Source organism: Miniopterus schreibersii, assembly GCF_964146895.1.
Source record: "Miniopterus schreibersii genome assembly, chromosome: 2".
NCBI classification, from domain to species: Eukaryota; Metazoa; Chordata; class Mammalia; order Chiroptera; family Miniopteridae; genus Miniopterus; species Miniopterus schreibersii.
In genome coordinates this window covers 87,536,249-87,608,337 of record NC_138102.1, presented here as the reverse complement: position 1 = coordinate 87,608,337, position 72,089 = coordinate 87,536,249, and the positions used below count along the sequence as shown (strand labels likewise).

Sequence of the window (72,089 nt, the reverse complement as noted above, 5' to 3'; positions counted from 1 at the left end):
AATCTGGTCATGGACAAAGTCACACAGGTTCAGGAGGCACAGAGAGTCCCAAGCAAGGAGAATCCAAAGAGGCCCACAACCAGACACATCATAATTAAAATGCCAAAAATTCAAGACAAAGAATCTTAAAGGCAGTAAGAGAAAAGCAAGCTGTTAAATACCAAGGAGCTCCCATAAGGTTGTCAGCTGACTTCTCATCAGAAACTCTACAGACCAGAAGGGAATGGCATGAAGTGTTCATGGTAATGCAAAACAAGGATCTGAAACCAAGACTACTCTATCCAGCAAGGCTATCATTCAAAACAGATGGTGAAATAATGAGCTTCCCAGACAAAAAAAAAAGGCTAAAGGTGTTTATTATCATCAAACCAGTACTGTAGAAAATGTTAAAGAGTCTGCTATAATTAGAAGTAGGAATAGAAGCATTACAAGAAATGTTAAAGGGACTGGTGTAATAATAAGAAGAGATAGAGAAAGAAACATAGACATAAAGGATTAGAATGGTAATAAATAAGAACCTATCAATAATAACCTTAAGGACTTTAAGGGAGAGATCAACAGCAATACAATCATAATCATGGACTTTAACACCCCACTGACTTCACTGGATAGATCTTCTAGGCTAAAAGTCAACACAGAAACAGTGACTCAAAATGGCACTCTAGATCAGATGGATTTACTTGATATATACAGAATATTTTACCCCAAAGTTACAGAATATACCTTCCTCTCAAGTGCACGTGAGTTATTCTCAAAGATAGACCACATGTTCGGACACAAAACAAGTCTTTGCAAGTTCAAGAATATTGAAATCATATCAAGTATCTCAGAACACAATGGCATGAAGTTAGAAATCAATTACAGTAGAAATAGTCAAACACATGGAAGCTAAATAATAAGTTATTAAACAATGAATGGTTTACCAAGAAGATCAAGGAAGAAATCAAAAACTTCCTGGAAACGAAAATTAACACACAACAACCCAAAACCTATGGAATACAGTGAAAGCAGTCCTAAGAGGGAAGTTCATAGACCTGCAGGCCTATCTCAAAAAGCAAGAAAATTTTTTAGTAAGCTATCTAACATTAATACTTAAAAAATTAGAAAGCTCCCCTGTGATGCCATCCACACCATGGCTTTTGTTTACTGGGAGTTTATTTATTACTGCTTCAAATTCATCAGTTGTTATTAGCTATTCAGGTTTTCTGATTCTTCGTGATTCAATTTTACATTATCTCCCTCATATATGGAATCTAATAAACAAAATAGACTGAGGAACAAAATAGATCCAGAGACATAGAAGCATGGAACAGACTGATGAATCTCAGTGGGAAGGCAGGGGAAAGGGAGTGGGTGGGTACAGATAAATCAAAGAACTTATATGCATATATGCATAACCCATGAACACAGACAATAGAGTGGTGAAGGCCTCTGGGGGGGCGGGGCAGATGCTGGGAGGAGGGGATCAATGGGGGTAAAAGGGGTTATCTGTAATATTTTTTACAATAAAGATGAATTTAAAAATATACATTGGAAGGAATAAACAGCAGATTAGGGGAAGCTGAGGATCACATCAGGGTAGAAAACATACACTCAATCAGAGAACAAAAACAAAAAATAATTTAAAAACAGAAAGACTGTTTAAGGGAACTGTGGAACATGAAATGTAACATTATTCACATCATAGGAGTGCCAGAAGATGTAGAAAGTAAGCATGGGTTAGAGAACCTGTTTGAACAAATAATGGCAGAAAACTTCTCTAACCTGATCAAGGAAAATTAACACAAGTTCAATAGGCACAGAGAGTCCCAAGCAAGAAGAATCCAAAGAGGACCAGGCCCAGACACATCATAATTAAAATGCCAAAACAACAAGACAAAGAGTCTTAAAGGCAGCAAGAGAAAATGAATAAGTTCCTAAAAATATATAATCTTCCTAGACTAAGTCATGAAAAACTGGAAAATCTAAATAGACCAATCAGCAGTGAGGAAATTGAAACCACCATCAGAAAGCTCCCAACTGCCCTGCCACGTGTGGCTCAGCAGTTGAGTTCTGACCTGGGATCCAGGAGATGGAGATTTGATTCCTGACCATGGCACATGCCCAGGTTGGGGGCTTGATCCCCAGTCAAAAGTGTGCAGGAGGCAGCCAATCAATAATGACTCTCTCATCATTGATGTTTCTATCTCTCTCTCTCTCCCTTTATCTCTCTGAAATCAATAAAGATATATATTTAAAAAAATTTTTTTAAATAAAAAAACCTCCCAACAAGTAAAAGTCATGACATGATGGCTTCACTAGTGAATTCTACCAAACTTTCAAAGAAGATTTTAAACTTACCCTTCTCAAACTCTTCCAAAAAATTGAAGAAGAGGCAATACTTCTCAACACATTTCATGAAGCAAATATAACCCTGATACCAAAACCTGACAAGAATAACACGCAAAAAAGAAAACTACAGACCAATATCTCTGATGAATACAGTGCAAAAATCCTAAACAAAATACTAGCAAACCAAATATCACAATACATCAAAAAATAATACAACATGATCAAGTGGGGTTCATTCAAGGGGTACAAGGATGTTGCAACATATGCAAATCAATCAATATAATATACCACATTAACAAAAGAAAGGGTAAAAGTCATATGATATTATCAATAGATGCAGAAAAAGGTTTGATAAGATACAGCATCCATTTATGATTAAAACACTCAATAAAATACAAATAGAAGGAAAGTACCTCAACATAATAAAGGCTATGTATGATAAATTCTCAGTTAATATCATATGCAATGGTGAAAAATAAAAGATCTTTCTCTAAGATCAAGGACAAGAAAAGGATGTCCCCTCTCATCCTTCTTATTCAACATAGTTCTTGCAGTCCTAGCCAGAGCAATAAGGCAAGAGAAAGAAATAAAAGGCATCCAAATAGAGAAGGAAGAAGTTAAACTGTCAGTTTTTGTGGATGACATGATTCTGTATATAGAAAACCCTAAAGACTCCACCAGAAAACTATTGGAAATAATAAACAAATACAATAAAGTTGCAGGATACAAATCAATGTATAAAAATCCATTGCTTTCCTTTATACTTAAAACAACAAAATTTTAGAAAAAGAAATGAAAACCACAATTCCTTTTGCAATTTCAACCAAAAGAATATAATACCTAGAAATAAACTTAAAGAATGTGAAAGACCTATGTACTGAAATTACAAAGCATTATTAAAACAGATTGAAAAAGACACAACAAAATGGAAAAATATCTCATGCCCATGGATTGGAAGAATCAACATAGTTAAAACTACCATGTTACTCAAGCAATATACAGATTTAATGCAATCCCCATCAAAATACCAACGTCATTTTTTAAAGAAATAGTAAGGAGAAATCATCAGGTTTGTGTGGACTACAAAAGACCATGAATAGGCAAAGCAATCTTGAGAAAAAAGAAAGAAGCTGGAGGTATCATGCTACCTGACTTCAAATTATACTACAGAGCAACAATAACCAAACAGCATGGTATTGGCGCAGAAACAGACACACAGATCAGTGGAACAGAATAGAGACCACAGATATAAAACCACATGTATATGGGCAGATAATTTTTGACAAGGGAACCAGAAATACACAACGCACTAAAGATAGTCTCTTCAATAAATGATACTGGGAAAACTGGAAAGCTACATGCAAAAGAATGAAACTGGATTACAGTTTGTCACCATTACAAAAATTAGCTCAAAATGGATCCAAGACCCAAATGTAAGACCCAAAACAGTAAGTTACATAGAAAAACATAAGCACCTAATTTATGGACCTTGGCATAGAGAACATTTTATGAACTTGACCCCAAAGGCAAGGGAAGTAAAGGCAAATATAAATGAATGGAACTATATCAAACTGAAAATTTCTGCACAACAAAAGAAACACATCAAAAGAAAGAGGCAGCCAACCAGATGGGAGATGATATTTGCAAACAGTAGCTCTGACAAAGGTTTAATTTCCAAAATATATAAAGAACTCATAAAACCCAACACTAAACAAACAAACACCCCAATCAAAAGGTGGGCAGAGGACATGGACAGACACCTCTCTCAAGAAGACATATGCACAGCCAATACATATATGAAAAGATCTTCAGCCTCACTAGCAATTAGGGAAATACAAATCAAAACTACAATAAGATACCATCTTTCACCTGTTAGGGTGGCTTTTACCAACAAGACAAGTAATAACATGTGTTGGAGAGGTTGTGGAGAAAAGGGAATCCTTTGGTGGGAATGTAGACTTGAACAACCACTGTGGAAAGCAGTCTGGTGATTCCTCAAAAATTAAGAATAGAGCTACCATGCTATCCAGCAATCCCTGTCTTAGATATATATCTGAAAAGCTCGAAAACATGTATTTGCAAAGATATATGCACCCCTGTGTTTATTGAAGCATTATTCTTTGTGGCCAAGGCATGGAAACAACCAAAGTGTCCTGCAATACTGAATTGGCTAAAGAAGATGTGGTAAATGTACACAATGGAATGCTACTCAGCCATAAGAAAGGATAAAATACTTCCATTTGCAACAACATGAATGGACCTTGAGAAAATTATGCTGAGTGAAATAAGTCTGTCAGAAAAGGCTGGGAAGCACACATGGTTTCACTCATATGTGGGATATAAAACTGAAACTCATGGACACAAAGAGCAGTGTGGTGGTTTCCAGACGGAAGTGGATGAGGAGTAAGTGGGGCCTAATATATGGTGACAGGAGATTTTACTTTTGGTGATGTGCTCACAGGACCATATACAGATCTTGTAACATAGAAATCCACACCTGAAACCTGTATCATCATATTGACCAATGTCACCTGAATACATTTAATAATAAAAAAACTAATACTTCATAAGGACAGTCAGTATCTGTGGTATATTAACCATAACAACTTGGCAACAAATATTTTGGCAGTCAAATTATTTTTATTTTTTTTAAATGGAAGAAAGATCTATTGGATTAAAAAAGAAATTTGAATGCTATTGTAACATGATTTGGAACATATGATCTTGAAGTACAGATGCTCCGTAACTTACAGTGGGGGTTACATCATAAGTTGAAAATACCATAAATCAAAAGTGCATTTAATTCACCTAACCTACCAAACATCATAGCTTAGCCTAGTCTATCTTAAATGTACTGAGAACACTTATCTTAGTCTACCATTTGGCAATTATATTGAGCTTCACCTCAAGAATAATTGCTTTCTCACCAAAAGCAGGAGACAGGCATTTGTAGGCATAATGAGATGTGAAAATGCAAAACACAACATCCAAAGAACACTGACTACACAGTACATTCTAGAGTATCAGTTGTTTATCCTGGTGATGGAGTGGCTAATTGACAGCTGAAGCTAGATCTTACCACCCAGCATCATAAGAGAGTATCATACCACATATCTCTAGCCCAGGAAAAGATCAAAATTCACAATTTGAAATAGTCTCTACTGAATATGTATCACTTTTGCACTATTGTAAAGTCAAATCGCCATAAGTTGAGAACCATCAAGGAATGGAGTGCCAATGCTGTTATAAAAGTCTGTTGATTTAATTTTATTTACATGGAAGTTTCTCAATTTTTACATTTATAAAAATTAAAATTAGAATAGGATGGATGCTACATCCTGTCCCAGTCTAGAAATAAATTATAACCATCCACAAATATGTGAATTAATTGAAAAAATCCCATTCACCTCATCAAGATATATTTCCAATAAATATATATTTTAAGAAATATTTATCCAAACTTAGAGTACACATGATAATTATAATAATCACTCAATTCAGGAGTTATTTTTAATGTAATTTACAGACCCTAAAAATTCACTCATTTTTTTCTTTTTTATTGAATTTATTGGGATGACATTAGTTAGTAAAATTATATAGGTTTCAGTTGTACAACTGTATATCAAGTCAAGTCTCCTTCCATCACCATTTATCTTCCCTATACCCTCTCCAATCTCCCCCATCCAACTTTCAAAAATTCACTCATTCTAATCATACAATTCAATGAATTTTATTATATTACAGAGTTGTACAACCATCATCACAATCTAATCTTAGAACATCCATTACTCTAAAAACTTTGTGCCCATTTACAGTCAATTTCAATTTTCAACCCAGCCTAGGCAACTACTAATCTACACTCTGCCTCTGTATAAAAATTAAATCATACAACATATGTTCATTCCTGGCCTCTTTCACTGAGCATAATGTAGTAGCATAGATAAGCATTTCACTCACTTTGGGGACTGAACAACTTTCCATTGTATAAATATACCATTTTCTTAAAAACCTATTCATCAGTTGATCAATATTTAGATTGTTTTTGCTTTTTGGCTTTTTGAAAAACTGTTGTTATTTCTGTCAAGTATACTTTTATACATTTTGTATATGTGTACAAGTATGTGTATTATTGTTTGTATTACATATATTCTATTTCCAGACCAAAATAGGTTTAGCATCAATTCTATTTTAATATTTATAGATGTGAAAGCTGAGAAACTCTATCATCCACCTAAGCAAAATAAATAAACAGAAGGGAAAGGAGTTTTATAAAACCACCATCACTTGATTTTTTTCAACTAAGATAACTGAAAACATGTTTACACAGTTCCACCTATTCACACTAGTTTATATATTATCTATGTATAATGTTTTAAGAAACAGTCAAGTTGTTTCCCCAAAAATGGCTGAATTATTTCACATTGCTACCAGTAGTGCATGAGGGTTTGAACTTCCCCACATCCTTATCAACACTTATTAGTATCTATTTTTTTAAAATAGTTTTATTGATTTCAGAGAGAGGAAGGGAGAAGGAGAGAGAGAGATAGAAACATCAATAATGAGAGAGGCTTTGCATGCCCCCAACTGGGGATCAAGCCCACACCTGGGCATGTGCCCTGACCCGGAATCAAACTGCAATCTTCTGGATCCTAGGTCCACATTCAACCTCTGAGCCATGCCAGGCTGGGCAGTATCTATTTTTTTAATTACAGTCATTCTAGGGGTAAGTAATGACATCTCAGTGTTTTTCATTTGCATTTCCTTAAAGCCTAATGACATCCAGCATTTTTTCATTTTGAATATTTTTTTTGTTTTTCAATTATATTTGAACGTACAATATTTATGTATATTATATTACTTTTAGGTGTATAACCTAGTGATTAGACATTTATATAACTTATGAAATAATCACCTCAATAAATCTATTACCCATCTAATGCCATATGTAGTTGTTACAATATTATTGATTATATTCCCTATGTTGTACTTTATATCCCCATGACTATTCTGTAACTACCAATTCATACTTCTTAATCCCTTCACCTTTTCCATCCATTGCCCCACCTTCCTTCCCATGATGGCAACCATCAAAATGTTCTCTGTATCTATGAGTCTGTTTCTGTATTATTTGTTTGTTTATTTTTTTTTATAGATTTCACATATAGGTGAAGTCATATGGCAGTTTTCTTTCACTGACTTATTTCACCCAGCACAATATCCTCTAGGTCCATCCATGTTGTTGCAGATAACAAAATTTTATTCTTTTTTATGGCTGAGTCATATTCCATTGTATATATGCATCTCTTCTTCTTTACTGATGAACACTTAGGTTGTTTCCATGTCTTGATTATTGTAAATAATGCTGCAATAAACATATAAATGTACATATCTTTATAACGAATGTTTTGTTTTGTTTTGTTTTGTTTTGTTTTGTTTTGTTTTGTTTTAGAGAGGGAGGAAGGGGGAACGAAGGGAGGGGGGGAGAGAGAGAGAGAGAGAGAGAGAGAGAGAGAGAGAGAGAGACAATGATGTGAGAGAGACACATCAATCAGTTTCTTTCTGTATGTGCCCCTGCCAGAGATAGAATCCACAACCTAGGTATGTGCCCTTACCAGGAATCAAACCCATGAAATTTTGGTGTATGGGATGATGTTACAACTAACTTATCCACACTGGCCAGGGCATAACCAATGTTTTGAACTCTGCATCTGATAGATTGCTTGTCTCTATTTTGTTTAGTCCTTTTTCTGGGGTCTTTTTTTATTCTCTTCACTTGAGACATACTTATTTGTCTCCTCATTTTGGTTACTTTCTTGTGTTTGTTTCTATTTCTCCTGGTCTTGATAGAGTGGCCTTATGTAGTAGGTGTCTTATAGGGCCTAGTGCTGAAATCTTCCCTGTCACCCAATCTGTGTGCTTCAAGTGCACCCACAGTGTGTGTTGTGTGCACCCTTCTGTTGTAATTGAGCTTTTGCTTTGAAGCCAGATAATTCAGTTCCTCTCCCTATGTTCCTGGCACCTTTGGAGCTGCTGCCCCAGTGCTTGAACTCACAGCAAATGAGTCCAAGTAAGTCTGTGTACAGGCCCTTAAAGAGAAATGCCTGAAACTCCAGAAGCCCTCCATCTCACTCAGCCACAATCCCTACTGGTTTTCACAGCCAGGAGTTATGAATACTTCTCTTCCAGGCACTGGAACCCTGGGTTAGGAGGCCTGGTGTGGGACTAGAACCCCTCACTCCTCACAGGTGACCTCCACAGCTGAGATAGCGCTTCCAATTTTTAACTGCCATACTTGCATGTGGGATCAGCTCCTTCTGTGAGTCTACCCCCTTTAACAGTCTCCATGTGGCTTCTTCTTTATATCCTTAGTTTTAGGAATTCTCTTCAGCTAGATTTCGGGGGTTTCTTAATGATGGTTATTCTGTAGTTCAGTTGTAATTTTGATGTGGTCATAGGAGGATGTGAATATCACATTTACCTACTCCATCATCTTGACCTGAAGTGTCATTGAGCATTTTTTCATGTGCTTTCTGGCATTTGCATATCTTTGGAGAAATGTTTATTCAAAGTCTGTGCCCATTTTTTTAAATTTACTTTAAAAATTTTTTTAAATATATATTTATTTATTTTTAGTCCTCATCCAAGGATATTTTTCCATTGCTTTTCAGAAAGCCTGGAAGTGTAGGGAGTGAGGGGGTTGGGAGAGAGAGATAGAAACACATTGATTGTTTGCCTCCTGCTCGCATGCCCAACCAGGGCTGGATGGAGCCTGCAACTGAGGTATGTGCCCATGGCCGGAATCAAACCTGGGACCCTTCAGTCCATGGGCTGATACTCTAACCACTGAGCCAAACCACCTCGGGCTAAAAAATATTTTTTAAGATATGCTTTCATTGATTTCAGAGAGAGGGAGGGAGATATAAGAAATACCAATGAATCATCAATTGACCCCTGCCCAGTTTTAAGTTGTATTACTTATCTTGTCAATAATTGAGTTATAAAAGTTCTTTATATACGCAGTGAGCAAAAGTAGGTTTATAGTTGTAATACAAATAATACAATAATTAATAATAATACAAGAATAAACTGTTTCATGAACTCACAACTGTAAACCTACTTTTGCCTACCCCTGTACTCTAAATACTTGTCAAATATAGTGATTTATAAGTATTTTCTCATAGTCTATGGGTTGTATTTCCAGTTTCTTGATGGTATCTTTTGAAAATCAAAAGGTTTTCATTTTGATTAAATACAATTTATTCATTTTTTCTTTTATTGGTTATATTTTTAGGTCATATCTAGGAAAATGTTGCTTAATCCAAATTGTACCTATGCAGAAGCTTCATTTATTTAATATGTCCTTTTCTCCTTTCCTTTTGATTCAAATTGGCCTCATCCAGCATTCTGACTCACCCACCTCCCTCTCCCTTGCACATCCACTCCCTTAATCATTAAGCCCTCCGGACAATGAGGCTGTGGTAATCTTAGGAACAAAGCCTCAGGTCTGTTGACCACAGAGACAAAGTTTCAGTCAAATTATAGATGACATCTAGGCCTCAGTTGTGTTTCAGCTCCAGAAGAACCCCACAGACACATCCTTGTGAAACCAGATGAAGCAACACCTTGGCAAACATCATGACAAGATGCAGTAATCAGCTACTCCCTATCCTAGTGTTGGCCAATCAGTAGAGACCATGAACCTAACTTCCTTAGTTCCCTATATAACCCATCCTCCTGAAGTCATCAGGGAGCCAGGTCTTTTCAGCTTTTGTTGAAAGTTAGTTGACTATCAATGCAAGCGAGGGATTATTTCTGGATTGTTAATTCTATTCCATTGATCAATTCTATCCCATATATGTCTGTCCTTATTCAGTAAATCACTGGATTTACTGAATACTACTGCAGCTTTGTAGTAAATTTTGAAATTAGGAAGTACAAGTTTTCCAACTTTGTTCTTTTTCAAGATTGTTTTTGCTATTCTAGATCCTTTACCTTTGTATATGAATTTAGAATTAGCTTGCCAATTTCTGTAAAACAGTCACCTGAGTATAGGTTGGAAATGTGTTGCATCTGTAGGTTAATTTGTGGAATATTCCCGTCATAACAATATTAAGCCTTTTATTAAAAATATGTTTTTATTGATTTCAGAGAGAGGAAGGGAGAGGGAGATAAAAACATCAATGATGAGAGTCATTGATCAGCTGCCTCCTACATGCCCCCTACTGGGGATCAAGCCCAAAAACTGGGCATGTGACCTGATTGGGAATTGAACTCAAATCTCCTGGATCATAGGTCCATATTCAACCACTGAACCATGTCAGCCGGGCACATGAATGGCTTTCCATTCATTCTTTTTTTTTTTTCTTTTTTTAAAATATATCTTTATTGATTTCAGAGAGAGGAAAGAAGAGAGAGAGACAGACAGACAGAAACATCAATGATGAGTCATTGGGGATTGAGCCCGCAACCCGGGCATGTGCCCTGACCAGGAATCGAACCCCGATCACCTGGATCCTAGGTTGACGCTCAAATGCTGAGCCATGCCCGGCTGGGCTCCATTCATTCTTTAAATCCTCTTAGCAATGTTTTACAGTTTTGGGGATACAAGTCTTGCACTTATATTGTTAAATTTATTCTTAAGTATTTTATTCTCCTTTACAGTATTGTCAATGAAATACTTAACTTCATTTTTGGAGTGTAAGTGTGTGTAAATAATGTCTTTTTTTGTATATTGACATTTTATCCTGACACCTTGATGGACTTGATTAGTTTTAGTAGCTTTGTAGTAAATTTTAGGATTTTCTATATATCAGATGATATAGTATATAGAAATTTTAGATTTTGAACACTTTAATCTTTATGGTTATTGCAAAATTTTAAAATTAGATTTAAATTTAGATATTTATAATTCAGAGAAGTATGGTATGTGATCAATAAAAGACTTCCCAGAATAAAAAAATATTACACTGGGATAAAAATTCATGAAGTGATATGGAAATATGAATTCAAGAAGCAAAAAAATTATGTAAAATTTCCTATTAAAGAAAAGCTTGTTATTACATAGAAAATCCTAAAGACTTCACCAAAAAACTACTAGATCTAATAAATGGATTTGGCAAGGGAGCAAGATACAAAATTAACACCCAGAAATTGATGGCATTTTTATATACCAATAATGTACTCTCAGAAAGAGAAGCTAAAAAAAAAATCCCATTTATCATTGCAACAAAAAAGTTTAGATACTTAGGAATAAACTTAACCAAGAAGGTAAAAGAACTGTACTCAGAAAACTTTAGGACATTGCAAAAAGAGACAGAGGAAGACACAAACAAGTGGAAGAATATACCATGTTCATGGATTGGAAGAATTAACATCATCAAAATGTCCATACTACCCAAAGCAATCTATAAATTCAAGGAATCCCTATTAAAATACCAACAGCATATTTCACAGATCTAGAACAAACACTCCAAAAATTTATATGGAACCAAAAAAGACCCCAAATAGCCACAGCAATCTTGAGAAAGAAGAACAAAGTTGGAGGGATCACAATACCAGATTCCAAGTTACACTACAAAGCCAGTGTTATCAAAACAGCCTGGTACTGGCACAAGAATGGACATATAGATCAGTGGAACAGAACAGAGATCCCAGAAATTGACCCATTCCATTATGGTCTGTTAATATTTGACAGAGGATGCAAGAACATACAATGGAGTAAAGACAGTCTCTTCAATAAGTGGTGTTGGGAAAATTGGACAGGTACATGCCAAAGAATGAAACTAGACCACCAACTTACACCATATACAAAAATAAACTCAAAATGGATAAAAGACTTAAATGTAAGACATGAAACCATAAAAATCCTAGAAGAAAATGTAGGCAGCAAAATCTCAGGCATCTCTCCTAACAATATGTTTGCTGATACATCTCCTAGGGCAAGAGAAACAAAGGAGAAAATAAACAAATGGGACTACATCAAATTAGAAAGCTTCTTCACAGCAAAAGAAACCATCAACAAAATGAAAAGGTATCCCACTGTATGGGAGAACATATTTGCCAATGACACATCTGATAAAGTGTTAATATCCAAAATATACAAGGAACTCCTACAACTTAACAAAAGGAAGCCAAACAATCCAATTAAAAAAAGATAGGGAAAGGACCTAAATAGACACTTCTCCAAAGAGGACATACAGATGGCCAAGAGACACAGGAAAAAATGCTCAAAGTCACTGATCATCAGAGAGATGCAAATTAAAACCACAATGAGGTATCAATGCACACTTGTCAGAATGGCTACTATCAATAAATCAATGAACTACAAGTGGCGGCGAGAGTGTGGAGAAAAGGAAACCCTAGTACACCGCTGGTGGGAATGCAGACTGGTGCAGCCCCTGTAGAAAACAGAATGGAGTTTCCTCAAAAAATTAAAAATTTTCCGGCCATTTGACCCAGTGATCCCACTTCTAGGAATATACCCTAAGAAACCGGAAACACCAATCAGAAAGAACTTATGAACCTCCATGTTCATAGCATCACAATTTACAATAGCTAAGATCTGGAAACAGCCCAAGTGCCCATCAGTAGATGAGTGGATAGAAAACTGTGGTACATTTACACCATGGAGTACTATGCAGCTGTAAAAAATAAGGATCTCATATTCTTTGGGACAGCATGGAAGGAACTGAAGAGTATTATGCTAAGTCAAATAAGCCAGTCTGAGAAAGACAAGTACCACAAGATCTCACTCATATGTGGAATATAATAAACAAAATAAACTGTTGAACAAAATTGATTCAGAGACATAGAAGCATGGAACAGACTGACCAATCTCAGAGGGAAAGTGGGGATAGGGGAGTGGGTGGGGAGTGATTAATCAAAGAACTTATGTTTATAAGCATATCCCATGGGCACAGACATTGGTATGGGGAAGGCCTGGGGGTGGGGTGGATAGGATCAATGGAGGAAAAAAGGGGATATCTGTAATACTTTCAACAATAAGATTAAAAAAAAAGAAGGAAAAAGTTTTATTCAAATCACACCCTGAAGACCAAATATATATTACCCTCTATCAAGAAATTAGTACAAACCTGACTACAAATATGTGTGTGGGTCTTTTGCTGCCTTAATTTGCTAATGTCTATGATTTACCTAGGCTAAGAAATGATTATATTATTTATTTTTTGCTTAGATTTTATTTAAATTGTACAAGATTTCACATGTTGATTAGTAATCTTACTCAAAACCCCACACTTTCCTTCTTAATTCCCTGTAAGAGGAGCAAGGTTCTAATTCAGCAGCTAATTCTCTGTGCAGACAGGGGGTGAAAGCCAAGACTGAGTTAACAGCAGAGGGACTGTCCTTGACTCACAGTCCATGTCTTTGTGCAAGGTGATTCCTGTCCCCTAAGAGGCTGTAAGCACTACCTGCAGAAGCACAGAAAAAGACAGAGTTCTACAGTAAACCCACGTTGGACTATTATGAGTTTGCCTTACCCCTTCAACTGACACACTAAAACTACTTAGTCAGCTTACACCCCAAATCCATATCATCACACCAGGCACCAAACTCATATGTTAACTAGTATGGGTTAAAGCAACCTAGAAAGGAAAAGAAAATAAAAGGAAAAAAAAGAAAAAAAAGAGGGAAAAATGGGCAAAGAACCCGAATAGACATTTTTCCAAAGAGAACTTACAGATGGTCAACAGACATATGAAATAATGCTTGATGTTACTAATCATCAAAGAGATGCTAATTTAAACCACCTCACCCCTGTCAGAATGGCTACCATCAACAAATCAACAAAGAACAAGTGCTGGTGAGGATGTGGAGAAAAAGGAAGCCTTGTAAAAAAAAAAAGAAAGAAAGAAGTTTGTCAATGTAGTAGTTTTAAAAATTGATGATGGGTATCAAATTGTCTGGAATGGGTACATTTAAGAGTTATGTAACATTTAAGGTGTCAATATACAATAAAACAATTTGCATCCCTTGCAGCTATTTAAGACAGATGAAAAACTTTGATCAATCTAAAATATGAGGGAGAAGGTACACAATCACAGTTTTTCAGAATTCTTTTAGGAGGGTATAAGAGCAAAATCATTTAAAACGTCTGTATTAATGTATACCTTCCTAACAGATTTTTCTGTTTGGGATGATTGTTACCTGTAAAGGTTTGGGCAGGTGACAAGGGCTGTGAAAGATTTCACAACTGAGATAATAGATGCAGAAAGAAAGTTTATTTTTACTTTCCCTGAAAAGGGAAAGGGCCAATGTATTGCTAATAATACAAGGTCAAGAAACAAGAGCCAGCCAGCTTTTAAGCAGGTAGGTTGCTAGGTGACAAGGAAGGGAGGGGTTTGGGTTATCTTGAAGTCGAGCAGATACCAAGGAGGTTGTCTTGAAAAATTATACTTTGTTTACTTTCCAGGAGACAGTCCAGAAGATATCCTAGGGAGGCTTCTTATCAGTATTTTCCCCAAGCCTGTAAAACATACTTGGAGCAAAAGTTATGAAGAGTTCAAAAGAGGCTTGTTTGAAGGGAAGGGAGAAGGGAAATTATCCCTGAGTGGTGAAAACAGCAGGGAGGACAGGGATGCAAGAATGTAGCCTTGAGAGTAGTTCCTCTGAGTCTGAACAGAGTGCCTGTTTGAATCAGAGGAGTCAGAGTCAGCAATCTTGCCGGTTTAATTACCAGCTGCTGCTTATAAATTGTGGAAGGCCACAGCACAGGAAAAGAGAGGCCTTTTTTTTTTCCATCTGTACATTACCTTTCTGAGATTTGTGGAAACTACCAAACAACCCCTAATTTTACATTTAAAAGCCTCCCCTAGTAGTCGTCCAACAGTCCAAATCATTAATTTTGATTGAGAGGAATAATAATTCATCTGGAATTAAGTTAAACAAGGCATTTAGCTAATCTTAAATGCACAGGGCCCTGTGTGTGTGTGTGTGTATACACTCTTGTGCATACTCTTGAATAGACTTGGTATTTTACTAACTTTAAAGGACTTTTGAAAAAAGAGTATGTTCACTTTGATTTCCCCCTTTCAGCATTCGATAAGCATCAAGAACACTTGAGAGCAAATGGTTCACACCCTCCTCCCTAACCAGAAAATACAGTACTTAAATTGCCCTCACCTGAGAAAATAGAGAGTAAAGACCCAATTGATGCCATCTGTTCCAGCTAAACCCAAGGACAGATAAAGGTGGGGAACAAATAACAAAAACCCCATTAAAGGGTTTATCTTAGACAGATCTAAGGGGTTATCTTAGACAGACCTAAGATAAAAGTAAAGCAGTAAAACAGACCAAAGAATAATCCAAAACTCCCCTATACGCTCATTTTAATGCACCAGCATATTTAAAATGCACTTGGTAAGCTAATGAATATTCTACTGAAACCCTCCCCTAAGATTCTCGCCTGCAAAAAAGAAAAAAACATGGATAAAAAGTCCTCAGGACAAAGAGTCAATGCTGTCTCACACCAGAGCATGCCCATGTCCCTTCCCAGGCATGAATTTTTTATTTCTAAGGGTCCCCACAAATCTTACAACCTGGGGAGTAGTGGGCAGTGGGAGCTCCACCCAGGCTCACCACCTGATCCTGTCTCCAAGGTCCCCTTTTTCACTTACTTCCCAGTGAGCTAAAGCAACCCTGCCCAGGTTCACTTCTATCTCTGTGACCTTCACGTCCTACTGAGCGCTAACAGCAGCCCGGCTTTGGCTCACTTCTTTCCTATAACATTTCTAGAGAGTCAAAGCAGAGCACTGCCTAGCCTCTCCTGTTGTTTCTTCTACCCTAATTTCTTTGTTTCACTGTCCCCAGCATTAATAAACATACTCTCAAACCCATCTGGTCCCCTGTTGTGAAACCTTTCGTACAGGAAGTCAAAGACCCACACACTACAAGCCAGCCTGAGGCAAACCTTGTCCTGGTGGTCTCTGTCCTGTCCAGTAACAGATACATTAGTCACAAAGGTTAGGTTCCAGAACACTTAATAGATCAGCCTTTGTTCTCCCATGTGCACTGTGCCCAGGGCTCTCTCTAGCCCTCAGGGCTCTCACTGCCCACTACACTTTCCTCATTGCTCCAGACCCCCAGGTTCTGTCCGGGATTGCTCAAGCTCAGGGGCTATCCACGTGGCCCCAGAGACCCTAGCTGGGGTCCGCACTGAGTCCCAGGCTCACGTGGCTCTCCCTGAGCTTTCCACCCTCCTTTCCTATTCTACCTCCAAGGGTTTTTAGGGTGACTCCAGGATTTACCTCCCCCCATAGACTATTAATAAGGGTCACAGTGTACAGAATTTTGGCTGCGTGACGGCTTTGATGAGTCCTTGGGAAAGACGCCAGGGAGAACGTCACGCGCACGCGGAGCGACGGCGCGCCAAGACCCTGAAGGCGAGCGAGAGCTGACGGCGGGGCGGGGCGGGGCGGGGCGGGGCGGCGCGGGGCGGCCGCCTGACGTGCGCGCTCGGGAGAGCTGGGCTTGGACGGCTTTGTGAGTCCCGCGGGCGCGCGCGTCCAGAGTGTCGAGAACCTCCGAGCGGGTTTGGGGATTGCTTGACGTCCGGCCGCGTCTGAGGAAGCCGGACTCTGGGCCTCTGCGGCCGGGCGGGGAGTTTTTCGGGTGGCGCCGGAGCGCCCGAGGTCTGCAAGACACAGGTGGGGCGGCGGCGGGCGGGGAAGCTTTCGCCCCAGCGCGGGCCCAAGGCGGGAGGGTGGCGTGAGCGCCCGGGGTCCTGCGGCCTAGTCGGGCAGACGGGGAAGGACGAGGGCAGGGAAGGTCGGGGGACCCTTATCTAAGTCTTGGAAATGACATTTTTTGTGAAGGGAGCAATTTTCAGAGAAAGTAGTTTGAGAAGTTCTTGGTTAACCCTCATCACACATTTCTGGAACCTTCGCGCTCCGTTCCCGACCTCCTTACATTTATTGTTAGGATGGAGAGCGCTGTCCCCCTCCCCCTTCGGCCTTTGATCTCGTCTTCCTGGAGCTTAGGTTGACCATTCTTGTTGCCCTGCCCCCACTGTTTACTTTGGATTCGAAAATCACATAGATTTTTCTCCTTGACCCAGCGCTTACAGCTTTGTGAGAGTTCGGTACCCTTTCTTTACGAAAAGGTCAGCAGCCAACAGCAATGATAGTGAGAAAGGATAGTGCGCGATTTTAATCTTTTGAATACATTCGTTGCTGAATACATTTGTACCGTTGAGCACAGCAGAGGACTCCTCCGACCTCATTTGTGTGCCTGGGAAAAGTTTCTCCTGGAATTCGCAGTTTGTGACGCGGCATTACCGCCTCACGGAAGGTTGGCCTAGTTCGCCTCTGTAATTGTAATGAATTGCTTTACTCTGTCTTTTGAGGATCATCGACATTGGCTTTATTGTGTTGTAATTTAATGAAGTTGCGTACAAGATTGTTGTTGTCCTTGAAATATGGCCTTAAATATTTAAGAACAGGTTTTCTTTGAAATTTCCAAAAAGTAATATAAGAATGTTCCCAATAATAAAGAGGTGTTTTTTGGTTCGTCTACTTTTCTAATAACAAATTCATTTGGCGATTTTATATGAAACCTGTTTGAAACTGGAAGCTTTTCACTTAAGTGAGTTCCTTCTCATCTGTGGGGCTTTCTGAAATGTCATTGCGTATAGCTTACCCAACTAGCCAGTATAGGGTGGGAGGCTACAGGGAGGGAATTGCATACAGCTATTTGGAGAAAATTCCCTCCCCTGCCCTCCTCCCCCCCTTTTTTTTAAATAAAGGGCGTTAGAACAACTTCTGCTCTCTGTAGGTAGATGATGCTATATTATTAAAGACTACTTGTAATGTTAACCTTTGGAATGGTGGTTACTACTTTCAGTGTTTATGGGACTGAATTAACTTGCCAATTGTTTAGTTCAGAATTTCACTTTTGCTCCTGAATGTTTTTTAAAGCGCGTCCGCTCGCACATTCACACGCTTGAAGCATACATTTATTTTACTTCTTTTATGAGAACACTTAAAAAATAACTTAAATGCACCGTTGGTGTCTGGAACCAGATTTTGCTTTGTGATTTAAGACAATTATGTTAGTGTAGGTAACTTTTTTTAATGTTTTGTCTGGAGTTCCTTAATCATGCCTGCCTTCTGCTTTTCAAGTGCTACTACCTATTAAGGCTTAAACCTAATGCCTTTCTACTAAACACCCCAAGTTTCCTTCACCCCTCCCTCACTCTGTTAACTTGTAAGCATAGTAACAGCTTTAGCTTTGAAATTAGATATTTTATCTCATTTTCTTGTCAAATATCTATGGAACCTGACTCTCAGTCTCCTCCATTTACTAGCTCTGCGCTTGGGCAGTAAGCTGCTCAGTATTTGTAAAACATTTTCTGTCAGATATTAACTTCCAAGGATTAAAAAATTAATCCTTAGAACAGTGCCAAGTACATACAAAGAGTTTAATAAAAGGTGATAAATTATGGTGCTTCTAAGGGTCAGAGGTTATGTGCATTTTATGTTTCCAATCTATAGTAGTAAATGGTTTTAGACCAGTGCTTTTAATTTGCTTGTGAACCTCCAAAATAATTTTTGTGAAATTGTCCCCTTGCACATGTTTAGGTTGATTTATAACATTTTACATCATACTTTTACATAGTTGCAAAGGATGCATTTTCCCACATGGTATTAACATTTATATAGTGTAAAATTGGTACGTCACTTTTAACTGTATCCAGGGGAGTATAATATTGCACTTTTATATCCATCATCATTTTTAAAAATACATGATATTTTATTTATACTTGAAAGCTTTTCTCTGTTATAGGTGTCTTTAATAAAAATATTCGTATAAGTTGAAACTAGTTATAAAAATTTCTTACGACTTTTTAACTTCAGGAGTTATTTTTCTTCAGGATTTAGAAGTGGTAATAGTTGGTCAGAATAGCATAATGCCTGATGGATTTTTTTGGTTGGTTGGTTTTGTTTTAGTTTTAATTTATCTTTATTGTTGAAAGTATTACAGATGTCCCCATTTTTCCCCGTTGATCACCTCCACCCCACATCCACCCCACCCCCAGGCCTTTCCCATACCAATGTCTGTGTCCATAGGTTATGCATATAAGTATATAAGTTCTTCTATTAATCTCTCCCCACCCACTCCCCCAACCGAGCCTTCCCTCTGAGATCCTTCAGTCTGTCTCATGCTTTTGTCTCTGGATCTGTTTTGTTCATTAGATTCCATGTATGAGTAAGATCATGTGATACTTGTCTTTCTCTGACTAGCTTATTTTGCTTAGCATAATACTCTCCAGGTCCCACCATGCTGTCTCCAAGGGTAAGAGATCCTTTTTTACAGCTACATAATATTCCATGGTATAAATGTCTGAGAAGATGCTTGATATGATTTCAATCTTCTTGAACTTCTAGAGGCTAGTTTTGTGTCCTAAGATATGGTCTATCTTTGAGAATGTCCCATGTGCACTTGAGAAGAATGTATATTCTGCAGCTTTGGGGTGAAGTGTTCTATACATGTTAATTAAATCCATGTGATGTAGTGTGGCATATAGAGTCACTGTTTCTTTGTTGATTTTTTGTCTGAATGATCTATCCAGTGAAGCCAGTGGGGTGTTAAAGTCACCTACTATGACTGTATTGCTGTCGATCTCTCTCTTAAAAGTCCTCCAGAGTTATTTTTTTAAATATATTTAGGTGCTCCTATATTGGGTACATATAGGTTTACCAAGGTTATATTCTCTTGTTGGGTTGATCACTTTATTATTATGTAGTGACTTTTATTGTTTCTTATTATGGCCTTCAGTTTAAAGTCTGTTTTGTCAGATATGAGTATTGCTACCCCAGCTTTTTGCTTTTCCCCCCCCATTTCTGTTTGCATGAAACATTTTTTTCCATCCCTTCACTCTCAGCCTGGGTCAGTGTTTTGTTCAGAGATAATCTCTTGTAGACAGCATATATTTGGGTCTTGTTTTCTTATCCATTCAGCTACCCTATGTCTTTTGATTGGAACATTTAATCCATTTTTATTTAAAGTTATTATTGATAGGTACTTATCTATTCCCATTTTAATTCTTTATTGTGTATATTTCTCTATTTCTTCTTATTACAGCAGTCCCTTTAACATTTCCTGCAAAGCTGGTTTGGTGATAAACTCCTTTAGCCTTTTCTTGTCTGGGAAGCTCTTTATTTCACCATCTGTTTTGAATGATAGCCTTGCTGCATAGAGGAGTCTTGGTTCCGATCCTTGCTTTTCATTACCTTGAATACTTCATGCCATTCCTTTCTGGCCAGTAGAGTTTCTGATGAGAAATCAGCTGACAGCCTAATGGGTGTTCCTTTGTAGGTAACAAATTTCTTTCCTCTTGCTGTCTTTAAGATTCTCTCTCTCTTGACTTTTTGGCATTTTAATTATGATGTGTCTGCTTGTGGGCCTCTTTGGATTCTTTGCTTGGGACTCTCTGTGCCTCCTGAACTTGTGTGACTTTTCCCTTGACCAGGTTAGGGAAGTTTTCTGCCATTATTTCTTCCAACAGGTTCTTTATCCCTTGTTCACTTTCTTCAGGTTATGGCATTCCAATGATGCAAATATTGTTGTGTCATGTTGTCCCACAGCTCCCTTAAACTGTCCTGTTGTTTTTTTAACTGCTTTTTCTTTTTGGTTCTCTGATTGAGTGATTTATTTTATTTATTTATTTTTTTACCGTCTTCTAATTCACTGATCTGATCCTCAGCTTCCCCTAATCTGCTGTTTATTCCTTCCAATGTAATTTTTGTTTCTACTGTGTTGTTCTTAATTTCCTTCATAGTTTCCATATTTTTTCTCATGCTGTTGAGTATCCTTATGATCAGTATTGTGAACTCTATATCTGATAGATTGCTTATCTCTATTTCATTTGTCTCTTCTTCTGGAGACCTCTCTTGTTCTTTCATTTGGGGCCTGTTGTGTTTTTTTTTTTTGTCTACCCATTTTGGCTGCCTGTTTGGGTGTGTTTCTTTGTATTAGGTAGATCTGCCAGGACTCCCAGCCTTTTTGGAGGGTCTCTGGTGCAGGCTGTTGTCAGATGCTGTTTGTGACTGGCTTTGAGTACTCTGTAGGTATCAGCAATCTGTAGTTTGTGGTTCCTTCTGCTGGGACTGGGTGTGTTTGGAAAGGACCAAGATGCGTACGAAGGTCTGCTTTTCCAAGCCCTTTGTTCAGAAGCAGATCAGGCAAAGACTCAAAGCACCTGGAGATCTGCCTCTGCCTGCAGGCTGATTTTTATTCAAAGTCTCTTAATGAGCCTCAGACTGAAGACCACAGCAAGGTGTAAACTTCTTGGGGTGGGGTGAGAGGTTTTCAGTAGGTAGGGCAATTGCTCCCCTCTACCCCCACCGCCAGGCAAAAGCTGCCTTGATGGTAAAGGCCTGCCTGAGAAAGGTGTCCTCTGAAGTATGGGCAAATGACTCAGCAGAGGAATCCAGATGGCTGCCCTCTGAGCTTCATCTCCAGAGCCAATAACCCTGGATTCTCCTCACACTGCTCTAGTCCACTCTGCCCTCTCTCTGCCAGAGCCCATGGTGAGTGGCTGCACATGAAACTTTGTGCTTTGGCCCTTTAAGAGGGTGCCTGCATTCCAGCCCTCTCTCCCTGGCAGATAGAAACCCTGCTGCTTTTCACAGCCAGATGTTATGTTGGCACCTTTCTCAGTTCTGGCGCTCTGGGCTGGGGAGCCCAGCTTGGGGTTTAGACTCCAGAGTTCTCAGTGGGAACCCCCCCCACAGCTGAGATATCCCTCCAGACCTTTAGGTGCTGCCTGTGGAAGCCCAACCAGCCCTCCAGTCCTCTTACATCTCCACAGTTCGTACCAGTCTCTATACAGTCCCCACTTTAGGTACTTGGTTATATGGGTTCTCTTCAACTAGTCTTCAGTTGATTATTCAGGATGTTTTTTCTATATTTTAGTTGTAATTCCAGTTTGGTCCTTGGAGAGGGTCATTGTAGCTTCCACTCATTCTGCAGCCAGCTTGGAGTCTCTCCCAGCCAGAGGCACATCTGGCCTCAATGGTGACACTCCTGTTGTGCAGATCTTGTGGGGACCCATGGCGGAACTGCGGATTCATTGGGTGCTTGGGCCCCACTCACCATCTGACTGTGAGCTGCTGTTGGTGCCCCACTCCTCAAAGGAGACAGGCCCTGAGTAGGCCTGAGCCAGGGTGGCTGCTGACACCAGCTGAGGCTCTTGCTTTGGCCCAGGGAGAAATTTGGAGAAGTTGGGATTCCCTTCATTGAGGAGTTTGCCCTGAGGAAATAGTCTGCCTGGTGGATTTTGATCATTAAATATGAAAAGTAGTTTAGCCCTAGCTGGTTTGGCTCAGTGGGTTAGAGCATAGGCCTGCTGACTGAAGAGTCTTGGGTTTGATTTTGGACAAGGGCACGTGCCTCAGTTCCAGGCTCGATCCCTAGCCCAACTTGTTTGGGAGGCAACCAGTCAATGTGTCTCTCTCACGTCAGTGTTTCCCTCTTTCTCTTTTTTTCTCTTTCCCCCTTCCTCTTCCACTCTCTGAAAAGCAATGGAAAAAATATCCTTGGGTGAGGATTAAAGGAGAAAAGTAGTTTAGTGTTCATTTGTCTTAATGAATTGGAGTTGCCTAAACTAAAATCAACATTGTTATTGAACAGAAAGAGTTTGTTCACCTGGCACTAGCAGAGCCAAACACTAAATACTAAGATACATTGGCTATTTTATTATGAATGGCACCACTCAGGAGAATGGGAAGCTAATGCTAAAAAGTCAGAACCCTCCAATGGCCTGTAGATGAAAGATTATATAAGGCCAAATCACAAGACATATGGGTGAGGGGTTAGAGGTCATGTTGGGAGCAGATTGGTCAGAGGTAAGGTAAGAGTAATAAACCTTTTTTTTTTTTCAGGTCTTGAGGACAGTTCTGATATTCCTCTACCTAGTTTCATGGGAAAGTAGCCAGGGGGTCAGTCCACCTTAGGATTTAGGAGCTTAAACATAATATAGGTTGAGACGTTGTCTTTAGCCTGCCAGAGGTTCTTACCATGTGATTGTTAGTCTTCTACTTCCTGTTGCCTTCTGCTCCCTGGGGTCTTGCTGATTATTCAGTGGGAAAGGCTAGGGCTCTGAGGGGTGTGTACATGGGGGTGGGGTGGGAGAGAGGGGGAGAGGGAAGAAGGGAGAATGATTTTTAGAGCTAGGATTTAAAGCTAAATTTAATCAAAGTCATAAGAACCTTTGATTTCAACACCTTTGACTTTTTTGGGGGCAGTGCCATTCTAGGAAGTTTTTTTGTCCTGGGGTAATGAAAATAGAAATGGGTGAGAGAGAGGACTTTATTTTGTAAAGTGGGAAGATTGTGAAAGGAGCCTGGGAGAGAAAAGAACAACAGCATGGTGACTGGTAATATCCCCAGGCAGATCATTTTTAGTGAGGGGTACCAAATGGAAGTAGAGGAATCTGGAAGCTTTTTTCTTAAAATTATACATGTTGGAACACATTCCCTTGAAAAGTCTTCATGTGCCCCAGGGGTACACATTCAGGTTTGAAGACCTTTTAGAGCAGTGGTTTTCAGCAAGGATGGTTTTGCTGCCCACGGTACATTTGGCAACAGTTAGAGGGATTTGTGGTTGTCATAGGGCATCTGGTAGATAGGGATCAGTGAACAGGACAACCTTCCTTAACAAAGACTTAAGCAGCCCAAAATGTCAATCATGCCGAGGTTGAGAAACCCTGATTTAGAGGATTAGTTATGGAATCAGACTATTTAATACTGTACTCTAGAGCAATGGGTTAGTAGCATTTTTTTGTTACATTACAGATGAATATTTTAGGCATTGTGAGCCACAAAAGATCTTTGTTGCATATTCTATTTTTATAATCCTTTAAAAATGTAAAAATAATTCTTAGGTCCAGGGTCTTTCAAAAACAGGTGATTTAGGGCAATTAATGCCTTCAAACCTCAATTTTTTTTCTCTGCAAAGTAATAATAGTAATAATGCTTCCAGTTGTTTGTAAGGATAAAATGAGATAAACATCTAGCATAATGTCCAGCATACATTAAACACTCTGTAAATGGTGCCTGATAATAGTAGTGTGCTTGTAGCATGTAGCAGAAAAGTGGGTACTAAGTCACAGTGTTGTATTTAAGTCAACTGGGCAAACTTAGTAATGTTGGTTAAGTTCCCAGATCAGTTCACGCAGAAGCTTTTTTTAATTTTTTTTTTTTACTTTCTGAAGTCTGAGCCTCCTTGGTACCCTTAAGGAGGGTGGAGTGCAAACTTCCTGTTCCCTGTTTTCTGAGGGAAGAAAGAGTTGGGATCTGTGGAAATGGGAGGCATTCTAATGACACAATAACATAGAATTCCATGGAGAGGATTTGTCAATTTTGATAGGGGGTTTGGAGTAAGGCAAGTAAGGTAGGTCTGTATATGGTCAATTGTATGTAATGTTTTCTAAATTGGGGACTGAATATATTCTCTCTACTATTAAGTTGCTGCATTATAAGGCAAACCAATGGTTTATTTATTTTTCAGATTAGAAAAGATGGTTATATTAATCAGAAACTAGGCTATAGATTCTGTAATGTCTTTGTAATGTAGATTATTGCTGAAACAGTCTTAAATTATTTAAATTATCCTATTATTATAAATTTTAATGAGATCACAGGAACAGGATCTCTACAATTGCAGTGTCCAATAATAGTTAGGCACATGTGGGTACTGAGCTCTGGAAATGGGGCTAGTTGGAATTGAGATATGCTTCAAGTGTACAATATACACTAGGTTTCAAAGACAAGGCAAAAAGAAGGCAAACTATCTTATTTATTTTTATATTGAAACAATGGTTTGGATGTATTTTGATAAGTAAAATGCTATCACTGAAGTTAATTTCAGCTGTTTCTTTTTACTTTTTTAATATGGCTGTTAGAAAATTTAAAGTACATATGTGGTTCACATTATGATTCTATTAGATAAAGCTGCTCTAAACCTTCACTTTTTAAATCGATAATTTTTTAAATTATGCACATTGTACTAAAAATTGAATATTTTTATGAAGCTTCCAATGAAAACCAGATGTCCCACCACCCCAGACTTACCTCTCCCTCCCAAAGGCAGATTGTATCAATTTTCTTACTCATTTTTTTTGGTCTGTCTAAATCTCCAAACAGGATGCTTGTATTGCTGCTTATTATTTTTCAGTTTTAGGTATTGTCCAGTAACTTCCTAGTAGGAAAGGTGAAATTTTAGTTTCATCCTTTACCCCATGAGCACAAACTTTCTGTTCATCCATATTCCCGATATGATTATATCATAATTTTGCCTGTATCAAGATTCATTATTTACATTATTATGACACTAATCAAAACTGAAACATTTAGTACATTATGATTACCTTTTCTTTCTAGCTCAGCATCTTTTTCTCCCGGTTTTTATTTCCTTAGTTTTACATGAATTGATTGATTGATCACCGATTAAACTCTTGAGCCCTCACAGTTAGAAACACATTAGGGTAGTCTATCAATTAATTTTAGTTTCTTGAAGAAATGTCTGGAGTTCTGTCTTCTCCAGTGAGAACTGGCTGCATCATTGTCGTCTTGGGCGCTCCCTTCATTAATTTGGGGATTTCTTTCACCAAACATGGAATATAAGCAACAGAAAATGTAATATCTGAGCAATCATTTGGCTGAGTTTGAAAGTTAGTTTTGCTCAGAATTTTGAATTTATTGTACTATTTTTTTCTAACTTCTGTTGTTTTTAAGGAGCTTCTTAGTAATTTTGTCATTTTTTTAAGAGGGACATTTTGAGCATAGTGTTCTGAAATTTTTGGTGTACTCCTTGGTGTAGGTCTTTTTTTATCCTTTGACAAACCATTAATCTTTTTAAATCTGGGAATTCATGTTTTCTAGTTCTGGGAAATTCTTTGCATTGTTTCTTCAACTCTTTTTTATTTTTTACCTATACTCTATTTCTGAAAGTTTTATTAATCAGGTGTTGGACCTCCTAGACCGGTTCCTCTCTAATATTCTTATCTGTTCTTCCCTACTTTTCATCTTTGTCTTTTTGCTTCTCTTTCCAGGCATTTTCTATAATTTATCACCTTATCTTCTCATCCCTCTATTGACTTTCCAGGTATTTTATATGGAGTTTGTAAAAGTTCCTGTAGTTATTTGAATGTCTTTTTGTGTGTGTATATATCCTGTTTTTATTTTATGGATGCAGTATTTTCTTTATGTTGACATAGATGATAGGTTATTTTGAAGTTTTCTTTTCCCTATATGTTGTCCATATCAACCAAATTGCATTGCTCTTATTTTTTTCTCAATTTCTAGAGGTGTTTTTCTTACATGTTTTGTGATCCTTGGCTATCCACTTATATATATGATTGGAGCACTAGAAAACTAATTGGAGACTCCGTAGGGTAGAACATAGCAAGTGTTGCTTCTCTCAGGAGGTTTTGCCTAGAGAGTTTTCCTTGGGGGGGGGGGGAGATAGTGTCACTATCTTTAGGTTTTTTCTCTTGGTGGTGATCAGATGCCTCAGAGAAGACACTTTCCAGTCTTCTTTCAGGAGATGTACCGAGCTGCCAGAACTCTTAAGAATCAAGTTTGGGAGAGAAGGCTAAGTGTCTTGATATTCATTTCATCCTCCTGCTTTTGGTATTTACCCTGATAATCCACTGTTCAAAGACATTTTAGTGTTCTTGAATTAAAATTCAATCTTCTTTCAGGGCTGGAGAGAAATAGTGTCCTGGGTGCTTGGTGTGGGAGAGGTTCAAGGGTCTTAATGTGTAAATTAGCTTTTAATCAGTCCTTTTGTTCCAGCTCTACCTCTACTCCCTCTTCCAGAAGAAGATTGAATTTCATCAATTTCCATGCCTTTGGGAGGTTCTGTGATGTTCTATAAATGGTGCTGCTTCTCAGATTTCCTTACTGACAGCTGAGGCTTCAGCTTTCTCTTATCTGTTTTGTGAGTTACCACTTGTCTGTCTTCTTTTTCCAGTTCATCATCTTCCTTTGTCCTCCTGATTTATGGCTTTATTTACCTTTGTTTTTTTTAATTAAGGGATAATATAAAGTGCATATAGTTCACTATCTTAAATTTATAGTCTAATGATTTTTTATATATGCAATCATCACTCAGATCAAGATAAAGAACACTTCCATATACAATAAGGTCCTTCTATGTCCTTTCCAAATCTATATCTACCACCTCTGAGCACTATTTTTATTTCTATCACCATACATTAGTTTTGCCTATTTTTCAACTTTACAGAATCATTCATGTATTTTGTAGTCTCAATATGAGGTCTTTTTTCTCTGGCTTCTTTTGCTCCAAGAATTGGTGAGATTCATCAGTGCTGCAGGCACTGGTTTATTTATTTTTTAGTTCCTGTGTATTATTGCATTGTATAACTATACTACTACTTATTCCTTCTCCTGTGAGTGGGCATTTGGGTTGTTGAGGTTTTTGGCTTTTGTGACTAAAGCCACTATGAATATTATTGTACATGTTTTTGATGTGTAATTTCATTCATTGCTTTTGTTATATACTTATGAGGGGATTGCTGGATCATAGAATAAATATTTAGCTTTAGTAGAAATAGCCAGTCTTCCAAACTGCCTGTACCATTTTTCACTTACATCAGCAAAGTATGAGAGTTCCAGTTGCTGTCTTCTCTAACACTTGCCAGTCTTTTCAATTTTAGCCTTCTGATAAGTGTGTAAACATACTGCTGTGGATTTTAGTTTCATTTCCCTGAGGGACTAATGTGTTGAATTATGCCATTTAAATTTTTTTTTTTTTTTTGTGAAGTACCTGTTCATGCCTTTTTCTCATTGAAAATAATGGTTATGTTTCTTTGCCTCCACATTTTGGCTGCTTCTTGATGTTTGTTTCTGTGTATCAGATAGAGCTGCTGTGTCTCCTGGAATTGGTAGAGTGGCTTTGTATATTAGGTGTCCTGTAGTGCCTAGAGGAGTTCATCACCACCAAACCAGTACTACATGAAGTGTTGAAGGGTCTTCTTTAAGAAGAAGCTAAGGAACAAAAGAAACTGACAAACAAAATAGATCCAGAGACACTGAAGCATGCAACAGACTGTCGTTTCTCAGGGGGAAGGGGGAAGGGGGAAGAGGGATGGGGGTGGTAAGAGATTAACCAATGAAGTTAGATTAACCAATGAAGTTATTCGTAAACCATGGACACAAACAATAATGGGGTAAAGGCCTGGGGAGGGAGTGGGGGAGAGGTGGAGGAGGTCAGTGAGGGAAACAATAATAGATAAATTTAAAAAATTTTTTTAAAGAATAGCTATGCCTTTTTAATAATCTTGTTAGAATCATTTAAATGGCATTTTGGGAGGGAGCAGGGCTTATCTGCATGTGAGTAACCTGCCACCTTTAAATGGAAGTGAGGTAACTTTAAAGCTTCATATATTTTTTCTCATTTCTGTCATCGCCAATGTGTGATTTAACCCTGTTTTTAATTAGGTGGGCATAATCTGTAATTATATTATAATGAGTTTTAGAATGACACTCTTTGGTTCCAATATTAAAGATATCAGATATGAAATTTTTATTTCTTATAAGAAACTGGAACAAGAAAATTATTCAGTAGTTGTAGTCTGCCTATTCCTTTCTGTTTTTAATTAAAATGATATTTAGGACCAAGAGCATTGTTTATTTATCCATTCAGCACATACATGTTGTATGCTTTCTCTATATCCTATCTAATAATAGGCTTAGGGAATACAATAGTGAATAAGACAAGCAAAGCTCCTCTCCCCTTGAAATATATTCAGGTAGGAGAAATTCATAAGTAAGTAAACAAATAGCTAAGTAAGATAATTAAAGATAATTTCCTGTTTTGCAGAAATGGAGCAAGAGCCACAAAATGGAGAACCTGCTGAAATTAAGATCATCAAGGAAGCACACAAAAAAGCCTTTTTATTTGTTAATAAAGGACTGAATACAGATGAATTAGGTCAGAAGGAAGAAGCAAAGAACTACTATAAGCAAGGAATAGGACACCTGCTCAGAGGAATCAGCATTTCATCAACAGACCCTGAGCACACAGGTCCTGGGTGGGAATCTGCTAGACAGATGCAGCAGAAAATGAAAGAAACACTTCAGAATGTACGTACCAGGTTGGAAATTCTAGAGAAGGGTCTAGCCACTTCTCTACGGAATGATCTTCAGGAGGTGCCCAAGTTATATCCAGAATTTCCACCTAAAGATATATCTGAAAAGTCACTGGCACCTCAGTCATTTAGTTCACCTCCTCAGCATACTGAGGTAAATGGAAACACTTCAACTACAAGTACAGGGTCGGTTCCTGCACCTAGTTCCCTGTCCTTACCATCTCAAAGTCATCCAGCAGAAGCACCTCCTGCTTATACTCCTCAAGCTGCTGAGGGTCACTACACTGTATCATATGGAACAGAATCTGGGGAATTTTCATCAGTTGGAGAAGACTTTTACAGAAATCATTCTCAGCCACCACCTCTTGAGAACTTAGGGCTAGATGCAGATGAGTTGATTTTGATACCAAATGGAGTACAGATATTTTTTGTAAATCCTGCAGGGGAGGTTAGTGCACCTTCATATCCTGGGTATCTTCGAATTGTGAGATTCTTGGATAATTCTCTTGATACAGTTCTAAACCGTCCTCCTGGGTTTCTTCAGGTAAGCCAAAGAAAAATGTAAACATAATTTGAAATACGTGTAAAATACATCATTTTTGTTTGTTGATATTTATAATGTGTCTAAGACAATAAGTGCAAAAAGATCATTATAAATTCTAGTTCCTTTTAAATATATTTATGAAATTTATGAGCTTTGAATGTTTCTGATAGCCTACTTTTTTTAAACATATAGAGTCTTGTTTTAGTGTTAAATTTGTGATGATAGCTCTTAAATTTTTAATTTATCTGAAGAAGAAGCCTAGTAACTTTAATTTCAAAAGGAATTTATGTAACATGAGGATGTATAATGGTAAATATCCAGAAATGAGGCCAGGCTCCAGTGAGGAGCTGAACTGGGCTGAATCCCTGCCCAGTATCTAGAACAGTGGATCTCAACCAGGGGTGATCGCCCCTCCTCCTTCCCTGGAACATTTTGGCAATGTCTGGAAACAATTTTCTTCTTCTTCTTAATTGATCTTTATTGTTGAAAGTATTACAGATGTCCCCTCCCCCCCATTGACCCCTTCCTCCTGCATCTGCCCTACACCCAAGCCTTTCCCATACTTTTGTCTGTGTCCATGGGTTATGCATTTATGCATATAAGTTCTTTGATTAGTCTCTCGCTACCCACTCCCCCACCCCCACATTTTCTCTGAGATTCGTCAGTCTGTTCATGCTTCTATGTCACTGGGTCTATTTTGTTCATCAGTTTATTTTGTTCATTAGATTCCACATATGAGTGAGATCATGTGATACTTGTCTTTCTCAGACTGGCTTATTTCACTTAGCATAATACTATCTGGGTTCATCCATGCTGCCCCAAAGGGTAAGAGATCCTTCTATTTATAGCTGCATAGTATTCCATGGTGTAAATGTACCACAGCATTTTTATCCACTCATCTACTGGTCGGCACTTGGGCTGTTTCCAGATCTTAGCTATTGTAAATTGTGCTGCTGTGAACATAGGGGTGCATAACTTCTTTCTGATTGGCGTTTCAGGTATCTTAGGATACGTTCCTAGAAGTGGGATCACTGGACCAAATGGCAGTTCCATATTTAACTTTTTGAGGAAACTCCATACTGTTTTCCATAGTGGCTGCATTTCCACCAGCAATACACTAGGGTTCCCTTTTCTCCACATCCTGGCCAGCACTGGTTGTTTGATTATTGATGATAGCCATTCTGACAGGTGTGAGGTGATATCTCATTGTTGTTCTAATTTGCATCTCTCTGATGATTAGTGACTTTGAGCATTTTTTTCATATGTCTCTTGGCCATCTGTCTTCTTTGGACAGTGTGTATTTATGTCCTTCGCTCATTTTTTAATTGGATTGTGTCGTCTTTTTGTTAAGTTGTATGAGTGAAAACAATTTTCATAGTCACAACTGAAAAGGGGGAGTATGCTACTGCTACTGGCATATAATGGGTAGAGGCCAGGACTGTTAAACATCTGAACAGGGTATCTCCCATCAATTAAAAAAATTTTCCAACCCAAACATCAGTCATTCCAAAGCTGAGAAGCCTGGGCTAAAAGAAGAGACTGATGATAATTGAGGATACAATTCTAAAATTCCAAGCAGATCAATTTACCAGGATACCCTTGGTCCAAGAGCAAAGACTGCTGCTAAGGTTGTTGTTAGGGCATTGTTGTATAATTACGGAGGTATTCTGAAGGTGGTGGTATAATAATTTTCTGATTTTGGAAGTCGGGATGTTGATACGGGGAGATGGGTTCTAGAGATGAGGACTAGTGTACATTGGATATATAACAAAAGAGTTTACGTGGAAGGGAGATTATTTGAGCAAGACAGGTGCTTTCACCCACAGCCCAAATGTGGTTTAGTTACAGCACTGGTTGTCTAGATTCTTTTTCTTTTATGGTGTACTCTATTTTTAATTCGTACACAGCTTTTACATAGAGTCAACTTGAATGTTGTTTAAAGATAGTTTGATACTAGGGATGTATGAAGTACATACTTTGGGGCATTGTTGAAATGAAGACTTAACTATTAGACAGAAAGAATATTGTGAATCCTGTAGGTTATTTTAGGAAAGAAGCCTTGAGATTAAAAAGAGTAGGGTTATTGATTGGGTTTGTGAGGAGGCTGATTAGAGCTATTAGTTTCTGCTGATCTGGTAATAGAGCTGGATTGCAGTAGTGGAATTTTAAAAACCTGGGGCCTAGGCTACTGGAGGTCTGAGAAATGAACATCAGAAACACTACCTGGTTACATGAGTTCGACCATTAGAAAAAAGTTGTCCTATCTTAGTGCTTTTAATTTTGTTTTTAATCTTTTTATTATCTCCTATTTTTGGTCCTAAATAAAAAATAAACTTACACCCAAAATTTAATTTGTCTCTTTAAGAGGCTCTCATTTGCATCTATTCAGATATTTGTAGCATTCTTCTAAAAGAGTTATCATGTGTTGACTGAATAAATGTTTGTATGTTCTAAAAAACAAACACTAAACCAACTTAGTATTGGAAGTTAGATATAATTTCTTAGGCTGAAAAAATCACTATTGGCCTACTTTGAAATTAGAAATTAATTTGGTTTTAAGTAGGTAGACTTGGAATTTTAGGGCTTCTAAAAACTATTTTTCTCTTGATTTTAGTTTTAATATACTTTTTAAACCTATTAAATTTGTAGTCAGTTCGTACAGAACTTGGACATGAGATTGCCCTCTGAAGGTGAAACTGGGTGAAATTAGACTGTGGTAGATGAGCTCATCAATCCATAATAATCTACCCTGAGAAAGGTCTGTAACATTTTATTTGAGAAGATCTGGGGATACTCCAGTTCAATCAAGGTGATGAGAATGTAGTTAATACTAGAGGAATCATGGCATAGTAAAAAACCTTTCCCAAACTGTCAAACTTTAGGCATTTAAGTATAACCTTTACCTTTTTTTTTTTTTTGTCAAATCTGTATCTCTGCTATTACTTTAATATTTTTATTTGGATGTCTCAGCTAATTTTATCCTAAACAATAACAACTATGAAATTGAGGAAAAGATGTGTTTTTTTCCTAACACATATTAAAATGCATAAGTACTCAAATTGAAATAGTTTGTGTATTACTTGAAGTCGTTTCACATACCACAGATGGTTATATATCATACTTCGGAAAAATAAGTTTTATTGTAACTTGCCTGAAGTTTGACTTTTATAAAAGATGGAGAGTGACTTTTGAGACAGCTAGAAAAAGGAGAATTGTTAAAAGAAAAATAATTTGAAAATGTTTATTAAATACTTTCCAGGAAAGAGTCACACCCAAGTACTCTGATCCCTATACATTTATATTCTGTTGGTCAGAGATGATGGTAGTCTACTAGAATTTTCCATTTGTTTATATGAAATCTTTCGTGCTCTTTGACTTATGTTCACCACATAGCATTTTGATAATAGATCATTCCAGCAAGATTTTTAGTATTAGGAAGAGTCCTGTCCTGGGTGAGGGGCACAATTAATTATATTCTATTCACTCAAAGAATGTATCTCAATGGAAACAATACATTTGGTTATTCAGATTTAAACTTAGTCTCTTCTGAATTTAGATCTCTAGGAAATTAGCTTAAGTCTCAGATCTCAGTGTACTAACATTCTGACCTCCCAGATGACTTTGCCAGGCAGCTCTGTGTCATTTGGACTTTACTTCACAATAGATAGTGTCAAACGAACATCGTGGGCCAACAGGACTCCCTGGTTTGGGGTACAAGGGAAGAAGGAAACTTTATGCTGCTGAAGTACCTCAGTTGTGACACAGCAGGGGCTGTGAAAACAGTAGTACTATCAGGTGGCCCTGGAGCCAGGCCCCTTTCACGATAGACAGCACTGCTCTCATCTGCTCCACCTTTTAGTCTGTGGTGGAAAAGGAAAAGCCCTTCTAGAACTACAGGGAAGCTGACTTACACACACCAAAGTTCCCACCCCTGGTCCCTGATTGGTTTGTCCATAGAAAGGAGGACTCCAAATCCTTTCAGTTTGATTGGGCCAGAAAACAGTCCTGATTGGTCAGAATGGAGCCACTCTGATTGGGTCTGTGTGGAAGCTGAGGTCTGTAGCTGCACAGCTCCAGTTGGATGGGAAAGCCTCAGTCCAATTGGTTGAAATAGAATTCCAGGAACTCCTTTATAAGAGTTGGCCGACTGTTTCAGGAACACTGTGCAGCCGGGCAGTTCAGTGCAAGAGGCAGGCTGCTTGGTGCAGGCTTCTCCCTGAAGTACAGTTTGCCTGAGAAGCCTATACAGAAATGGCTGCTAGGGTCTGTTTTTTTAAAATTTGAGCCCAGTTAGCCACCAGGAGCCCTTCTTAGGAGGCATCTTCTTTCTCAGGGTCCCCAATAGTAAATCCAATAAACAACTCAGTGGTTATTTTTAGTCTCTGTCTTGTGAATGCCGAGTTTCTAATTAAATACTAACCAACTTCATGGAATTGTTGTGAGAATTAAATCAGTAAGTACATGTAGAATACTTGAAAACAGTTTGATTTTATTTCCACAAAGGATGTCTAATTTACATAATAGAGAAAACCTTAGTATCTTTGACCGTTACTTACTTAAAGTTAGACCGTTATTGGTTAACTGGGCTATTTACGGGCACCAGTTTTAAGACTGTATTAAAAGATGGATCAGTAACAGTTTTAGCACAGTTCTTGTGAATAGTTTGCTGGAAAATCAGACTAGTAAATTGCTAATTTTTATTGGGGACTTGTTGATGCTAATGGTTCTATAAAGCCTTATAAAATGAATTTCAAACTTTGAAATGTTTATTTTCTGGTATAAATTTTAAAACCTTGGTGAAAACCTAGTTTCTGTTCATTGATATATATATATATTTTTTAAACTAATCCTTTCAGGTTTGTGACTGGTTGTATCCTCTAGTTCCTGATAGATCTCCAGTTCTTAAGTGTACTGTGGGAGCCTACATGTTTCCTGATACAATGTTACAAGCATCAGGATGCTTTGTTGGGGTCGTCTTGTCTTCTGAATTACCAGAAGATGATAGAGAACTCTTCGAGGATCTGTTAAGACAAATGTCTGACCTTCGGCTCCAGGTAACTTGTGTGGTTGTTTTTAGGATGAAAATCTACTTTAACGTAAGCCTAGGCATTTTCACCCCAGAGTTCACAATCTTAGTCAATATTTATAGCAAATTCCAAACTTGTATTTGTGAACAGACAAGCAAATTAGTATATAATACGTTAGAAGGATATAAGAGCTATAGAAGAAAACGGAGCATAAGATTATAGGAAACAGGAATTCTAGTGTGGGTGGGGCAGGTGCAACTGTAAATACAGAAACAAGCATTTGGGGGGGGGAAGCATTTTTTTTCTGATGTTTATAAAGGATTTCAGAATTGTAGAGGGCAATTATTCATCCAGTGGTTTTGTTAGAAGGTAACCCTACAGAACGGGATTTGCTATATCTGCCCTTTGGTGCCTGCTGAGTTCACTCACTCTATGGATGTATCTCTTATGTGCCAATTGGGTATTGCTCTGGTCTGGCTTGAAGCTGGCCACCAGATGTGTTGGTTCTCTTGGGGGGTACTCTGGTATTTGCCAAAGTCAGCTGCTGCTTGCGCTCAGTCCAGGGCTACCTGGTAGGAGCTACATAGTTATCTGCTATTGGTAGCTGCCTGTGTTTGGGTTTGGGAGGAGCCTGGGAAAGGCTATACTGGGAACTGAGGCTGGCTGCCACCAGTGCCAGGCTTGGGGCCACTTAGCAAGAGGTACAGGGCATGCTGAGGCCATCTGCTATTTATTTGGGGCTTGTGGACCTTTGAGAGATTTTAGGGAAGTTTGCAGTATAGGCAGAGGCCAGTTGCCTGTATAGAACAGCTGCTGAAAGAGAGTAAAGAGGTGCATGAGTTGGATGGCGCAGGATCTCAGCAAATCATGAGTGTTGGGGGAGAAAGATGTTATTTGGGTTAATAGAGACTTAGATATGGTGCTCAATGGTTGAGGGGAGGGCTAAACTAAGGAACAATGGCACCCTGCCAGCACTTCTATCTGGGAGAAAGCTGTCCTTCCAGCCCTCGTTCTGAAGCCAGACAATTCAGTTCTTCCCTATATTATGTTCCTGGTGTTTGTCAAGCTGTTGCCCCTTTGTTGGAGCTTAGGGCAAATGTTTGTGAGTGAGTCTGTACCCAGGCACTTTAAAAGCATGCCTGGATCTAATCTCCACTGATTTTCATAGCCAGCTGTTGTGGGGACTCCTTGCTCCTCAGGGGTAGCCTCCACACCTGAGATATGCCTCCTGTTTTTCAACCACCACATGTGAGTGTGGGACCAGCCCATTTTGAGTCTCTGCCCATTTTACCAGTCTTGACATGTCTTCTTTATATCCTTAGTTATAGGCGTTCTGTTCAGCTAGTCTTCAGGTGGTTCTCAAGTTGGTTGTTCTATTATTTATTTGTTTATTTATTTATTTGTTTGTTTTTATCCTCACCCAAGGATATTTTTTCCATTGATTTTCAGAGAGAGTGGAAGGGAGAGAGAGAAAGAGAGAGAAACATCGATGTGAGAGAAACACATCGATTGGTTGCCTCCAGCTCGCTCTGGACCAGGCTGGGAATTGAGCCTGCAATTGAGGTACATGTCCTTGGCCAGAATCGAACTGGGACCCTTCAGTCCAAAGTCCGATGCTCTAACCACTGAGCAAAACTAGCTAGGGCTGTTATATAATTTAGTTGTAATTTTTTTTTTTTTAATCCTCACATGAGCAATTTTTTCCATTGATTTTCAGAGAAAGTGGAAGTGAGCAGGGAAGAGAGAGAGAAACATCGATGTGAGAGAGACACATCAATTTGTTGCCTCCTGCACGTGCGCCAAATGGGGCCAGGGATCAAACTTGCAACCCAGGTACTTGTCCTTGACCGGGAACCAAACCCGAGACCCCACAGTGCATGAGCTGATGCTCTCACCACTTAGCAACACTGCCATGGGCAATTTAGTTGTAATTTTGATGTGGGCATGAGATGAGGCAAACACAGCTTTTGCCTACTCCACCATCTTGACCAGAAGTACATTTACAGTATTTATTGAAGAAAACCCACATATAGGCAGGAACATGGTGAAATATATATGAGGGTAAGTCTTACTAGCTTTACTGTTTACTGGCAGAATGAAGTGACATTCTTTAGTACTCCAGACCTATCATGGAGCTGTTTTTCCTTTCACCCCTACATTCATTGGACCTATATTACTGGGGCTTTAGGAAAGAAATTAAACTGATTTTTAGGTTATATATATATACTTCTTTTTTGAGTTCCATTTTTTGGCTGCATGTTGTTTTCAGTTTGCTCTGTTTTCCCAAAACTCCAACTGTAAATAAAAATTAGTTGTAGCAATAATTTTGACCTATCTTTTTTACTCTTAAGTATTCATTCAGCAAAGTGTATGCTAGCAGAATACCTTTAGTATTAACTGGAAAAAAAAATCAACAGTTTTCCAACAATGCAGAGTATTTAAACTGGACATGAGTTTTGTTAATTGCCTTTAAACTTACTTAGTCTTACATATGTTCCCTAAAACTTACTAATTATTATATAATTAAATTCAAATGTAGCTGCATTTGACTGAATGATAGCTTATACCACCAACAAATTGCTGTAAGTTTTTAATTCTTTGTCTTTTGAAATTTCGCTTAGGTTTGTACGCTATAAACTAATGAACTCAAAGGTTTGAGGTTTGGCGATGAGATAAAACTGAAGTATAGGGGAAAGACAAACAAAAGTAACTGTTTAAAATGAGACTGTTATATTATTAGAACACTGTACTGTAGCTTAGAGGAAGGTCACCTGGGAAAAGTCATATTTCATCTAAGCTTAGTCCTTTACTTCCTAGGCGAACTGGAACCGGGCTGAAGGAGAAAATGAATTCCAAATCCCTGGTAGAGCAAGATGCCCCTCTGACCAACTAAAGGAAGCCACTGGCTCTGATGTGAGACAGTTGGGTCCTTCAGTGGACCAAGACAGTAAAGATGTACGTCATAAAGGAAAACGGGGTAAAAAGGTAAGTAAAAGACCAATGAGGTGTGTGTGTGTGTTCTAATTGAAGGTACCTTTAACCAGTTTCAATTATTTTAAGATCTTATCCCCATTTACTAAAAAAAAACAACTCATGGAGTCACAGAGTGATCATTAGTAAACATAATTAGCAGCTTTAATATTTCCCTTTCCAAGTGTTTGTTAAAGTGTTTTAAAAGATATTCCATGTTTTGAGGGATAGGTTTTGTTTTTTTGCAACTATTTGAAAGATTTTTATATTTACCTTAATAATGCACGTACTTTTTTGTTTTGTGTTGTTCTCCACCTTCTTATGTACACCAGGATCTTGGGGCTAGGTATGCTTTTTCTTAGACTGCCATTTTTTTTTTTTAATATATCTTTTTATTTCAGAGAGAGGAAGGGAGAGGGGGGAAGAGAGAAAGAGAGAGAGAAAAACATCAATGATGAGTTATTGATCAGCTGTCTCCCTCCTGCATGCCCCCCACTGGGGATCGAGCCCAAAACCCGGGCATGTGCCCTGACTGGGAATCAAACCAGGATCTCCTGGATCATAGGTTGATGCTTAGCCACTGAGCCACACTGGCCGGGCAAAACTGCCATTTTTATTCCGTTCCTTAGTTCTTAATGGATAGTCAACAAGACAGGATGGGTAATTTAACATATTTTGTAGTTACTTAGTAGTTTATTCTTTTATTTCTTAGATTCTGAGTATATGGTATGCTATAAATGATAAATCTGGATTAGAGTTAGTAAGTATTAAGTGCTAGAATGCTGAGCATAGCTGGAAAAGTTTAAATTTCTCATCTCAAGGAATTGACCATCTAGTGGAAAGGACCCGTTAGCAAAGAGATCATTTCTATCTTGTGAGATTATTAGATGAAGGTACATAGACTATATAGAAAGCTAGGTTGTACCTTCTATCTAATGTATTACCTGGCCTCAGAAAAAAGTGTGGGCATATTGCTGATGTGAGGAGCAGTCAAGAGGCTCCTCCTAGAGGACATGATGGCTAAGATTAGTCCTGAAAGATGAAGAGTTGGCCATATAAATAGCAGGTTGAAGGGTATTATAGGCAGAAGTAGTAATATAAACAAATGTATAAAGAAAGAAAATAGCATTGTGTGAGTATTGAATTATAAGCAATTTGGTATTGTTTACTGTTGTATTCCATATTGTAAGTGCTCAATAATATCTTTGGAATTAATGATTGTCAGGTGAATATTCTATATTTACTTGAAAAGTGTCACTGTGGTTTATATTGAACATCTTAGACTAGTTTTATGAGGACATTGGGAGTCCAAAGTGGTTCCAAGAAATATATTTATTAAAAAAAATTTTTTTTAAGTTAATGCACCAAAAAACCCAACTAAATTCAAAAGGTAAAAAAAGATACATAAGTGAAAAGCAAGTTTGCCTCTCCTTCCTGTCCCCCATCCTCCTAGCTCCCAGCTCTACATTGTTATTAGCTTCTTATTCTTCCAGATATACTTTATGCGTATTAAAATACATATTTATATACATATTTATTTCATGGGGATATATATATATACATGCACATATGTATAATTTTTACTACAAATGGCGGCATGTAAGATATACTATTTTGCTCCTTGCTTTTTACTTCACAGTACACTTGGAAATTTTTCCACATAAGTTAGAACTTCATTTTTTAAAAATTTAATATTGCCCAGCCAGTGTGGCTCAATTAGTTGAACGTAGGCTCATACACCAGGAGGTTGCTGGTTTGATTCTGACCAGAACACATGCCCAGGTTGCAGGCTTGATCCCCCAGTAGGGGCTGTGCAGGAGGCAGCCGATTGATGTTTCTGTCTCATTCATGTTTTTCTCCGTCTCTCTCCCCCCTCCCTCTCTCTGAAATCAATGAAAAATATTTAAAATATAAATAAATAAAATAAAAAATTTAATATCTTGGTTAAAAAAATCAAATTATATAAAAAGCATTGAACAGCTTTACCCTCACCTTTGTCCATGTCCACAACAGTTCACTGCCACTGTAGGCAGTCACATTTATTAGGATCTTGTATTTTTTCACTGGGTTTCTTGAGGCAAATAAAAGCACATAAAGCTTACTATTTCTCACCCTCTCTTTACAAAAGGTAATATCATATAGAGTGTCCTGTGTTTTTTTATTTGATAAAAAATTGGGGGGATCATTCCACGTCAATAAATAGAGAACTTCCTCAATTTTTTTTCCAGCTACTATGTATTTCATTGTGTGAATATGTCATAATTTCTTTTACCAATTTTTTGTTAACAGGTATTTGGCATGATTCCAGTTTTTTGCTATTATAAACAATACTTCGGTGAATAACTGTAAATCTATTGATTTATACATTTGTAGGTAATTCATCAGACAAATTTGTAGAAGTGAGGTTACTGAGTCACAAGATAAATGCATTTGTAATTTTGATAGATTTTGCTAAGTTGCCCTCCCTAAGGATTATACTGTTGAGCATTCCCACCAGCAGTGTATGAAAGTACCTTTTCCCATAGCCTGGTCAACAGGGTTTGGTGGTCAGCATTTCTGTATTTTGGCAGTCTGATAGATGAGAAATGGTATATTGGAATATCTTAATTTGCAATTTTATTATGAGTGATGTTGAGTATCTGCTTAAGGGTTCCTTAAATTTTGTTTTCTCTATGATGTCTGTTAATGTCCTTTATCCATTTTTATTACTGAGTTCCTAGTCTTTTTCTTCTCAGTTTCTAGGAGCTATATATATTTTACAGATACTGGCCCATTGTCAAATATTTTCTTAAATTTGTATTTAGTTTTTACTTATGAGTGGCTTTTCCCCCTTGTAGAAGTTTTTGTTTTGTTTTTAATGTTTTATATTTTAAGTGAAGTTCTCTTTGATTTCTGTTGGGAAGTTTGATTTTCAAGTTATAAGGTCTGAGTTAGCCTGCTCCTAAGCTCTTGAAATGAATAAATTTAGTTTTGAGATTTTGAGTGTTGGTTCTAGCTCTCATAATAACTATTCAATTAGCAAATTACAGGTATATCTGTTCCCATTTCTATTCGAATGGAATGTCAGGTTGTTCTGTGTTTATATATTTTTTACTTGCTTTTACTTGGGTTTTGTCAAAACCAGTTTATTTGGATACATCTTCCTCATTTAACAAATCTCCTAATCTCACTGAGTACCGTGTGCATGCTAATATCTAGGGGGTGATAGCAATATGAAGGAACTCATAGTCTCTTCAAGGAAAGAAAAATGTCATTTTAAATATGATTTGATAAATGCTGTATTGGAGATATGTTGGTATTTAAATCTTACCACTGGGACTGTATATAAGACCACAGTTTTTATCTTTATGGTATTTCACCTTATGCTATAAAATGTACTGGTAACTAGGTTAGCCGGAGATATTTTCGTTAATTATATGGAGTATTTGTTGGCTTAATATTTTATTACATAAGGCTTATAATTTTTCCCCCTCTTAGTACTTTACTGTTTCACATTTGAAACATGTTTACTATTTAGGCTAAAGGTACTTCAAGTGAAGAAGTTAATCTGAGTCATATGGTACCCTATGAGCCAGTTGCAGAAGAAAAAGCAAAGGAATTACCTGAATGGAGTGAGAAAGTGGCTCAAAACATTTTGTCAGGTATTACAGTAATGCTAACTTTTTCCCCTTTACTGTGAAACCTTTGGGACCCATAAGAGAATATTTAGAAAGATAACATTTTATATTTTGGTTATAAATGGTCAGTTTATAAACACTTAGACAAAAATAAAAGGAACATATTGTCATATAGGTGTAAGTTCTTGGTCTGTTCTCTTTTACTCTTAGGAAAATTGATAGTGAAAGGCTTTAGGAATCTCCAAACTCTCAAATAGTTCTGAACGTGAAATTAGTTATTTTCCATTTCCCTTTGAAATTTCCCCTTAATCCTTTTGTTTTCTCCCCTTCTTCCCTCTACACAACCAAAAAATGGTAAGATATTCGTCTGTCTTTGGAAACAAAGCAGCACTCCCTAACCACAGAGCAATGCAAGCATGAGAAGATCTGAGGATTACAGCCAAGCTGTTTTGGAAGTAGGCCCTGCTATTTAATTATGGTTACAAAGGGCTTCAGATCAATTATTTTAAAACTTGAATGGTTATTACTGATATATATCTTTCTTTAATTAATATTTTAGCTTTTCAACTAGTAGCTCTCAGATTTAGACCACCTATTTTAGTTTTAAAAAACATTGCCAGTTACTATTCAGTAACCCAAATTCATGACTCAGTAAAGGGACCTGCACCAGTCATTTAAAGGACTTATCAATATAGGTTTCCATCTGTAGTAAAAATTCATTAAACTAATAAAGGTGTTTAAAGCAGAGGAAATCAACATGAAAAACCAACAAGCTAAAATAAGTGAAAAAGAACCAGTTAGTTGGGAGCTAACAAATTATTTTGCCCAGTGTCAAAATGCTGCTTGAGATAAGAAGGAAAGATAAAGCCAGTTCTTTAAATTATAATTGTAACAGTTAAAATTGATCCTTGAAAGAGATTTTCAAAGAAATTGTAAAGAAAAACCTTTATTCTTACTACCCTGCCCCTTACCTTTATAGGCTGCTAAGCTGTTATTAGGTCAGTAGTCATGTGTGCCTGTATTCACACCTGTAGATAATTACATTCAAAGCTCATTTTCTTAAGTCTTTTGAGTTTATACTGCTATAAGATTATCCACTTACTATTAGTGTGTAACAAACTATCCCAAACTTAATCTCATGAAACGAGAAACATTTGTTTATGCTTAGGAATTCTGTGGGCCAGGGATGGCTTGTATCTGCTTCTTGATGTCAGGGCCTCAGCTAGGAAGACTCTGGCTGACTAGTAACAATAGCTGGGGGGCTGGAATCACCTGAAGCTCCTTCACGTACACATCTGACACCTGGGCTAGGAGAACTCAAAATCTAGAACTGACAAATGGAGTGCGTGCACGTGGCCTATCCATTCAGCTTGACTTTTTCAGTATGATGGCCTTAAGGTAGTCTGGTATATGTGGTAACTCAGTTCCAAGCGTGAATGGTCCAGCAAATAGGCAGAAGCTGCATTACCCTGACATACTCTTTGTAAATTTCCACATCACTCATTACAAGCAAGTAAGAAGCCTGCTTAGATTCAAGGGGATAAGACATAGACCCCACTTCTCAATGGGAAGAATGTCAAGATCATGTTGAAAGAACAGGTGGGAATAAGAAGACAGTTTTTGGACATCTTTGGAAAATATCACCTACCACAATGTCTTAGGCCTCCTAGGTACCACACAGATTCTACAGACTGGTTCTACTCAAGGAGGTGAAGCATCTTTAGAACCATCTAATCTTGGGGAGTGATCTCTTTAGAGCTTTCAAAATAACTCTCAGTGTCTTCAGGCTTGTAACTCTTTTCCTTTTCATACTATACTCTTAGGAGATCTAGGAAGACCCCTAACAGTTGCTCACATTAAAATCATTTAAATGTCAGTTAGAGTATATGTCTCCTTATGTGCTTTTTAATAAGTAGAATGAAAAAACACTAGCTCACCAAATACTTAAGGCACAAGTAGCAAAGAAAGGTGCAGAAAATACTGAAGATTTACCCCAGGGAAAATTATCTGATTTGTCAAGAAAGTATTCTATCTGACTCATGCAGGCTCTGTACAAAGATGAGTAATCAGGTATCTAAATTGAGTTCATTCACCATAGCCCAAGATTGATTCCTGTTCACCTGTCAAAGGATGAGTAAAATCAGTAAAATTTACAGTCTTTTATGAATGTAAAAGCTGAAAAATAAAATAACTGCTTAAAATTTACCTGTGTAAAATATTGGCTTGAGAAGTCTAGAGTTACATTTTAAGAAGGCAACTGCCAAACATTTTAGATGGAATAGAGTCTAATAAGCTAATTTGGGAGGAGGTAGAGGATTGGTGATAATAGACTGAACCTCTCATTTATTTAGCAAACATTCATGGCCTGGTATCTCTCAGCATAAACTGGGTGCATAGGATGTGTACATGGATAGATTAAATGTATATCTGGCATTACACATGCCATTTAAAAGCTCTTAATGGCTACCAATGAAATGCTACATTTCCTTATCTTCTATTGCAATGTCTACAGTTTTAACGTATTTACTACTCTTATTATGCTCTTCCACGGTAATGGCTTGTTTATAACTTGCATCTAGTATTTCTCATAATTAGTCCTATGACTTTTCATTTATCTCATTTCCATTTATTTTTCTCAGTCATCAATCGACTTCATCCCTCATTTGTTAAAGAGTTTCATTGTAGCTGTTCAGTCTCCTTGGGCTCTCCTTTGTTTCGTTATCATTTATTTTATGGTATCTCACTCTTCCTTTTTCACGTTCAGCTGGTTTTTACTTCTTAAAACTTTTCAATCTATAACTTAACTCTAGAAACACATAATTATTTTTTGAATAGACATCTTCAGTCCCTTTATTGTTACGGTAATTCATGGATGGAACCTGTTTGCCTGGGTTTGAGACCTGATCCTCTCCGCCAAGGGTAGGACAGTGGTAGCAGGGTTGGAACTGGAGGTAGACATGTTGACGGAAACTCATCAGTTTTTCTAATCATTTATACTTGGCACTTTTCATTGCTAGCACTTTTAAATAGGTGTGGATTTCACATGATCACTGGATACTTGCTCACTCATAGGTTGAAGTAATTATGTAAGAACCATGCCACAGACCTTGGGAGAAGATACTTAAGTATTTTATATGTGCAGTTTTAAAAACTTGTTTCAGGGTATTGCCAAAAAGGAAATAGTTAAAATGATAAGCTCTCTTCAGGGCAGGGTAACACTTTCCTCCGCCTCTTAGGGGGAACCTTTCTCCTTGTGTATCTTATCTTGCTTCTCCCATTTCCTTCCCACTTCTTTCGCCACATGCCCCTTGGGAGCCTTTTCACTAGAGAAGTTTCTGGCATCCTGCTTTCTCTCTGACAGCCTCTTTCTGTACAAGAAACCCAAGCAAAGCAAAGGACGAGAACCTACTCTCATGAGATATGGTTATACCATCTAGGCCTCTCAATTTTCTTCTGTAGATATTTCTTCTCATGCATTCCTTGGGTGTTTTCATGTCTTTGTCATTCAGATTTATATTGCAAGCTAAAAAGTGCTGAGACCCAGAGGTTTGGGTTTAGGATTGAGGGAGGAACAGGACCCCCTGCCTTATGCCTTTAGGCTAAAGCAAGTAAGCAAGAGTTCTGCCTTGGTGTTTGAGACATAGGTTCCTTGGTTTCCAGTTAGCATTCTTTGTGTCTGTCACCCTAAAGGACTCAATGGGGAGAATGTGGTGCCTGGACTAAGGCAAAAAGAACAAGGATACCTAGGTCCTCTAGCCAAGTACTATCTTAATGGAACCATAACCCCAAATTAGTCCCTAACAATAGTATATTGTGGTATGCAGAGAGACCTACAAGTTGTAGTGGCAACAAAGAGTGCTACAGAACTCTTATTGAGTGATATATGATATAAATATTAAAGATGAATTTACTTAGAATATGTGTATATTCCAGGCAGAAAACTGTAAGTGCAAAGTTGGCTTGAATGGCATGTTTGGAATCTGATATTTGAACTCCTTGGATTTTTTCCTGTTTATCAGTTAGTTAAAGGGTTTAAAGGAACAATCAGCCTATAATATTATGTGCTTCAAAATTTTCTTTTAAAAGGTGCTTCCTGGGTAAGTTGGAGTTTAGTCAAAGGTGCTGAATTTACTGGCAAAGCAATCCAGAAAGGTGCCTCTAAACTCCGAGAACGGATTCAACCAGAGGAAAAACCAGTGGAAGTTAGTCCAGCTGTGACCAGGGGACTTCATATAGCAAAGCAGGCTACAGGAGGAGCAGCGAAAGTCAGTCAGTTCCTGGGTAAAGTAACTTGAGATGTCTTTACTTCTTTTCAGTTAAATGAAAAAGAATCAAGTTAATATGAATGCTCAATTTAGATGGTTTAACTTTAAGAGTAAATAATTAGGACAAAGCAGTTTCACCTTCCAACTCATAGTAGAATCTGTAGACCAGCAACATCAACCTGTCAGAAAGCCTTAACAGTATTTCTGAAGTTGGCATATCTACTGCATTTTTATGCGATCCCTAGGTGATTCTTACTTGCATATAGAGAGGATGAGAAACACTGGTTAAAGTTGTTTTGATTATGTTGGAGAGGAGAGCATCTGTGCCTTGGAAAAGGAATGGTCCTGAATATGTGTTTGCTATCCTTGAATATTACACTTCTTTTAAGGACTATTCACTGCATGGTAGTTGAGGGTTAAAAGAAAAGGGATACAGTATATTGTTTCAGTAAAGCTGATTTAGTGATTCTGGTGTCAGCCTTCCCAAGCACTATGCTTCTAACCCCTTCTCCTTTGACAGCTCTAAAGTATGGTATTTTAAGATGGTTAGATAGCTTCTTAATGGATTATCTTTAAATTTTGTAAGATTATCTTTTTGGTATCTAGTTTTCTTTTGAATCAGATTTTGGTTTGTTTACTTTTATGTAGCCTTAAATATTTTATTACTATTTCAGTGAGATACTTGCTGATATGGAGGAAAAATACAAATACCCTTAGATGGAAAACCTGAAAGGTGGAGCTACCCATCTTATATTGCAGCAATCAGATAGAAAAGATAGATCATTTTCTTTTAAGCAAATTGCCAAAAAGAACATATATTTGAGGCAGGATTAAAAACATCAATAGGCTCTGCAGACATATCCTTAAACCAAACAATAGACTTTGTTTAAAAAATAGCCAGTCTTGGTTCTTATCCTTAAACAGAAATGGTAACATGCAGTAAAACAACTTTAGATGCTTGTATAAGAATTTTGCTAAATAAGAATGGTAAAATCAAGGGAAGAATACATATTTTTTAAAGTTTTGTGTTTTTTTACGGTTATATTAGTTGATGGAGTTTGTACTGTAGCAAATTGTGTTGGAAAGGAACTAGCTCCACATGTCAAGAAGCATGGAAGCAAACTTGTTCCAGAATCTCTTAAAAAAGACAGAAATGGGAAGTCTCCCCTGGATGGCGCTATGGTTGTAGCAGCAAGTAGTGTTCAAGGTAACTAAAGGCCAGAAATTTAAACTAGGAAGATCTATTTGCTGTGGGCTAGTTTTACTTACTTTTAAATGTATTTGCAGGATTTTCAACTGTCTGGCAGGGATTGGAATGTGCTGCTAAATGCATTGTTAACAATGTTTCAGCAGAAACTGTACAAACTGTCAGATACAAGTAAGTTGAATTTTATCATTTCAATGACTAAATGTCTTACAGCATTTGTAAAATCCAGAACAGTTAAATTGATTGCGTAGTTATTTTTATTAAGTATCTGATAACGTTTTTCACTTGCTATTTTTCTCAAGTAAGGAAAATATTTTTAGCAAATAATAGAATTACTGTGATTTTTTTGCCTATTACTAATTGTTGTAAATATCTGTTTATTAATGCAAAAACATAGATTTATTTTTTAAAAGCCTAGAGTTTTTGTATACTTAATTAACTGCATGTTCTTGATGGGTGATATTTGTCTGTAGTTTTGATGGGAAAAACTGAATTATAATTAAACTGTTGTACTTTGTTAATATTAGCTCTTTCTGTATATGTATGAAGAATGTTAAATTTTGTCACATCTTATTTGAATCTACCACTATACATTTATATTGGAATGGATAGACATTAATGATTTGCCCAAGCTCATCTGAATAGTGCTGGTATTAAAAATGAGACTTAAAAACAGGATCTTCTGATTTTACCTCTTTATTCTGTCTTCATATATATAAAGGACCTGAGTTGCTTTCTTAGCTTTGAATTAGTTTAGATCTTAATATTTAATGTTTTTATAATATTAATGGTGTTCTCAACTTCTAGTTATTTGTGTTAATTATCTACTCACTGACAACATTCGAGTTCATACTTTTGTATTAGATATTGTACTTAATGCTTTTCATGGGTACTGTATTATTTAATCTTTAAGGCTATTATCTCCATTTTACAGATGAGGAAACCAAAGCATAGAGCTGTTAAATACCTTGTTAAAGATTATACCCCCAGTAAGTAGTAGAGCTGGGATGTAAGCCAGGTGTCCTTTGTCTGCAGTGGACAGATGATAGAGAATGGCCACCACTGCCAGACATCTGTGCAAGTTTAGTATCTAGAGTTACTTTCTACCACTACCTAGCATGTATTTAGATTCCTTCCCAACACAGTACATTACCACTGGCTTGGGAAATACTGTCTTAGTTTCCTACGTTGATTTGATTTGTTCAGTCTGAGGCATGCATACCTTTGAATTAAAGCAATTTAGCACGTCATCTTGGAGTGTCAGTTTTACCAAAAGATTTGGAAAAGAAAATACAGAGCAGATCTGAGAATCTTTTGATGGAAATGTAAAATCCAAGTCTCCCTGCTCAGTTCTTGCTACTTGTGGCATTGATTTTTGACGAATACTCTTTGTGTTATGCCTCTGAGGTTACTTTGATGGATCAGCTGTAATTAGAAAAATAGTTTATTTTGTTGCAAGAACAGAAGGACAGAAGTGCTTTTAGACCCAAAATGAATTATTTTTAGATTAACGGTATCATTTGTTAGCACAGATACTTAGGCAGCCATATTAGAATGTAGGAAATGCTTTATTGGTTTTGTCCATTTCCTACTTCAATAGGAAAAAAATGCTTGCCTAAGTACCATTAAGTAGAGCCTTCTTAAAGCTTCTTAAAGCCTCACATAACTAAGGAAGTACAGGTTTTGGTGTGGATTTTGTACATTGAGTCCTTAATAAAGAAACCTTAATATGATAAATAGGATATTTTAGCAGTGGTTCTGAATTAATTTATTTCTGTTATGATGTGTGTTGCTATTCTTTTTATCCTTTCCTCCAAAGATCCATGGAGTGATAAAAAGCAGGAAAGTGGGAATTTAGTTAGGTAGGTTTGTATTTCTAACTATAAGGGTACTTTAATCTTAACAGTGATTTGAATAGAAACTTGGAAAGATGGATGGGACAGCGGGGGAATAAAGGGTTTTGTCCAAGGAATACTGTTTTAGGACTCATTAATAATCTGGCCCAGAACTAGAAATTGTCTTTTAAGAGAAGAAACTGCAAGTATTAAACCGGTCATTTATCACTGAAGAAATGGAAGAGCTAGTTCTTTCATTTAATTTTGTTGTCATTTATTTGCATAAATTGATATTTATTAACATGTGTGAATGTAAATGTAATAAATTGATATTTACATTTGAATTTTCATTTATTTATACTATGAAAAAGTATGTTTTTCTACTCTAATCCAACTGATGATAGTATAAAAGAAAATTTGTATTCATATTACCTACGATAAATTTCTCTCCCAGTAGTTATTTTAAATTTTCCTTAATTCTATTCCTTGTACTTAGGAGAAAGACACATGCCTTATGTAAATTTTCTTAATCTGATTTCTGGTGGTATAAACCAATACAGAGGATTATCTTTTTCTTTTAGACATATTTAGAAGCAGATTGTGTTAAGAATAGTATATTTTCTATGTCTTTTATGCTTTTGATTATGGATCAGGACCATGTTCATTGATTATGAATGGTTTGTTTACCTGAGGATCTATATAGTTAATTACACTCTTAAATTTTTAGGTAAATGTATAGGAACTATTCGTTAAGACTATTTTTGTCAGTTACATTAATACTTTTGTCTTATTTTAGATTTAGGAACATGAAGAGCTGCAGGAACAATGAAAAGCAATAAGTAATTTGAAACCTGCTGTACTTAATTGCAGTATAGTATCTACTAAATAATTCAGGGGTGGGGAACCCTTTTTCTGCCAAGGGCCATTTGGATATTTGTAACATCATTCGAGTGCCATACAAAATTATCAACTTAAAAATTAGCCTGCTATAATTGGTCAGACATTAATTAACTCACCCCTGATGAGATGGCTGGAACTGCTTCTCTTTGGTGAGGCTTTGGCAGGGCCAGACCAAATGATTTCCCCCGAGAGCTGGATGTTTCCCATCCCTGAAATAATTCATCACTGTTCTATATAGCTTCTGAATTTACTTTTAAGCACCTTTTTTTCCACTTTAAATTGTTTAAAGGAAAATAATTTAAGTAAGTTAGGTTCGTTTTTGCTCTCCCCTCAGTAATATTTTATCTTAGAACACACATTTGTGAAGAATAAACTTAGTAAAAATATTTGCCTATAAGGAATTTACTCTTTTAAGGTATAGTGTTCTATTGCTTTGTTTAGTGAATTTTAATTAAAATTCCTCTTAAATTTGCACTGGGTAAAGGGGCAAATTCAAGTCCATCGAGGGTAACTCTTTTGGCAGATGCCGTATTATCCAAAACCAGTACTTTATAACATACTCAGGAGTTATATCGGATCAGTTTACTCTCTTCTGTTGGTAACTATACAAATATTTAGACACCATCATTATATCCTTCACTTATTTTTTTGTCTTCTAAATACTCTCAGTTCCTTGAACAATTTCATACACAGTATGATTTCCATATCCTTTATTCATCAGCGTTCTTTTCAAAATATGGAACTCAGAAGTGAATCTAATATTCCAGATTGAATGCAGCAGGATTTGCCACCTTTGTTTTGATCACATTTAGCATTTGATAAATGCAGCACCCAAGACAAAGAGTATATGTTTTTAGAAGCTATTATTTTATTGACCCATATCAAAGTTGGTGTTATTTTAATGATCCTTTTATTGAAAATCTAAACTTACATCTTATTTTTGGACACTTTGATATTTGTACCTAAAATTAAGAACTTCACATTTACACTTACTTAATTCCACTTTGCTAATTTTGACTCATCGTTAAGTTCTTCATTTTGGCTTCAGCTTTGATGTGTGTCATATTAACCTTCATTTTGTGTTATCTGTAGATTTGAAAGACATGTCTTTTTTACATCTTAGAGTTTTTCCCCTCAACTTTCATGGATAATATCAATGCTTACTATAGCCTCTCCTCCTGATTGATCTTTCTCCAAGATTTAATTCTTTCTAAGATTGGTGTTTACAAACCTGTTAACAGTATAATCTCATGTAGCTTACCTTTCTTTTATTTATTTATTTTTTAAATATATCCTTATTGATTTCAGAGAGAGGAAAGGAGAGGGAGAGAGAGATAGAAACATCAATGATGAGAGGGTCATTGATCGAGCCCGCAACCGGGCATGTGCCCTGACCGGGAATCGAACCCCGATCGCCTGGATCCTAGGTCGACGCTCAACCACTGAGCCACGCCCAGCCGGGCTCACCTTTCAGTTTTGTCTTAGAACTACTACTCAAGGTTGTTGTCTTCCACACTCATTTGTTAAATATTGGTTCTAAGGTTTACTCTATGCTCTATCCTTTCTACTTTTCCTGGATATCATATATACCTATGACTACAGTTACCACCTATATACCAGCAACTCTCAATTCTATTTCTTACTAACTTTTCTCTTAATCTTCAGGCTTATATGTCCCAACCACATAACCACTACAATCATTCAGTCACCAGGGTTTTTTTGGTGTTCATCCCTTTTTCTCCAGCCTCTTTACCAGTACCTTAGAATATAACTCGTCCAGCTCACAGCTTGTTTCCTTAAATCCTTACAATTCACAATGCAGCCTGAGTGATATCTTTTTAAAACATAAGTTCGGTTATGCCATTCCCATTGATTTCAAGATAAAGTTTAAACTCTTCAGCTTCATTCTTCATAAATTGGCCATAGTCCACGTGCCATTAGTCTATTTGGTGGATAGACTAATAAGCTGTTTCTATTTTAATTATTTAAGGTTAATAGTTCTGAGAATAGTTATGACGTTTGTATGCAAAGTGAATTTTAGGCAGATTTGAAAGTTATTATGACTGAAATTTTGTTATAATTAGTGAAATTTAGAATTACTGCCAATGTGCTCTTTGTATACATTACTGAATGCACTGGAGAAAGTTCTGAAAAATGTCATTCAAGTTATAAATTGAACCCCATTGACTTATTTAGAGCATACTTTATATTCATTTTTTATTGTTCTTCAATTGGTATGGTAGTAGCACTCTGTATATAAAATCTATTTTAAAAGCTCTAATTAAAATTAACTTTTTAAAAAGTAACAAATCAAAAATAAGCTTTATATTTTTGCCAGAGATAGGCTTTTTAGGAGTTTTCAGCAGTGTAGTTTGAATCTGAATGAAGAAAAGCACTGATGGATAGTATCTATAAGGTTATTTATCAAGGAAGAGAATAACAGATGCCTTCCAGGAATACTGGTTCTAAGACATATTGGGAAGCAGAGGTGATAGGTGAGGATATATTTAAAAAAATAACCCAACTGCTGAGCTATTTTACAAGGTCTTTAAAAATGTTTAGTATTATGGGAATTTTGACGTGCTTTAACATATCCCACTTATGAGATAAAGAAGAGGAAATTGATGAAGTGCAAAGAGGTTGAGACTTCACTAAGGTCATACCATTAGTTGGTATTAGAATCTAGTTTTCTGACTCTTAGTTTGGCACATTTTTCCAAATTAACAGGAATTGCTACTGAAGTGGAGATATCATGGAAGAAGAACAAGCAAAATCAGGGCACCAACACAGACTGACTCCCTTTTTAGAACCTTATTAAAACGAATGTAGCATTTAAAATTGTGTTACATATAGAAATATTATGAGAGCATTTAGAGGTATTAAACTGAGTGGGTAGAATAGGGAACAGTCCAAATATTCAAAAGTGAAAGAAGATGAATCTGCAGAGGATTTCCTGTACTCAAAAACACTAAATGTGGCCAGATTCATAAGTTACCATGTCACTTCATTATAGCTTACAGTCCTGGAGAGATAAGCCCTAAGAGAAAGCTGCTTGACCAAGAATTGTTATGGTCACTTTTCTGTTGCTGAAACTGCTGCTGCCCCTTTCTTCTCATTCAGCCTTTGCCATTGCCATCTGATGACAGTATTGTGACTGGGTCTTGGTTGACAAGGAGAATGCCGATGTGTTTTGCAATATCAGCAAATCCTGTGGAATACTGAGGGATTGCAAAGCAACAGGGACTGGCAGGAAGCATTTCAGGAAGCTTTTCTGTCTGGTAACTAGGGAGAAAGCCCTAATCAAGACTGGTATAGATGTAAAGTTTGACAGATTGTAGGTTCTGCTATAGCAAAGGACAAAATGGAATCATCATTCAGGAGCATAGTAGATTACTTCACTTTTCTAACACTGAGATTGAAAAAAATCAAGCATGAACAAACTGGTAGGATCACAAAGCACCTGTTCTAGGCCAGGCTAATAGTAATAGAGGATTTGTTAGTTCAAAGGACAGATCTGGTGTTAATATAAAATGTCCAGGTCACAAAGCACCTAGGAAACTTCAGTATGTCCTGGAGAAAATTATAAAAATTTGCCTTTTTGTCATTTCTTGTTTAAGCAATCCTTTACTTGGAGAAGCCCATGAACAAGAAAATCTTTAAAAGTCTGGTATTTGAAAAAAGGTAAAGAGTAAAGCAAAACAGGTTAAATTTTAGTATTCTTGTATAGTATCTCGAATTATTTTTTCTCATAGAAATTGTATTAAATATATATATATTGATTATTGCAGTAATAACTACTTTTGTATAGTGCTTTATAATTCCCCAAGTACTTTGCTATACATTTGATGCTTAAGAAACTGTGAGATGAATAGGGCAGGAAATGCTCATTTCATTTATTCAGCAAATAGTGAATGTCAGGTACTGTTCTGAGTGCTTAGGATACATTAGTGAACAAAGTGAAGAGTCTCTTTTTTTTTAGTCAGGTTTATATTCTAGTGAGACAATAAGCAAAACAAAAACAGTGGGCATAAATAAGTTCTATAGATATAGCAGATGGTAAGTTACAGAAAAGAACAAAGAGCAATTGAAGGGTGTGATTGGCAGTGGGGTGGGGCATGTGGGATAAAGCGATTTTAAATAGGTTTAAAATTGATAACAGACTTGAAGGTGAGGCAGTTAGCCATGTTGAATACCTGGGATGAGAGTAGTCTAGGCAGATCCAGACAGTACAAAAGTCAAGGTGGCACATGTGTGCTTGGTAGGTTCAAAGAACAGCAGGAGGGCCAGTGAGTACAGTGGGGTGGAGTGAGGGGAGACAGTGTTGAAGAATTTCTGCTTAAAGACGAACACAGATTCTGATAATTTAAAAGACTTAACCAGTCTAGTTAAGGTAGAACTCAGAACATTTATAATGATTTCAGATTCTTTGTGTCCTGCAGTTGCTTCAATGGAAATTCTCTCATATTTCCAGAGGGGATGGATAAAAAAAGGAAATAATGACTGATTATCAATCTTTATTATAATTCATATTTTATTCTTCAACATAAACAGTCTTTATTACATTAATCTCAGCTAACCTTGGAGCTTAATTTCATACACAAGTTTTGCTAAAGGAGAAAATACAGCCTTAGTATAGTGTGATTTTATTCTTTCCTGTGTTTTAAGTTATTTATTAAATTGAAGCCTAACCTTTGATTTTGCTTTGAGGGATAACATGCTAACCATGTGACTTATTTAATAGTAATTCAGAAGACCTTAATTTATAATTTCATTGTACTTTCTCTAATCTTTCTTTTAAAGATATGGACATACTGCAGGAGAAGCTACACACGATGCAGTAGATTCTGCCATCAATGTTGGTGTAACTGCCTATAATATTGACAACATTGGCATCAAAGCAATGGTAAAGAAAACTGCTAAGCAAACTGGACAGACAATCCTTGAAGACTATAAAATAGCTGATAATTCAAAGGGGGAAAACCAAAGAGGAGGAGCAAATGTAAACATGAAAGGGGAGAAGGATGAGCAGACAGAGGAACTAGAGAAGAATGAAGCAAAGAAGAAAGATAAATGATGGATGGGCTGTGAATCACCAATACCAAAGCCTTACAAGACGGATACAATTGTGTTAATACGCAAATGTGGAATTCCCCACGGATTAACTAGTATTTTTTAAATGTACTCATTTCTACAAAGTGCATGTTTAATAAGTTTTATGACGTATTCTACTTATGAGGAGAATAATTGGTATTCTTTCATCTGGCTCTTTATATTCTCAGTAAGTGTATTTTTTTCTAAATGTGGCTAACATTTTTCCAGTTAAAACAAGACTAATAATACATTTGCCCTCATTAAACCTAATGTTAAACTATTTTTGTATTTGCTATCTTTCAGAAAGCAAAGTAGGAAATTATTATATATTTACATGAAATTTGGCATTTAGTAACCTTAGTTTTAATTGTACTGGGAAGGAATGACGTAAAATATTGTTTCTTCCTTTTGTACTAATTGTGTATTTTTTTTAGGTGCTTGTCAGTATTTCCAGTATATAAGCTAAACAAAAAGTATATTCCTAAACTAAAATATTTCTCAGATAACATTTAAAAGACTTTCTCAAAACAGGGAATAGACTAATCATGAAAAATAAAATGAGGCTCTATAAAATTATTTAGTAGCTTACCTTTTCATTAGGAAATGAGATGCTCTTTTAGACGTAAAATGAATACGGATAGATTATTAAGTCTTCTGGATTTAGACTGGTGTTGATCTATTAGGAGCCTGGGAAATTTGGGGGTATGATTGGTATTGCATTAAAATTTGAAGTGATTAATAATCAGCTTAACTGGACAAAAAAGTACTTTAAGAGATCATTTTGCCATATCTACTTCTGTAAGTTTTTCCAAAAGGCTACACTTTTGTGAAAACAAATATAAACAGTAGTGAGTTTATGGATGATAACTTTATTTTTATTTTGGAATTCATTGAATTTTATATATTAAAAAGCCAATAAATTATTAAAGGTTTTATTCATAATTAAAGTAAAGAATGTGAAGATGTTAGGCTTAATCCATGGTCAGTGGGCATCAGTTTCTCCTTTGGTAGAAGACAGGATATTCACAGACCTATAAACTAATGGCATTTTATTTTTGTTTAATGATTTTAAAAGATTGCTATTGGTTTTTATAGCTATCATCAGTTCTAATATTTTTTGAACCTCTAATGTCTGTCTAGTTCATTAGACCTTATTTGAAACTGTAAATAATGCACTTTGTGAATAAACTGTCTCTGAATTACTTGGCCTCAAAAATATTCATGGACTTGTGTTTTGGGAACACAAAATTGATGGAGTCTTTTCCTAAGGCCAAAGATAATGTACTAGTTAAAATGGAAATCAAATTGAACTGGTAAATAGCTCCCAGTCAGCCTCTACCTTGTTTAAGAAATGTAATGACAAATAGTGGAGCTTACAAAGTTTAAAAAGTAACCTTAGACCAGATGTCAGCAAAATTGGATTTGTCAGTAGGTATCTAGATGATTGTTTTACTTCATCACTGTGTTCACTTGGTTGTGGATTGCCTTTTCAGATTAATAGCTACACAAAATTTTGATAAGTATAGCTTCTATATTAGAGTTCAGCAGAATATATGTGTGTATATATATAATGAAAAAGGGGCCACATACTAAACCTGACAAGCCCAGAGGAGGCCTACATTGTGAGCCTTACAAACTCAGAGAAAGTAACTACATAGGATGGTCTGAACATAAAAATTCCTGACTAAAAGCAGGTCATTGTGTTGAGTCCTGTCCTAGGCTGGTATCTTCCTTCACAAAGGTCAGTCTTCACCTTAACTGAGCCTGTCTTGTCTTTTTGCATCTAGGATAACATATCTTTGGAATGTCAGTGTAATCATTATTCCAGACCCTTCAGGGCACAATTGCCCACCAGAACCTGAGACCCACAGAGCCCCTCATTGTTATTTCGTTCCCCAAATACCATCTCTATGTGCTATAAATGTTAATTGTTAAGTGTCCTATACCCACCAATGTAAAAGAAGTATGTGTCTCTCCACTTTACTCTATATCCGGTACCAGAGATTTCCCCACTTTGCTTTCTCCTGCCTCCCTAATCTGCCACCAGTGGATTTCATGTAACCCTCCTTAATGTCTTCTCCTTTGGTTCTCATGTATTAAATTAGCAGTAAAACTGCCATTCTCCAGAGTGTCTTCTCAATCTGTTGAGATTTTCTTCCTGCAGTTGTCATTAGTTGGCTCAGATAAACTCAGAATTTCTCTACAGGTTGGGATGTTTCTAACATCGACACACATAGACTCACACTCACACATTGATTGATTTACTTGGCCTCAAATATATTCATGGGCTTATAACTCACCCAATGATTACAGAGGCTGAGTGTTGTGCTCACTGGACGCGAAGAAAACTCGAGACACGGAGAATGTAGAATTTAGGTGGAGATGCAGACAACTTAGGTGGAGGCTCTGCAACAACTCTCCTCACCATCCAGTGATTTTTATTGTGAGCCACAGAAAGGCAGGTGTGAGAGATAGTGATCAGTAGGAACTATAAAATGCGCATGGACAAGTGCCTTTGTTCTGTGCTAATGCTTCACATTTGTCCTTAAGGCCGTAACTCTCCTGGGGACAAGCTTCCCAGATCAATAAGGATCTGTTTTCAGTTCCTGGCAGAAATTACTCCCTCGTTTTCAAGGGGACATCTGCGATTCTGGGGAGCCTGCTACCCAACTCCTTCAGAGTTCATTTGTTGTGTGCTGGCCTTTTCCTACAGCTGAGAAGTCCCAAGGATCTGCAGTCAGTGAGCTGAAGAGCCAGGAGAGCTGATATGTTTGTTCCAGTCCAAGCCTGAAGGCCTGAGAACCAGAAGAGCCAACGGTGTCAGTTCCATTGTGAAAGCCAGCAGGCTAGAGACCCAGGAAGAGCCCCTTGCAGTCTTGAGCCCCAAGGCAGAAAAGACCAACATACTAAAGTCCCCAGGCAGGAGTTCCCTCTTATTCAGGCTTTTTGTTCTACTTTGGTCTTCACCCTAAAGCTGGGAGACCAACCTGCTTTACTCAGTCTACTGGTCAAAATTGAAATGTTAATTTCCTCCAGAAACACCCACACAGACACAGACACACCCAAAATAATATTTCGCCAAATGTCTGGGCACTTGATCAGTCAAGCTGATCAAATTAATATCACAGCTTCTTCGCTCAGTTTTCATTGTCCAGAGGCCTTTCACCTAGCTCTGCTTGACTCTGAGACTCAACAAATATAATAGAGTGTGAAAAACAAGAGTTTTCAATATTTACTGCTACCAGGGTTTTTAGTCACTTTGACTCTACAGACAGTCCTCCCTGGGTACTGGGTAGTTTTCTGGGAGTGCCTCCAGGAGGTGACTAGCTGTAGAAGTAATGTTTATGTAGCACCACTCTGAACCAGTAGTGTTCTAAGTGCTTTTATATGGATTAATTTTAACTTCACACATTCCTGAGGTGTATACTATGCATGCTACTATCATCTTTATAATAGATATAGAGAAGTAGCTCCCAAGATGGAAGAGAACAGTATGAAAGAAGTCACACACTAGCCTCAAAAAGGAGGAACCCTGTACAGGAGAGTGGTGGTTAGGCCAGACATCTGTCTTGTCCTTCCTAAACAGAGGTTGGTAGAGAAGGATAAATGGTCTTTATAGATTTCCTCTGATTTTAGCTGCTTAACGATTTTAGTGTCTTTTATTATAATTCCATTGGCTTGATGATAGAAAATTCCCCAAGATACTGGCAAATAGATCATAAGTCCTAGATTTTGATAATAGTATGAGCTTTAGTCTTTCTCTGCCTTCATAGGTATTAGCATAAGCTAAAAAAGCCAGCCTTAGGGCTTGTTAGCTAGAAATCAGAAACCAGTTTTCTGGACTTTTCTTGCTAAATTCAAGTCTAGGTGTTTTTAAGTGGACTTCCTAATGGATTTTCCCATTTTGTATTTAGCAACAGAAATGCTTATTCAAAAAATTTTTTCTATTCACAATATATTTTACAGAACCAGAAAGGTGAATAAGAATATATTTTAAGAACATAGATCAGATTTTTAAAAAAAGAAACTCCAAATAATGTCTTTAAATGCATTGTGCAAAATGTTGTCATGTGAAGAAAGAGTTTGTTCATCCTAGAGATTATTAACTGGAGGAAACAGTGACTAGTAGAGGAAAGTGTTCTCTGCACCCTCTCCCACCCCCTTCCCAGTCTGTCCTGTTTAAACTTAGAAGACAAATTTGGAAACCAGCTAAAGAGCAAATTGCTAGAGTGCTATCAAAGAAGCAACATCTTTGAAATAAGGGACAGGAGTCCCAGCCAGCATTTGCATGTTGCACAGACAACATCCTAGTTAATAAAATACGGCTTTGGTAGACAGTGGTTTTTAAATTTAAGGTTTTTGAGCTAAAGCCACTCTGATGACAGGATTAACAATATAGCTGTGGAATTGGAGTGGAGGTTAAAGTGAGAGTTTCAAATTGAAGGGGGAGGTGATGGTGGAAAGGCCACTTTCATTATCAAAGTCAGTAGAAAAGGAGTAACAAGTCTGAGTGAAGCAAGGAGTAGAAAGTGTCACAGGAGGAAGGCATGCATATCAGAGGAGTGGGGTATTTTTACATGAGGTTGGAAGAGTAGTGATCTGGAAGTATTAGAAGTGGAGAGGATTCTTGACTCTCCTGACCCAAAAGAGTAGGGGGTTCTACAAAGAAACCAGAGAACAAAAACATCAATTCTTGCTTTTTGATATTTCAAAAGCTATGATTTTTGTATGAATCACAAAGATTTGCAAGAAAAATACATAACTACCCATCTACTATCCCCAGTGCACTCCCACCCTCACCCCCTCAGTCTGTCAGAGAACTAAGAAGCCTTGCTGGGGAAGGAAGAAAGAAAGCCACTATGCCAAAGAATAAACTTTGGTGAGTGCCTAAGAGAGCAACACCTTGCTTCCCACAGTCTGCCTCCGGCTGAGCTCAGAAGTGGAAATACCACAGGATTTTGCCATACCACATGACTTACATACTGACAAGAATTCTTTCGAATGACACCTCTTTTCAGTGAAACTGTATGCTCTTTGAAAGCGGTGAATATATTTATCTCTTACACATCACTTTGTACACAAACCCTCAATTGTTGTTAATTGAACTGATTCCACAAATTGCTTCAAAGTATTTTGCCTCTAAATCTGGGTGTGTTTTTGGTCATTAAACACACCATCAGTCTAATGTGCAACTATATTTATTTTCAATTCCAAACTGCTCCCATGCTTAAAACCTCCAAGAGAGATTCTCCAAATTTCCAAAATCTCTTTCAAAACCCACTTTCTAGATGAAGGCTTTCCTTAGCTCCAGCATGTATCTTGGGAACCATTCTACAGTTTATTTTATTATAAATTTTTGCTGTCAGTTTCTAATATTTTTTCCATAAATTATCAGTTTTCCAAAAACATGTTGGTCAACAGAAAACATGAGAGTTTTGTTTTACAGGCATGTATAGCCAATACATATTTACTGACCACGGTCACTCCTCTCCGCACTGAATGAAGCAGTAAACAGAATAAAGGAATTCTTTACCAGACAGGCTACTTGTACTGTGAGAAAACATGGTCCCACGCTCACACTTCTCAAATGACTGAGATTGGAAAATGCACCACAGAAGTCAGAGATAAAGGCAGCGAATATTTCTACTCAAAGGTGAATGGGAGCCAGGGTGGTACTATCGCAGACATATCAGAATGCAAAATTGGCGATTACAAAATGAAATTTCAAGTTGTAGTGGGCAGCTTTGAGTTATAGCTGTGGACAGTTCTCAGATTTGCCTAAACTCAAAGAATAATCTGGATTGGAAACCCAGAGTCAGGGTTCGGGGAGTGCCCTAAGGTCTGCCCCTCACACACCCCTCGCCAGAGCCTCGGGTGCGGTCAACTGAAGCGGCCCTTCTCGGGCTCAGCACTTCCCCAGACAAGGGAGGGCTAAGAGAAGGCGAACATGCGGCGCGGGTCACCGTGCTGGAAAACAACCAAGGCCGGCAGTTCGCGACCCCTCTCGCTCAGTCACGGCCCCGCGCACCCCCTCCCTCCCTCCCTCCCTCGCCCGCCGCTCCCGGGTCCGCGAGGAGGACTGCGCCCCGGCCTTCCTCCTATCGCGCTTCCCGCCCGGGGGGCCTCCCGAAGCTTAGGCGACGCCCCGCGCCCCGCCTCGCCTCGCCTCGCCTCGCCCCCATTGGCCCTCCAGCTGGCCGTGCCCTGTGACGTCACCGCGAGGCGCCGGCGACTGTGCTTCTGTTCGCCAGGGCGCCTGCTTTTAACAGCTTTTCCCCGTTCTTGGTGTCCCTTCAACTCTTGTGTTCCAAGCTGTGGGAGGGGAGGGCGTGGGAGGTCTCTCATGTGACACCATGGAGGAAGGAAGAGGCGACAGCGTCGACGGTGTGAGCACTGACCGCCTCAGACGGAGTTCCTGGAGGAAGCCCGCCTGGAGTGAGCGGGGACGGGGCGCGCTGCCGCCCTGCGGGCTGCGCTGGTCCGGGCGGGCCGCTGGCGGCGGCGTCAGGGCGGCGTGGCTCACCGCGCAGGCCTGGCGGCGTCTCAGACCTTCTGTAGGAAAGATTCCTTTGCTTATTTGATTAAGCATTTGGTATCATAAATAGGCAGGTTTTGAGGAAGGATGTTCTTCCTTTAGGATCAAATCCAGTGACGTGTGGTGTGTGCATATACTGTAATGCTAAAATATGCGCTTGGTTTTGATGTGCCACCAAATTTGGCTTTTCTGTTTCAAATTACAAAGGTCTCGTTTAATTGTTTTTCTTTCATTCCTTTAGCAAAACGTAAGAAATAGTGACATTTTTGAAAAATGATGCACCTCCTAAATACTTTTAAAAATACTTTTAAAGATTTTTGTATTAAGTCTTTGAAACATTTTAAGTATTTTTTTTTAAGATGCCCTCAACCCCAGCCACACGCCCCATGAGAATTACACCCTCCTGTGTGTCTCTATAACTTACTGTGCTTCCTGTATGGTAGCTCCAAGCTCACTATTTTAATAGCTGGGTTAGTTCTTGGTTTGGTTCTTACTAAGTTAAGCTTGCCGAGGACAGGTTCTGTATTCCCTGAGGCAGTAGAGTATAAGAGCAAGTGCTTGAGAGGAATCCCATATAAATGTAAAAATTCCCAGCTGTTATTCAATAACTGCATGACCTTGAGCAAATTAATGAACCTCTTTAAGCCTCTGTTTTCTTAACTCTAAGATTGGTGTACAAATTGTTACCTCATACCTCATGTACTTGTTCCCAGGACTAAATAAAATGTATGTAAAGCTCTTAGCACTGGCTTGTAATAAGCACTCAGTGGAAGTTAGTGCTGCTATTGCTAGTGTTCTGTTCACTTATTCACTGTAGTATTTTCAGCACTTGGCACAGTGCCTTGAACATAATAGGCATTCAAAAATATATATTGAATACATGGTTCTGTCATCATATTTTGATAATTAATGTACTATTTACTGATGCTGTAAGTAGATAATCTCTGGAATGGTGTGTGTGTATTTTTTAATTAGTGTTTCTTTTTACTTCTTTGTTTTTGGTTGTCAGTTGTTATCTGTTTCCCTAGCTATTTATATATAATATGCAGCTAATTTGCTGGGCTTTGAGAAACCAGATAACCAACTTCTTGGGATCATATTTAAGAGTAAAGGGTTTCTAGTGGTTACCTGGGGGACTTTGAACTTTAGTGCATGTTAGTGTCCTTCTGGAACTAGGTTATCAAAACCTCCATTTGTCTGATTCCTGATTTTCAACCATGTATTCAATAAGTGATGTTTCATAGTAAGTTGTTCCTGATGTAATGGTGGGTTACTCTTTGTTATTCTCATGTTATTTTTTAGTTGTATAATAATTAACAAAATATTTTTAATAATAGAGATATAGTGTAACTCTCAGTGCTTGAATTAAGAAACAAGATAGAGGAACTGGAAGCCAAACTCAATACTGATGATGAAGGTATATAAATAAATATTTTTATATGTGACTCCTGTATAGTTATTGTTCATTTTACCAAGATACCTATAGTGCATTAAATTACATATGGGGAATAATAGTACTAAGATTTCAGTATTGCTTTTTGGCAGCATTAGTAATAATTTATTATACAGGCTTTTAAAACTGATATTTCAGAGTATCAAACCTATTAACCGTATATATTCTACTTACGAGTTCAAAATGTTTGTCCAACACTTAGCAAAACCTTTGTTATATGACATGAACACGTTATTTTCTTAGTAAATAACAAAATATCAAAAGTTTTCTATTTAACTCAAGTAGTACCCTTCATATCTTAACTTCTGGATTTGGGGTATAACTTTAAAATTCTTATCTAGGTTTTGTCTATTTGTGTTGGAAGAATGGGGGGAAGAGTGTTGCACACAAATACATAAACACACATACTCATGTATCCTTAAAATTTATAATGTATGCAAGATGTTCATTCATTCCACAAGTACTGATTGAGACCCTGCCACATTTTGAATGGAAGAACTTTCTTTCCCTTGTTCTAAAGAGGTTCACTGATTATTGGGAGAAAGTGTCAACCTAAAATATGAATATGAGAAGTGATATAAGTTCTGCATAAAAAGAAATGGAAACTCAGGTATGGGGAACTTAACTCGTATGAGAGCATAAAGTCAGCCATTTGAGAGGAGGCAGTGCTTGAACAAATTCTAAGAAACAGCAAGAGTTTAATAGGGTTATGGGGGTAGACTTTGGTTCTTAAAACCATTTATACTTCTCTCTTTTATTGGAGAAGCCATGAACAAAAAGGATTAGTAGCCATATGAGAAATAAAACGCTACTTTTCATAAGTACTCAATGATCTGCTAAAGCTTGATAAGGGAACACTGCTTTGTCCTAAGACTGTAAAGTAGCTTCTTATGTTTCCTTATCTCTGTCTTAGATACAACTGGGTCTGTGGGGGCAGTCTGTGAGTACACTTAACATTGGCAAGGCTAGCTGGAATTTCCTCATCTATTTAGTTACAGACAAAACAGGTTATGCTCACAGAGACATAACCTGCAATGCAATAACTATATGCACTAGTAAAATGTAAGCCCAACAAGTTGTATTATTAACAAGTCTTCTCATGGGGAGGAACTGGTATGTGGATGTAAGGAGAAAGGGTAAAATGGTAGGCGAGAAAGTTCTTTCCTCAGTGAGCCAAAGCTAAAACCTAAGGTGATGGGCAGAAACATTTACTCTTTTTAAAAATTAACTAAGGTCAGGAACTGTGTCAGGTGAGGTGATTATTACTATCCCCATTTATGGAAAAATGAAATTCAGGAGTTTAACTTGCCATGGTCATATAGACAGGGAGTGGCAGAGCCATGATTTTACCTAGAACTACTATCAGTCAACCACTACCACTATTACTAGGACAACTGCTCCCTACCACATCAGCACTCAATAGTTCTGGTTATCCACTGCTGCATAGCAAACTACCCTATAACTTAGGGGCTTAAAATAACAAATTCTCTCCTACAATTCTGTGGACTGACTGGGTTCACCCAGGAGAGTCTTAATTGGTGTCTCTCATGTGATTGCAGTCAGATGTTGTCTGGGCTTCAGTCATCTGAAGGTTTGACTGGGCTGGGAATTACAAGATGACTCACTCATACAGCTGGCACCTGATAATTGGCTGTTGGCTGGGAGCCCAGCTGGGACTGCCTATCAAAAGGCCTACACATGACTCTTGTAGCTTTTGCTTCTCACAGCATGGTGCTTCACTTCCAAGATGATGTATTCCAAGAGCAAGAATTCCAAAAGGCGCCCGGCCGGGTGTGGCTCAGCGGTTGAGCGTCGACCTAGGATCCAGGCGATCTGGGTTCGATTCCCAGTCAGGGCACATGCCCGGGTTGCAGGCTGATCAATGACTCTCTCATCATCGATGTTTCTATCTCTCTCTCTCCCTCTCCTTTCCTCTCTCTGAAATCAATAAAGATATATTTTTAAAAAAAAAAGAATTCCAAAAGGCACAAGTGACAGAAACTGCCAGGCCAGTTAAGGGCTACTGCCAGAACTGGCACCCTGTAATTTCTACCACATTCTATTGATCAAAACAGTCACAGATTCATGGGCTGGGGAAGTAAACTCTACTTATGAAGTCTGCAATACAGAAAAACATGTCAAATGGGATATATATAATTATAAAAGCAGTGTTAATTAAAATACATTTCATTTTCAAAATTGAGCTGTCAGCTATTAAAGTGTGTATACATTTTTTGGAGACACCCTATATTACTGAAGTCATCTTTGGAAAATACAGTCTGCCACAGGGAGCATTAAACAATGCCTTTTGAGAATTCTTAAGTAATTGATAAAGATGGAATGTAGATTGTAATGAGACTGTGACAGGAGATGAGATTAAGGTTTATGAAGAAAACAAATGAAGTTAATATGTATGATGCTAATCAATTTATATTTATTATGAAGGCAATAGAGTGAAACTAAACGAGTTTTAAATTTATTATTGTTTTAACCTTATAAAAGAAATACATGCACAAGTGACAACTATAGGAACATCTGTTAGATAACTGTTTCACACTTTCCACTCTTTCCTCAAATCTCTACCATCTCTCTCCCCCCATTCTCACTCTCAGCTAATGAGCTTATCTTCCTATTTCAAAAAGAAAAGAGAAGCAATCAGAAGAGGATTTCCACATGTTTCCTCCAAGAAAGCTTCCCACCTGCCTGTATCTTTGCTCATTCTTTTTCTTCCTGTTTGCATGCATGGTTTGCCCTTATTCTTACCTAAGGTTAATCCCTTCATTTGTACCACAGATCTCTCACCTGCTCAGTGATATCACTCCAGCTATCATCCTATCTCTTTTTTGCCACCATCACTTTTCCCTGCTTCCCTGCTCCCAACAGCATATAAACATGCTGAATTTATTTTATGTAAAAAACAAATGACAAGCCTCCTTTGGCCGACATTTTCCCTTCTGTTATCCCCTTGCACTGCTTCATTTACAGCAGGGGTGGGGTGCCTTTTTTCTGCCAAGGGCCATTTGGATATTTATAACATCATTTGTGGACCATACAAAATTATCCATTTAAAAATTAGCCTGTTATATTTGGTCAGACATTTAATTGAATTTATTGAATTTTGAGTCCCGCCTGCGGTTGCCTTGGCAGAGTCAGACATTTAACTGAGTTTACTGAATTTTGAGTCCTGCCTGTGATTGCCTTGGCAGTCAGACCAAATGATTTTGAGGGCCATATATGGCCTGCGGTCCGGACATTTCCCACCCCTGATGTACAGCAAAACTTTTCAAAACCATAGTTTTCGATTTCCACTCTTACTTACATATTCTTATGTAATCTATATAGATTAATTGTAACTAGATTAATTTTTAGATGAAACTGAAAACAGTAAACTCCAAAGAGATTCATAGTCCCATAGTGGCCTCTCGAAGTCCTTTAGGATTCATAAGAAACTATATAGAAAAAGTGGTTTATGTTTTAATTAAATCTGAATTTCATCATCATAAAGCTCAAAGACAAGACAAAGAACAGGAAAGAAAATGTTTCAGGTGACTTTTTTTTAAGTGAGAAGAGTCAATATTTGTGTAGAGCTTTAAGTGCATTTTTAAGAATTAAAACATCACAACTACCCTTTGAAGAAAGTATCATTACCTCATTCTATAGAAGGGAAAACAGAGACTTGGGGATTCTAAATGGCTTTACAAGTTGGTGAGTGATAGATATGGAATTTGAATCTAGGGATTCTGGCATCAAATCTTACACTCTTAACCTCTACTTCTTTTCACCTCTTAAGCTTATGTTTGGTTATCTCTATCTCTGTATCTCTCTCTCTTGTCATGTAGAGAATAGAACCTTGGTTTACTGAGCTTTTGTGACACTTGCTCTTCTAGGGGTAGAAATGGGTGGGATTTGCCCCACGTAAGAATGATTGTCTCATTCTCTCTTGAACTCATCTCAATCAGAAATTGTGCGTCTAATCAACTGAAACTGCCCTTGTCAAAGTCATCGGTTACTTCCAGTTTGCTAAATCCAATGTCAACTCTCAGTCCTCATCTTATTAGCAGTATTGAGCACCCTCATCCTTGAAACCTTTTGCCTTAGATTCTGGGACACCGCACTCTGTTGGTGTCTTTAGTCCCTATTGAGCACTCATTTCTCTTCATCTTCATGATTTCTAAAAACTTGGAGTGTCCCAGGGCTCAGTCCTTTGCTTTTCTTCAATACATGCACCCACTATTTAGGTGATCCCTGGTCATATGGTATTAAATATGACTGTATATTGACAACACACAAATTTACATTTTCATCCTGGACTTCTCCTTTGAGCTCTTTTGAGCCTTCATTTATAGGCTGATTTCCATCTTCCCACACTTCTTTGGCTATTAAATGATAGATTAATAGGTCAACTTTTCTTTTTTAATTCAGTAAATGCTAAGTGTTTTGATAAAATTCAATTAGTTTTCCTTATTTTAAAACAAGAATATAGTTATATTTATTTCAAGCTGGCAAAATACTTAATGATGAAACATCAGAGGAACTCAAGATGCCTGCTGCAGCCATTGATACTTAATAATGTTTTGAAAGTTCCAGTGTGAAGCAAAAAATAAACAAGAGTCATGGCTATTAGACACTAAGAGATAAAGTTATTATAATTTTCAGCTTATAAAACTTGATATCCAGAACCTTCCAGGAGACTAATTAAAAAACTAGTATATTAGTAAAGAATTAGGAAATGGGTAGGTATACTAACGGAAGAAATGTTTATTTTTTAAAAACTCGAAACACCAGCAATAACCAATTAGAACACAGGGTTTTTAAATGATCCCACCCACAATTCCAGCCCCAAACCATAAAATATCAGACACTATCCTTGATAAGAAGAAATTTTCAGGGCTTATACGAAGAGACAGAAGAAGGCTATGACTATAAGGCTATAACTAAGAAGCCAGAATTCTCACCTTATTCAATATAAGAGATTTCATACTGGAGAGAAAATTAGAAAATGAAATTGGGAAAGTTTACTGTCATAGCATATGCCTTGCTGAGCTTCTGAGCATCTTTATTGGTAATGGGTGACACAAATAACACCAAAAAGTCATTGTGAACCTGCTTATAAAGTTAGTGAGCTAGTTATTGCTTGCTAGATGTCACGACATTTCTACTGTAGAGGTACCATGTGAGTTAGTGAATATGTAACAGCTTCAGCAGTGTTTAAGTCCCTGGGCTTTTGACAACCTGTACTAGAGAGAAAATTCTAGAAGTTAGCCTGTATAAAGAACGCAGGCCTTAGAATAAGCCTCAAGGTTTAAAACACAGCTATGGGATGTGTAACTTTGAACAAATTATTTAAAGCCCGCTTGGTCTCCATTTCCCTATCTGTAAATTGGCGAAAAAAATACATAAGGAGATTCCAAGATGGCAGTGGATTAAGTGGAAGCTACACTGACACTCTCCCAGGACCAAACAGGAATTACAACTAAAATATAGAAAAACCATTCTGAATAATCAACTGAAAACTAGCTGGAGAGAACCCTTAAAACCAAGGATGTAAAGTGGAGACCACATAGAGACTGGTAGGAAGTGCAGAGGTGTGAGAGGACAGGCCAGGCTCCCACAGGCAGCAGCTGAAGTTCCTGAGGAATATCTCGGCTGTGCAGGGGTTCACACTGAGAACTCTGGGATCTAAACTCCAAGCTGGGCTTTCCAGCCCAGAGGACCAGAACTGAGGAAGGTGCCCACATAACATCTGGCTGTGAAAAGCAGTGGTGGTTTCTGTCGGCCAGAGAGGGAGCAGGAAGTGCAGGAACACTCTTAAAGGGCCAACACAAAATTTCATGTCCAGCCATTCACCTTGAGTTTTAGCAGAGGGAGGGCAGAGCAGACTAGAGCTGTGTGAGGGGAATCTAGGGTTGGGAGCTCTGGCGATAGAGCTTGGATACCTGTGCTGAGTCATTCCCCATATGGCAGAGGACATCTTTCTTGGGCAGATTTTTCCCATCCAGGCAACTTGCTTCCGAGTGGGAGTAGGGGAAGGAATTGCCTCACCTTGTTGGAAAACCTCTTGTCCCATACTGTGTAGTTGATTCCTTGCTGTGGTCTACAGCCAGAGGCTCATTAAAAGACTCAGAATAACAATCAGCCTAAGGCAGAGGCATATCTCTGGATGCTTTGAGTCTTTCCCTGATCTGCTTCTGGACTGAGGGCTAGGAAAACAGTCCTTGGTGCACATATTGGTCCTTTCCCACACACTCAGCCTCAGCAGAGGGAGCCACAAGCTGTGGATTGCTGAACACTCCAAACAGCATACTCAGAGCCAGTCACAAACAGCATCTGATATTATCCTGCACCAGAGATGATCCAAAAAGACTGAGAGTCATAGCAAATCTACTTAATACATAGAAATAAACCCGGATTGGCAGCCAAAATGGAGAGAAGAAAACATAACAACAAAAAGGCCCAAATGAAAGAATAAGAGAATTCTCCAGGAGATGAGCTAAGTGAAATGGAGATAAGCAATCTATCAGATACAGAGTTCAGAATAATGATCACAAGGATGTTCAACATCATGAGGAAAGATATAGAAACTATGGAAAATGACCAGTCAGAAATGAAGAATTACATAGCAGTAAAAAAGAACATATTGGAAAGCATAAATGGCAAATTACAGGAAATCAAGGATCAGATCGAAGAATTCTAAGACGGGGTAGAAAAAATCAGGCAACCAAAAAGAAGAAAACAATTGAAAAACAGGAGGACAGCTTAAGGGAGCTGTGGGACAACATGAAACATAACAGTATTCACATCATAGGAGTACCATAAGGTAAAGAAAGTGACCAAGGGATAGAGAACCTGTTTGAAGGAATAATGGTAGAAAACTTTCCTAACCTGGTAAAGGGAAAAGTAACACAAGTTCAGGAGGCACAGAGTCCCATGCAAGTAGAATCCAAAAAGGCCCATGCCCAGGCATATCATAATTAAAATGCCAAAAATTCAAGAAAGAATCTTAAAGGTAGCAAGAAAAAAGAAATCTATTACTTACAAAGGAGCACCCATAAGGCTGCCAGCTGATTTCTCATCAGAAACTCTACAGGCCAGAATGAATGTCATGGAGTATTCAAGGAAAGCAAGGGTCTGAAACTATGACTACTCTATCCAACAAAGCTATCATTCAAAATAGATGGTGAAATAAAGAGCTTCCTAGAAACACACAAAAAAAGGCTAAAGGAGTTTGTCACCACCACACCACCATACAAGAAATGTTAAAGGGGCTGATGCATTAAGATGAAGAAATAGAAAAACATAGGCATAAAGAATAAAAATGGCAATAAACAAGTACCTATCAATAACTGCATTAAATGTAAATGTAAATAGTGCTCCAATTAAAAAACATAGGGTAGCTGACTGGAAAAGAAAACATGACCCAAATATATGTTGTCTACAAGAGACTCACCTAGGAAGAAAAGATTCACACCAGATGAGAGTGAGGAGATGGAAATTTTTTTTCCCATATGAGTAGCAATACTCATATATGACAAAATAGACTTCAAAATGAAGGCCATAATAATAGTCAAGAAAGGTTACTTCATGATACCAAAGGGATTGATGCAACAAGAGGGTATTACCCTGGTTTACATATGCACCCAATACAGGAGCACCTAAATATATAAAAAAACTTCTGGAGGACTTTAAGGGAGCAATCAACAGGAATACAGTCATAATAGGGACTTTAAACACCCCACTGACTTCAGTGGTTAGATCTTCCAGTCAACAATTCAACAAGGAAACAGAGACCTTAAACGACACACTAGATAAGATGAATTTGACATTTACAGAACATTTCACCCCAAAGCTGCAGAATATACACTCTGTTCAAGTGCACACGGGTCGTTCTCAAAGATACACGAGATGTTAGGGTACAAACTAACTTTCTACAAGCTCAAGAAGATTGAAATAATAACAAACATCTTCTCAGATCACTATGACATGAAACTAGAAATCAATAACGGTAAAAACACTTAAAAACATTCAAACACATGGAGGCTAAATAGCATGTTATTAAACAATGAATGGGATATCAATGAGATCAAGAAAAAAATAAAATACTTCCTGGAAAAAATAAATAAAATGAACACACAGCAATGCAGTATTTATGGGGCATGGTGAAAGCAGTCCTGAGAGGGAACTTCATAGCACTACAGGCCTACCTCAAAGTAAATAAAAATTTTTAATCAACTATATAACCCTACAACTTAAAGAATTAGAAAGAGAACAAGAAGACCCCAGAGTAAGTAGAAGGAAGGAAATAATGAAGATTAAAGTGGAAATAAATGACATAGAGACTTAAAAAACAATGCAAAAGATCAATGAGACTAAGAGCTATTTCTCTGAAAAGATAAAGAAGATCGATGAACATTTAGCCAAACTCATCAGAAAATGAGGCCCCAAATAAAATCAGAAACAAAAGAGGTGAAGTAACAACGAACACCACAGAAATATAAAGGAGTGTAAGCAAATACAATGAACAACTATATGCCAACAAACTGGACAATGTGGATGAAATGGACAAATTCCTAGAAAAAAATACAGTCTTCAAAAACTGAATCAGGAAGAATCAGAAAACCTGAATAGGCCAATAACAATGGAGGAAATTGAAGCAGTAATAAAACAAACTCCCAGTAAACAAAAGTCCTGAACATATCAGCTTCACAGTGGAGTTTTACTAAACATTCAAAGAAGAACTAACACCTATCCTCCTCAAACTATTCCAATACATCCAAGAAGAAGGAACACTTCCAAGCTCTTTATACAAGGACAGCATTTTGCTAATTCCAAAACCAGATAAAGACACTACGAAGAAAGAAAATTATAGGCCAATTTCCCCGATGAACATAGATGCTAAAAACCTTAACAAAATATTAGCAAATAGGAATCAGCATTATATTAGAAAGATCATATACCATGACCAAGTGGTATTTATTCCAGGGATGCAAGGCTGGTACAATATTCAAAAACCAAAAAATGCGATACATCACATAAACAAATTGAAGGACAAAAATCACAAGATCATATCAATAGACACAGAAAAAGCATTCAACAAGATCCAACACCCATTTTTGATAAAAACTCTCAGGAAAGTGGGAGTAGAGGGATCATACCTCAACATAATAAAAGCCATATACAACAA

General features: G+C 37.5%; 1 protein-coding gene and 1 long non-coding RNA gene across 4 annotated transcripts; one reads left to right on the top strand and one right to left on the bottom strand.

The window, feature by feature from the left end:
* The first annotated feature begins 16,764 nt into the window (after nucleotides 1-16,764).
* Nucleotides 16,765-57,046, top strand: SPART (spartin). Of its 3 annotated transcripts, none has more exons than XM_081127292.1 (9): nucleotides 16,765-16,994; nucleotides 29,197-30,008; nucleotides 34,865-35,062; nucleotides 37,853-38,020; nucleotides 41,523-41,646; nucleotides 45,709-45,903; nucleotides 46,936-47,094; nucleotides 47,175-47,265; nucleotides 54,630-57,046. In XM_081127292.1, exons 2-9 carry the CDS (start codon nucleotides 29,199-29,201, stop codon nucleotides 54,901-54,903), a joined length of 2,019 nt encoding a protein of 672 aa, XP_080983418.1. In that variant the 5' UTR covers nucleotides 16,765-16,994; nucleotides 29,197-29,198; the 3' UTR covers nucleotides 54,904-57,046. The 3 variants fall into 3 exon arrangements, with proteins under 3 accessions (XP_080983418.1, XP_080983420.1, XP_080983419.1); XM_081127293.1 differs by lacking the exon at nucleotides 16,765-16,994 and adding an exon at nucleotides 17,460-17,637; XM_081127294.1 differs by lacking the exon at nucleotides 45,709-45,903.
* A 240-nt stretch (nucleotides 57,047-57,286) lies between these two features.
* LOC308552216 lies at nucleotides 57,287-60,924 on the bottom strand. Its single transcript, XR_013998116.1, has 2 exons — nucleotides 60,777-60,924; nucleotides 57,287-57,715 (listed from the first exon to the last, which is right to left on the bottom strand). It is a non-coding gene; the product is annotated as an uncharacterized lncRNA (long non-coding RNA).
* Nucleotides 60,925-72,089: the final 11,165 nt, after the last annotated feature.

Bases quoted from the DNA above. Each gene is read 5' to 3' on its own strand.
- SPART (XM_081127292.1), top strand. From the start codon at position 29,199: ATGGAGCAAGAGCCACAAAATGGAGAACCTGCTGAAATTAAGATCATC. The intron at 45,904-46,935 runs GTAAAGTAACTT...CGGTTATATTAG, and splicing joins GAAAGTCAGTCAGTTCCTGG to TTGATGGAGTTTGTACTGTA. The intron at 47,266-54,629 runs GTAAGTTGAATT...TTTCTTTTAAAG, and splicing joins GTACAAACTGTCAGATACAA to ATATGGACATACTGCAGGAG.